Source organism: Sabethes cyaneus, chromosome 3 (genome assembly GCF_943734655.1).
Source record: "Sabethes cyaneus chromosome 3, idSabCyanKW18_F2, whole genome shotgun sequence".
NCBI classification, from domain to species: Eukaryota; Metazoa; Arthropoda; class Insecta; order Diptera; family Culicidae; genus Sabethes; species Sabethes cyaneus.
In genome coordinates, this window is record NC_071355.1 from 14,566,576 (window position 1) to 14,638,664 (window position 72,089).

Here is a 72,089-nt window from a genome sequence, read left to right on the forward strand (position 1 = left end):
TCTTACGCTTTTTCTGCTATTCAATATGTTACCTCCATTCAACAGCGTCTAGAAGTGCTTCTCCCACCTAACCGTTAGCGACGAAAATTGACAAGATATTTTCACTATCAATGAATTTCGGTATGCAATTCTACTAGAAGAAATCACAAAAGGAGATTTTACAACGGGCCCTGAATTCTGTCTTTGCAAAATTAAAAAAGAATTATCCATTTCACTCAGTTTAACTTACAAACACGGTTGCAATTCGATGATGGATTGCTTTAGTTCAAGACCAAGCAGGAGTTTCTTACAATTCTATCACAAAGAACAGCCAAAAAGTTTGGAGCGCTGTCGCATTCGTCGAATACACTTTTAATACATATCGTCACTATAACGAATATTCATAAAATTACACGGTGAGAATTCTCTCATCCAACAAACGCCATCAACTTTCCGTGGGATCAATAGAAAAAAATATATTTTTTCATACTCACATATGGGGCGGAGCTAAACACAGGATAACCTATTACCAAAAATGTCCTCTATGACCGCAGTGCGGTAAACTGATGGAATACATCCAAAATGTGTGGATCAATATCGGAAGTGAACAGAAGACTTTCGAGTGTACTGCTGTATTTCTGCACTTGTTCGTGATGCTAAAATAAAAATACCCATATTAAAAACCCATCCGCTAATCAAAGAGTATCCCCGATGGAACCTACCAGCATAAAAACCTGCTGCAGTCGTCCAACCGTCCAGCGGTACCAATCGGTATCGTAATCCCGTCCGTCAGTGTCACATTTTACCAGATGCTCCGATAAGATCATAATAAAACGCTGGAAAATAATCAGAAACAGTCGTTTCTGATCCACGAAAGCTGCCTCCAGACGTTCCTCCATTCGTTCCACCTGTTCTTCCGTTGGTTTATCGGCATCATCGCCGGCGGTCTTCTTACGGCGACGGGCAGGTGTAGCTGCCGCTCCTGGTGTGGCTTCTTCATCCGATTCACTGGAAGAGGATTCAGCATTCCGATCTAGGCGATCTTTTGCGTCGCCAAGCTCCTTACCTAGAATCACAGTCAGTTATTAGTTTTTATCAAAGTTATCGAAATTCATCTTGCTAATTACTGAGTTTGGTGACGTGTTGATTCATCTTTTTGATGGTCAAGTGCAGAATCTCCCACAGGTACATTTTGGTAAATTCTCCGACCATTTCCTTCGAAAAGACCCACGTTGCGACGGCCGAACATTCGACAATCTGTGTCTTCAGCAGCTTGTCGATGATAACAACCATCATCTGCTGATGGTAGCTCCACAGCTCATACGTATTGTGAAGAATGCAAATTTGTGCCTCCTCGGTTTCTGCCAGACCCTGAAGGATGAATTGTTTATAACGAAACGACCTTACAATATGATTAGACAAAACAGTTAAACTAACCTTGAACACCTGATGGAACTTGGAGATGGCCGCAAAAGTGTGTGAGAAACTCTTCGAACCCAAATTCAGTAGTGTCTGAACAAACACGTCGATCTTCAGTGGATTAAAGGTCGATTCAACCATGTCGGTCTCAGACGTCTCTCGGGGATTCGGCAAATCCTTCAGCTCGTTCAGCACATCCTCCGGGGTGCACTTTTGACGGATAGCAACGACCAGCTTGTGGGCAGTCGCCGTCCCTGGTAGGGATGCTGGAAATGAATAGAAACGAAAGAAAGAGCATTCGATTACAGTATCGAGCAATCTCATTAACAATCAGCTAATAGATAATGCTATTTTAAAAGTGAAAACATGTTGCTGCTTTGCACATCAACCAGTCCGACGGTCCATCGCATTTTCGCACATCACATGAAACCCATCGGCGCGCGAGATGCTACAGGGCTAAGGATAGTACTAGTAGGTACTGCAGCGCAGCACTGTGAAGGAGGGTGCTAACAATAACAACTGCTGCAGTCAGCGAGAAGAAAGTGTGCACTTCACTTTTACTACAAGGCCACGTACCGAACATACCGCGCCGTAACGGGAAGGTAGAGAAAATCAGCCGCCTACACGAGCATATATCAAAAGAGCTGGCATTTTGAATTATGGCTTTCCTAACGAAACAATGTAATGAAGGTAGTATTTTTTGTGAATCGTATTTTTTAGTTGTAAGCTTGTGTCTACTAATATAGTGTTGGGATTTTTTTCCAAACATTATGGGATAATTTTGGACTCCAAAACCCAACTTCTTATCATCTTTTACGTTGTCGAGAAATGAGTCAAAACATGGCAATAAAACTCCTAAGCCCCCTTTTAACGGATGGCAACTAAAATTTTGGATTTTTTTCCTCGAGCTGTCAAAAAAGACAAAGATACATGATGAAGATCCGAATTACCGAAAATAAAGAAGAGAAATAAAAATTAGTGTACATTTGAAAACGGTCCGTAATCGGCTGCTCGGCGAAGCTTCCGTTTGATGCCCGAACAGGAGCGTTGTACGGCCGTCATGTCAACTTTGCGAATGCATCTCTTGATTCTACCAGTCAACTGTTTGCAATTCGTGGCTCTCCAGTTATTTTTGTACACCAAGGAGCTCAAAATACCGAAAAAATCTTCGATTGGGCGCACTGGGAGAAATTATTCGGGTTGTGGGTTGTGCGAATGGGTATTCAGGAACGATTGTGTTTTATTGGCGTATTGCGATGATGCTTTATTCGGCCAAAACACGTATTGTCCATCTGCATGATGCTTTTGTAGAAACCGGATCAAAATTTTCCTCAAACATTCGTCTAGTGCACATCCTTATTGATAGCCAAACCAGAGGGCTTGTTGTTGAAGGCACGAGAATGAGAACGATTCTTCAGCGTCCATTTTGGCAGGTCTTCCACTACCTTGCTTGCGAATAGTTGTTGGGCATCTTAGGATATGGTAAACAGTCGAAGCCGCAACATATTTGCTTTTTAAATGTTGTACCGTATACTTTTTGCCGAGATTTCTGTGGCAGTTCGTAGAAGTGTACAACGCGCTCCCGACATACCGTGACCGCTCCTAATTCTGCGCATTTTTCTTTATATAAGTATTTTTTAACATTGTGCATAACTATGATCATTGCGTTATTTTTTTTAAATGTCTGTTGAATATTACGCCATTATTCACAAACTGTCCATAATATTTGAGAGCGAAATAATTTAAAGTGAAACTTAAAGTATTTTATATGGCAGAAAACATCGTCGTTAGCACCAATGCTAAGATTGTCCTTCTAGAAAATTAACAAATTTATGATCGAAATTCTTTGCAATGATCAAATTACCCAGCATAATTAGAAAGAATAACTAGTTTTAGTCATGTTTTAGACATAAAGAGTGATTGCATGCATTGCTTTCCTAAGAAAAATGCGATGCAATAATGCGCAGATTTAGGCTCAGATTTTTTATTCATGTTCCAAATTCTGCGCAGTAATGGATCCTACGAAGAAATCGCGAAAGAATACGCAACCTCACCCAAATGGCTGAGGTATAGAGGCATGAAAATTCAATTCTTCACGTTATCGAGAATAAAATATTTAAAATGAGGCAATCAAAATGATAACAATATTCCTTTGCCACCCGGACAGTACAAGAAGGCCGGATCATGAATTTAATTATGGTAAATGGCATTGCCGGATTTTTTGGTGTGCTTTCAGCGTATAAAGACATAAACAGCATGGCAGAAGTATTTATTTTCACCTTTTGGGTGCGCAGAATTAGGAACATGGGCAAGAAAGTGCGCAGAATTAGGCACCGTGGATAAGTTTACAAAACAAAAAATTTGGTCGACTTATAATTCCCATATTTTTTACCAGATATTATAGACCATATCACTATACGTTGCAGCTATTCACGTTGTTAATTCAAATCTAGAATACTTAGAATAGCGGAAGAATCATAAAAATGACTTAACTGCACAGAACATGGTACGTCCACGGTACTTCTTGTTTCGACGCCATTTTAAGCAAAACTGGATAAACAAAACAAAACAAAAAATAACGACAAAAAGAGGAGAGAAAGAGCTAACACATACATACTCTCATTTCTCTCTGAGCTCGTTTGTTGTTGAGTATAAGGGTCGCGAAAAAATTCCAAAATTTTAGTTGCCACCCGTTATATATTGAATATAAGATAAAATTTTTTGATAATTTTCTTTGGTTTTAGACATTTTTATGAGTGTACCCCATTACGCATACTGACGATAGGGATACGGACGTTAGGCATAATGGACGATAGGCATAATTTGTTTATTTATTTATGACGTACAAGAGAGCAGTACAAGACTTTCAGGCAATAAGGATCCTTGAAGTCCCATCCTATTCTAGCGATGAACCCTAATTGTCTACTCGCTTTAGACACGATCGCCGTGCGGTGCCTGTCGAAAGTCAGCTTTCTGTCAAGAATAACGCCAAGGTCATAAACGTGATCCACTCTGTTTAGCACTTCCTCATTAATAGCATACTCGAAGCGAATCGGTGTTTGAGTTTGGTGAAAAGTAATTACTTCACATTTAGCAGTGCTTATAAGCAAGGAATTCAGTTTACACCACGTCGTAAATTTATCTAATAAAAGCTGCAGACGATAACAATCTTGTAAGCTACGAACCGTCTAGTAGATTTTGAAGTCATCGGGGTAATCAAGTCGACATCCATTGTCTATGGCATGAGCTGCGTCATTGAAAAATATAATAAAAAGAAGTGGGCCAAGAATGCTACCCTGCGGTACACCAGATTCGTTTGTGAATGCAGGTGATAAATCCAATCAAGGCTTGACTTGTAAAACTCCATCACGCAGGAATGATTTCAACCACGTGACAAATCGCCACCCAAGCGCAAAATTTTGGTTAGCACTGTAAGGTGATCAATTCGGTCAAATGCTGCTTTCAAATCTGTATATATTACGTCAACGTAATGGGCGGAAGGCGTAATGCATGGTAGGCATAATGGACGTTGGGTAATCCGCCATTAGCTTGCAAGAGGTCCTATAGCATTGCCTATAGGGTGTACCTCCCAGTTGGCCTCGAGATATGCTGCTAGTCTAATAAGATAGTAGTGGTATGTTCGAATCCCGGCTGGCAGAGGCTATTAGAGTCAGTACGATCGTAGTAACTGGCTCTTCAATTGTTCTGTACTCTAACAGCTGGCTGGATGGTAAATGGTTGAGTAATGCGCTCCAGAACCACCATGAGGTTCCACAGCCTCTTATTCAGCAACTCCTATATCTACCTCCTCGTGGTACTATCCGGGATACGTTCCTTAGTGGAAATCGGACAACCGGTGGAAACTAGAGTCATATGCGGACTCATGCGAAGGCTAAAGTGTAAACTCTCCGCCTGCAGGACGGTTCTTCTTGACTTCCAAGAACCAAAGCAGAGGGTCCAAAGCCCCTAAGGGAGATGGTTGTAATCCCGGTTCTCATTGTATTGTGATGGAGTGATGAGTGTGTCAAATGAGTATTCGAAGGAAAGTGAAATTTTGTAAATTATGCCTAACGTCCATTATGCCTACCACCCATTATGCCTATCATCTATTATGCCTATTGTCGATGTTTACTCATAAGTCTGGAGTTCCTCGAGGCAGCAATTTGAGACCACTGCTTTTCTTGCTGTGATTTAACAACGTTGCGTTACCATTTCAGTACTGGATGTAGGTCAGTGACGCCAATGACCTGAAACTATTCGCCACGATAGAAAATATAGACAACTGCCGTCGCCGGGTTCGCTTGATTTGTTAAGAGCTGGTGCAAACGGAACTGGCTCATTGTGAGCGTTTCCAAATGTAAAATTATGAGTTTTCACCGTAATAAAAACCCGATTCTCTTTGATTACATCGTCGATGATATTGAGTTACGCATAGTGAACCGAGATAATGACCTTGGAGTCTTGCTGGACACAAAAAGGACATTCAATCTAGATCGTGAATCAAATATCTCCAAGGCATCACTGCAGCTCGGATTATTATTTAAGATGAATCCGAACTTTAAGAATGCTCACTGTCTTAAATTGTTGTATTGTACCCTTGGTCTAGTTCATCTCCTATTAAAGAATTGCAGCCTGGTCTGGTTTCCAAACCAGTTAACTTGGAACCTGTGCAACGGAGATTTGTCCGACTTGCATTGCGAGACCTCCCTTGGCGACATCCTGAAGACTTGCCTTCTTGTTTACATTTTTACATTTACATTTGTTGGGGTATTTCATCTGACATAAAATTTTTTTTAATGAATAAAATCTTATAACAAATTACATCTCTTCAATTTCTGTACAAATAAGTGCGATGGTTCACCGAACTCAAATAGTTCCTCCACCTTTGAAAAAGTCCGGATGCATTCCGTGATTGGTTCGTTATATCCAAATGCCGTTCGATAAAATGAAGTTTGTAGTAGGCCCGTAGACCGTAATGGTCGTTGTGTACTATCCGTACTCTACCCTAGCCATACACATCATCATGTAAACAAATATTATGCAACAGGTCAAAATAAAACAGACAACTCCGACCGTATTGAGACACACGACGGACACCGAACGCAAGCACCAGCGCCATGCATACACTTCACATGTGCACGCATTCTGCTGAGCTGGCTCTCCGACCCGTCGGTGACCGATGTGACTCGGTGTTCAGTAAGGATTCGAATTACAATTCCAGAACCAAATGTATCAAACAAAGAATCTTTCTGTCCCGGTAGTCTATCTCTTTTTAGCTTTAACCTTCTGCCTGTACAAAAAAATACTTACGTTGTCTGTACATTGTGGTCAATTTGACTCCAAAATTCAAACCGCTATATCTCAGCGAAAAATAGACGGATTTCCAAATTTTCAAATGTTTTAGAAAGGTAATTTAATGCACTAAATAATAAAATTATGAATTGCGACTTGGCGGGGTGGTCCTTTTACAAGGAGGGGTTTTAGTAAAGAAAAGTCGGAAAAATCGGATTTTTTCAGATTTCTGACGTTTATATCACGAAATCCTTACCACCTAGAACGATGCTTTCTTCTACAAAAATATACGCGAACACGAAATCTTCAAAGTAACTTGTGGCATTTTACAGGATTTGCTCGCTAGGTGGTGTTTATCTAGAAAAATAGATCTTTTTGGACGCAATTTTTTTGGGTTCTATTAGTGTGACTTGTTCTCGCTAATGTTGATTATATAGACAAGATATGAAGTGAACATAGTCCGGTGGTAGATAAAACCATGGTGATCGGTTTAGAATGAATCCGCCAAGTGGTGTACGAGTACAATTTTATAAATATTGGTCGCAGTTAAATAAGTCGATTGCATGCAAGTTTCTTGCCTTCGGCGAGATTGGTTAAATGGAATAGATTCACTCTATGATACACAGTTTAGCACAGTATTTAATCACCAGGTGACGCTAGTGTGCTTTTTGTTTTGTTTTATTTATTCTATATGAACATATTGTTTCGTCAAAAGTCGTCGTCTTTGACATTAATTCGCAAAATAAAACTAGTAACAATTATTCGCAATACTATATAGCCACCGATTCGGCCAGGATGTATGTTAAAACGATCGGCAAAAATTGAACATAGTACCGGGAAAAAATCATCGTCATCTGGCGACAGAATTTTGTACCAAAATTTTCAAAATAGAGTGGAACAATTATGCCGTAGACACAAATTTTACATCTAGTCAGTATTCTAAGCTGCGATAAAAAATAAAAAAAAGGACCACCTATGCCACCTAGCGATCAAATTCTGACCACACTATTAGCCATAAGTTTTATCTGTCACAAGACCATGTTTACTGCAAAGCTTGTTTTTCTGTCCAAATTTTCCGCGAGCAAGAACGATTTACACGAGTAGAATTCATAAACTTAATCTAATCTAATCTCTAATCTCACACTAACGCAGCCAATTCTGGAAGGCATCCTGGAAAATGACGATTACTTGAATCAATCATTTTTCTTGTCAACGGCCAGGCCAACGGCGCAGCATGTACCGCAGAAAGAATTCCAAGGAATCAAGTGGAACTAGAAAAAATACCTAATTCCATCAAACTCCTTGAAATCAAGGGAAGGAAGAAAGCGTGGACCTCCCGTACCAAACGCTTCCCATATACATAGATAATGATTTATTTACAGTCGTTGGGAGTATCTTTGCTAATAAGGGTTAAGTGATACTCCGGACCCTCAGGGATGAACTAATGGCATTTAGACCAGAAGCCAGGCTGCAATTGGCCAAGGATATAGCGCCTTATTTCGCTCTCTGAAAATAGATTAGTTTACCAAAAAAATAGTATAAATCATATAATACTTGAAATTAAAGTCGTGTGGTTTAATGGTTGCCTAAAACTACATTTGTAAGGTTAGGAACTGAAAACCGCACGACTCCGCACCTCCTAGCTTGGCTACTCAATTATACAAATTGAAGTATTTTCAGGTATGGCCACGTGGAGGCGCTAGGTAGGGGCTTGGGATGGCTAGAGCTATGTTGGGCGCTTCTTCCTAGTTGCCTTCCCCATTTCATACCCCGAGTAGAATTCATAAATTTAAGACAAAAAAGTTGATTATTCTCACATTAACGCCACCTAGCGAGTAAATTCTTTAAAATGGCATATGTAACTTTGAAGATCTCGTGTACGCGCATATTTTTGTAGAAAGAATTGTCACTCTAGGTGGTAAGGATTTCGTGATATAAACGTCACAAATCTGAAAAAAAATCCGATTTTTTCGACTTTTCTTTACTAAAACCTACTACTCCTTGTACAAGGTTCCTCCCGTCAAGTCGCCATTTAAAATTTTATCATTTAGTCCATTAAATTACCTTTCTGAAACATCTAAAAATTCGGATATCTATCAGGTTTTCGCTGAGATATAGCAGTTTGAATTTTGGGGTCAAATTGACCCCAATGTACAGACAACGTAAATTTTTCAATAAAATTGTCGCAAAACGTAAGTTTTCGAAATTTTTCGATCTAATAACTTCTATAATAAAAGATCTCCGGAAGACACACCTAGTCGCGAAAAAAGTAGATTAATTCATTGAAAAACAAAAAAGTTATAGCTTCTCAAAGTGGCCTGGGGTCAAATTGACCCCAGTGTACAGACAAAGGGTTAAGAATGCATTAAGAATAGGGAAAATATCAATATGCATTACCGATATTTTCCACCAAAATTTAACCATAAACCCTTCGAATAATAAATTAAGCCATTCTGACTTCAGACTTAGAGTACTCAATGCGACCCCAATCGGGCTATCGCCGACGGTAGCAATAAGTCCCTTGAGCAACCCCGAGATCCGTTGATCTACCACGGGCTATTGCTAAACGTCGAATAGTTATAGTAAATGTATTATAGTTGTGATGCCCGGATCTATCTTAAGTAGACAGATGCCGTTTACTCGACATAGACACATTAGAAGACAGACCTGCAATAAAGTTTCGGGCATCGCAACGATCACTGCGCTCGACGGGATTGGTGCTAACCCCGTTTCACCGGACTGCGTTTGGATATAGCGAATCAATTTATTGAATGTGTTAGCACTTTTTCAAAAACGGAGAAAATGTTTGACTTTGGTGAACCGTCGCACTTGTTTGCGCAGAGACCATCAAGATGCAATTTACTATAAGATTTTATCGGATTATTTTCACATATCCAAATACATATAAACATATATAATTACAGTCAAAAATTCATTTACAATCAAGCCATCCGAATATTTTTTGTTATTCAAAACAAAACAAAACCAAAGAAAATTCTTTCGTTTTTCCTCCATAAACCAAAATCTTGTCTGGTGTACGCTTCACGAGTCAAAGTTTATCCGAAAAGATAAGCTTTAAATTGTTCATTATGTGTTCTCTTGGTCGAAAAAGCATTATATACAATGTCAATTGAAGCAAATTAAGCTGGGCAGTGTTTGACTGATAGCAGAGACTTTGCCGGTTAGTCCATACAGGGCACTGGATGGTATTTTCGGCCCGCTTCTAATTCTTGGGCCTATTTGGTTTTTCATGTTAGTAGTGTTTATTGGTAAGAAACAGTGATAGTTTTTCCCTCTAAAGTGCGGAGAACTGAGCCTAGACCCAAATTAGAAGTAGGCTGGAGAACTAATGCCGTATCCCCAATTGCGGCTGACCGTCTTGAATCTAATAATCATGCGTAACTTTCAGAACGACCTAAGTAACGTTGAAGGATTTGTTCGGTGTCCCGCTTTTCCATTAAATCGAATATAATATAATGAAAGTTTTGTCACCGATTAGCTAGATAGCACCAGCAACAAACGAGCCATACAAAGCCGATGTGTTCAATTGCTTTGAATCACCTTGTAGCAACACCGAAACTTTATATGTTCTCTATTCTAGAGTTCCCCAAGGCAGTATCTTGGGACCTTTAGTGTTATCGCTGTTTATTAATGATACTGATGGCACACGACTATCATATGCGGATAGCACTAAAATGATTGTCAACAAAGTAAATCGACTACATGGTTTGATCCTGAGAATTGGTAATAAATTCGAGGATCCTGGGCCCCTCTGCATTTTCTACTGCTCGCTGGTGCGTTCAATTTGAGAGGCAACCTGTGTTGTGTGCGACCCGTATTATAATAACGGGGTGAAACGCATTGAACGCATTCAGTACGAACAGTACGAACAATCATAGCATATCCCGTACACGGTCATGGAGAAGCCCTATACTGACCTTTGCCTCCTGCTAGGTATTACTACGCTCGCTTACTACACACAACGACGGAAGGACAAAATGACTCAAACGACTCAAAAATTTTGGCTGACAGCTATAATTGTCCAACCATCCTCACTATGCTACCACTGTACTGCTCTGTACGCCCACAACGCCACCGACGTTTGCTACGGGTGAATGCTCATGGTCTTCTCCCAATCGACCTCGAGGAAAGAATCTCGACTAGTACCGACGTTTAGAGTCAACCAATCCTGGCCACATATGGCTATGTGGAGGAAGAAAACTGAATGGAGAATAAGCGGGCCATACATACGCCATTAGTGTACTCTAATTACCTTAATACTAACACTACTAGGTAATTGGAGACAGACTGTTGAAAAACGCCATAAGACTTAAAATCATTAGACTAAAGATTAAAATTGAATTTTACCCATTCGAAGCCATTCAATTGCTCCGGTTTCGGTTTCAACCTCGAATAATTGGTGAACCACTTTGGTTCCGTGAATTTTTCCGAACAAAATGTCTACCTCGTTTCAATTACGAATTTAATTACACATGTTATTGCATAATTTTCCGATGCTTAACTACCCTGGGCGTTGGTATCATGATACACAGCACACTGTTTCCGGAAAACCAAATTAGACCGCAACAATGCTTACCGAAAAGCAAAAGCAATTTGTCATAAAGGCAAGCACCTTCCGTCAAGCAACACCCAACACTCGGCGGTAAATCATGCAACTACGAAAACTCCTCCAAGCCATTCTTCTTTAGCCGCTCGAAATGAGCGTGTTCGATGTAAACAGACATAATTTTCCGCTGGTACTGTTTTCCCCCCGATATTTAGTCACATTAATCCAGTTCGCATGCATGCATGCAGGTATGCGTTTCGAGTTTTCAATTGGTGCTCCGTTCAGTTCGTACAGTAACAATTTTGTTTTTACGATGCAGCTCAATCGACACAAGGCCAACGCGAACCGTTTTTTTTTCTTTCTTTCTGTAATCAATTTCACAATGCATAACAAGTCACGAATTACCTACGGGTTATATGGGATCGTTCACACCCAATACTCATAGGCGATTAATGAAATAAAAAAAAAGCGAAGGATTCAAAGCCCTCGGTCGAGTGGAAACTGACCGGATAATTGACTCCGCGCGCGCGGCTAAGCGCGATGTGGTGTGAATGTTTTCCGAGAAATGCCGATCAGGAGCTGGTGGGTAACATTTAACGCACGAAGAAATGGAAAGCTTGTGATGCGGGCACCGAGTGCCCATTCGAGGCTAGGATATTCGAAATTATTGCGCACAGTTGCAAACATGCAGCAGCACCTCGTCAGGTATTTCGAATCAATTTTTATTTTATTGTTTCTGCATAAAATAACATTTTACTATATCTAAATGATCAGTCCAAGCGTGTTAATGCACTCTCCAGACTGTGTGTTAACATAACACCTTAAACAGCCAATGCGGGTTTCATTCAGCGTACTGACAGTTTTAAACTCTTATTGAAAAATGTTAAACATGAGAAAAATCAATACATTGTTAGATCTTAGGCTTAGCTAACAATACAATTTTTACATCTACATTTTAATTTTGATTTGCATTTGAATCATGTTGATCTAAATTTACAACCGTTTTTTGAAAGTTGAAACTTAATCGTAATTGAACCGCAGAGTTCGGATCGTACTTCATTAACCATTCATGAATGGTCAATATCGTCGTAAGTTGGAAAATTTATGTTGAACTACAGGTTTTATAGCAACTAAACAAATTTACAGCACAGTAACGTTTACTGATGCATAAAGATGACCTCAACAATTGCCCTCCAAATTAAGGGTTCCATGTTGAACAGCAGTGTTCTGTTATGCAAAATCCTCTAGCTCTTAATAGTTTCAATGACTAGCTTTGGGAGAAAGTATTTTGCTTCACTGATTCGTATTCATTCCATGAACCATAAAGTGAAGTCAGATATGAAAAATTATAGTTATAAAATCCTTTTACCTGTTTGTTCGTTTGAAAACTCGTCCTGATGACTTAGTAAATCACTTCTGAATATTTTGTTGATTTACTGTTCCGTTAAAGTGACATAATGGGCGGACTTAATAATGAAAACAATTTTAAAAAATTCAATGGCTTCTATTTTTCCAGAAAATCCAAAGAAAATTTTCTGATTTCCTCGGAATAACTCGTAAGTTAAGCGTCCTAGAACAAAAAATTCTTTCATGAAAATGCAACAAAATTGTCTCAACAATCCAGAAAAAATATCGATTAGAAAAGGAGATTTCACGACAATTTTCACAACAGAAGAAAAGCTCCAAAGCAAAATCAGAAAGCCAATGATCGAATTTTTGAAAAATTATTAAAATAGTTTCTTTTTCTTGTTCCCAAGTTCATAGTTTTTACTGAAAAAATTCCATTTGAAGAATACTGCTGACGGCTTTTTCCATGCTCTGAGAATTTTCTTAATTTTTAGTTTTACACTCAAGTCGCTTTTTACGCGAAGGATACGTCCCGCGTAAATCAAAACCGCGTAAATTCCGAAAACCGCGTAAAAAACTGCGTAAATTCCGAAAACCGCGTAAAAAACCGCGTACATTCCGAAAACCGCGTAAAAAACCGCATAAATTCCGAAAACCGGGTAAAAAAACCAAAATTTCGCGTAAAAAAAAACTTTGTGGATTTCAACACTACGCGAAAAATAGAGGTCACGGAGTATTTAAATGGTTTCAATAACCGGCAGATAGTTACCACTTGAATTGAACAACAAGCATATGGCAGTAAGGCGCAATAGCTTATGTGTATTTTTGCTCGCATGAAAAACATCACAATATTCTGCATTGTATCGCTACAAGTAGTGATTGAAAACTTCACAAAAAATATTATTTTATTGGTATTCATTGCTTGTAAACATTAACTATTTATTTCTTCCTTTGAAACTACATATGTGCAGGGTGTTAGGTAGTTTAGTGATATGACAGATATCGTTACAGAGTTATTAAACAATTTTAGTTTTCGGTTCGTTTTACCTTAAATTACCTCTGGTACTAAAACTATGCCAGCTAGCTCAATTTTATTACCTTCATTTGAAAGCATTTGAAAAAAATTTGTACTAAAAATTGCTTTTAAATCTCCTACTTTATGAGATTTAGTAACTTTTTAGAAGCCAAAAGCATTCAAATAAGTGTTTCTCAAGACGTTTTTATCGAATTTCTCCTATAAATGTGTGATAAAACTAATAAAAGCCATTTACCAATTTAAGCTCTAGTACCGTTCTACAATTCGTTCTTTGACGTAAAACGTCTATCTCTTTTTGTTTCATTGCAATTTCATTTAAAACGTGTGGTTTTGGGTGTTTAATTAGTATCTGAAACTGCTCGAACTTATACATCACGCATAGCCCACTAGATGAACGCGTGCGACGGACACGGTTTGACGCATATGGAAAACAGTTTTGAAATTGACTTCTCGGGTCTCTCTGAGACGTTTCTGAAAGTATTAAAATATATTCTCCGGAAAAGGACTCACGGATTTTCTGATCGTCGGCTACCTAATGCAAGTAAGTATACACACATCCAAAAGTGCTCGTTTTGTTGCACAATGATTTTAATTCAGGGACGTCTATGACAACGCACAGTGCGTCGCTTCCGAGCAGGAACGTTGTTTTCAACGAGGCTTCGAGGGAAGCCTCAGCCTCATCAGCAAATGACATCAGCGATTGACTATAAAATTTGACTGATTGTGGAAAACGATTTCAAGACAAGCACAAGCAGGGTGGCAACTCGATACGAAAAATAAAATTCCCTGATTTTTCCAGGTTTTTCCAGGTGTGTTTAATAAAATTTCAGCTTTTATATTGCGATTTTAACTGGAAATGTGTTTCGCTCATTCAAATTTGAATTATTTTTCAATCGACGAGGATGTGAGAAAAATTATGCGAAATTTTCTCGTCCAACTTACTCACTTCCATCTGTGCTTTCACATCCTGTATCTTCTACTAGAGCAGTAGAGTAGCTACCGTTTCTCCGCGCTCTTGTTGTTACGAGTTTCGTTGTCTTCAATGACGTGCGTTTCTTGCTCTCAAAACAAGAGACTTTAAAATGTTTTTCGACATTCTGAAATGACTTAAACTTTCACGCTAAAGTGGTTTTACCCCGCTTGTCACCATTAGCAAATTTTATACCTGACGAAGTGACCTCAATTTCTCTTCGAGCGACAAATTTGTTTTCCAGCTTAAACTCTAAAATAAAGGTTAATGTAGAAGTTTTGCATTTTTTCGTGTGCTCTCGTATATTTTCCCCATACAACGAGTCCAACCTACCGAAATGGAGAAAGTTCCCCACTTATTCTATTTCCCTAGGCGGGTTCTTCTATTGCTTTCTTCCATTCTGCTGACTGGAAAATTGCACTAGTGAGTTCCTTATTCGTTCTTTTTCTCGCGTAAGTGTACTCGCAAGCTCATGCCCAAACGGAGGGTGAAAAATTAATAAACAAAATTGATTTGGCGGAGAGTGCCGCTCGCACTCTTATCTTCTCGCAGCACCGAACTCTTAAGCGCCCATTGCGGCTAAATGTAAAACTCGCCATGGTGCTTTTTCACGCGAAAATGTTCTTATGTTTGATTTTCGTTCTCCGAGCCACAAATCATGCGGGAAAAGCTGTTTAATCATGCTTGTGTTTAATTATAATTTTGCCGCGCGCCCTTGGCAAACTAGGCCGCGTATTCTAAAAAATATTTTCGTTCCTAAATACCTTAATTTTACTTTACATGGATTCACCGGTTTTTACTACTCCGGGTCCAAATCAGATACTAAAATTCGTAACGTGGAACGTAGGGTCGCTACACCCGTATTTCGGTTACAACTTGTACTTGTAACCTTCATCAGGCAGTTTAAAGACTACCCTGCCGTGAGACAGTAGAATTTCTCCTACATTTTTCTCGATTACAGTAGACTCTCGGAAAAGTTAACTCTCTGAAAAGTTAATTGTTCAGAAAAGTTAAGCGAATATCAGCTCCCATGCAACGCTCTAAAAAGTTAATTTTTGCCTTAACTTTTCTGAGAGTTCGAATTTATTGGTTGTCCAAACGTTCGTCCACACACGTGTGTTTTCATTCTATCTTTATTTCGCATTTTTCGGTTTATTTCGGTTTGTTTCACAGTTTCATACAGAGTCGCATCATAACTGCGATTAAATTAAATTCTTGTACCGGACAGTTGCAACAATAGCTCAATACGGGCACATAGTTACTTCAGGATTATTGATAACATACTGGAAAAGCGCCAGCTCAGATTGAATTTTAAATGCAAAAGAAGGAATAGCAAGGAACTAAAAATAAGCGCGAACATTATCAGAACGTAGTCGCAGACTACGAAAAAACAAAAGTAAGCTAGTGTAACCGACTATTTTAAACTTACTTAAAGGAACTAAGTATTATTTCATAAAGATCTTGCTACATTTTTCTTTCCATTACAATAAAAATGTGTACCTTATGTCCCGAAATGCATTTTTCGCTTTGGTATTTATCATTTTCACTGATTTTTAGGACTACTCGGAAAAGTTAATTTTTCGGAAAAGTTAATCGACCCATTCCCCAATCGATTAACTTTTCCGAGAGTCTACTGTATTCGTGAATTCTACTGAGACACTCGATTTGTAATTATTCTATAAAACGTTGCTTCGCAGAGACGTCTTTGGTGTGGTTTTGGGTTTTCTATTCTGCGAAATTTGGCGAAAAACCAAATTTTGCTGAGCATTTACTTCGATGTTCTGTGAATCAAGTCACATGCCGCAAAAGGTCCGTTCTAAAACTCTAATGTCATTCTACTTGACTAACGCCGAACGAAACGCGAGTGGCTGCAAATTTAAATTTGCCATATCTCTGCAAATCACGGAGCTAATTATCGATGATCCAATCTATTACTTGTGCGTCGTACTTCTTTATCGATTTCAAAGTGTGCTTGGCTTCTCGATGAAACATTCATAGCGGTTGTTTGGAAAATTCCCTGCTTTTGTCCAAAACTCCCAGATTATTCCAGGTTTTTCAAGGCCATTTCAAATTCCCTAAAAATTCCAGGCTTTTTCAGGTAGTTGCCACCCTGACAAGGCAAATTACGGCACAGTCCCTTGTCACCAGGGAGGTGCAGAACGTGCTGAACCGGGTAAAAATGCATCCTTTCCACACTACCGGTTCAAGAGCTGCTGCTACCGAATAAACTCAATTTATTGTTTATCAATTTATCAAAGTATTGTTGTTGTTTTTCATACGTGTCAGACTGTATTCATCGCACGCGGTAATTTAGTGTGCTATGCGTGATGTATGATTTCTTGCAGTTTTCAGATTCAAATTCAACACCTAATACGATGCGTTTAAAATTAAATTGCAACGAAACTAAACGAAATAGGCGTTTTACGTCAAAGAACGAATTAAAAAACGGTACCAGAGCTTTAATTTGGCGAATTACAGCAATTAGTATTATCACACATTTTTCGGAGAAATGTGATAAAAACGTCTTGAGAAACACTTATTTCAAAGCTTTTTGCTTCTAAAAAGCAGGCTTCATTCTCGGTTTTTTGCTCAGTAGATGCTCATTTGACTACAGCGCCTCAACTTAACAGATAGCTAACATAGTATCAGAGTCAGAGCTAATTTAAGACAAACAGAATCGAAAACTAAAAATGTTCAAGAACTCTGTAACAATTGAGATTTGACCATATGCGTAGAAGGTCGTTTTTCATCAAATATGTTCCTTTATCACCCCCTGAAATATCTGCACTAAGCTACCCAGCAGCCTGTATAATGGTATTGGAATGCAGGTATGAAATAGAAAGAATTAACTAACTTAACTGACAATCGATGGCCATGTCTGGAAATGCTTCACGTACATACTGGAGCAGCTAAGCTAGGAGATGCGAGCTTGAGAGCTTGTCTCGGTGCGAGCGGCAGAAACAACGAGAATGGAAATATGGAACGGATCAATCGGTATAGGACACGGCAATGAACAAGGAACCGATTAATGGATAACGACTGAAAACTCGGTACCTGGAATGTCCAAACTTGCTTGTTTGCTCGAGAGCTGCATCGACTCGGAATATAGATCCTTCAACTACAACCTAAACAACGTCTACGCTCCAACAAATGATAAATCCGGTGATACTAAGGACGAATTCTACGACTGACGACAGTGCTCAAAACATGATGTAAAAATTATTATCGGAGATTTGGAGAAAGGAATTCCTCCATACTGTCATTGGAAGGCATAGCCTACATCTGTCGACCAACAGCTCGTAAATTTTACCGTGCCCAGTGGAATGCCCACATCTCGAGGCATCCAAATGGATACTCTTCTAAGCTCCCAGATCAATGATGTCTTGATCGGCGGTCGACATTTTTCGGATGTCATCGAGAGGACCGATTCGCCCAATACCAGTGGAATGGTTCGATGGCTTCATTTGTCTTTTTTTTTAAGAAAATGACGACGACATCAAGTGTTGAAACTATCGTGGCAAGTTCCGGAAGTACAACCTGCAAATTCATCATCTGCTTGAGAACTTTAAGGTGGCGTACGATTCAGTCAGACGAAAAGAGCTGTAACAGGTAATGCTAGAACATGGTTTTCCGACAAAATTAGTTAAGCTGATTTGTGCGACCATGGGTGGGGGTCAAAACCTGCGTCAGAATAACGGGCGAAGCCTCAGCCACTTTCGTGACATTGGGTGGACCGACTGAAACAAAGGGGATGAACTCTCTAACCTGCTATTCAACATTGCCTGTTTGGAGAACGGAAGCCCAGGATCGACAGTACTGGAGGACCATAGTTCATTCGGCGTTGGATCACATTGCCATCACTTACTTAAAAGAACAGTTAGTTTATCACAGAAAATTAATGATTTGTGAAGTTATTCCATGACTTATATAGCAGCTTCAATAATGGCTAATTTCTTCTTTTTCTTTTCGCAATGTGCACAAAATACACATTGATCTGATTTTAAATACACAGTGCTGTGCTGTGTAAAGCCAAAGAACTAAGAAAGGGATAAAGGCGCTCGAATCTAGCAACTTTCTGTTCTCCGACATCTTGGACTCTAGCTTGTAAATTTAGAGTCATCGTGTAGGTGCACAATTCGTTAATTTTGCAGCCTCTCCCAGACGAGTTTTACAAAAGACTTCTTAGATTCGAATCGTACCACAAGGTCAACCGGATGGTTCACAACTTTAATAGAAGAAAAAGCTTCCGTAGAAATATTGATGATGCAAACGTATTCAGATTAGATCTATTTAGATCCGGGTATATTTTTTATTGTATAATAGTAATTACAAGTTGCACAATACTGATTTTTGGATAATTAGAATTGTGTCTTTATGGTTGTGAGCAACGTTCACATTTGAAAAAGAAAAGACTTCCATCTGCATAAATTTCACGTGAAATTTAAATTCCACTCAAGTAGTGAAGCGTGAAATTAGCAAGATGGCAAAAAATATAACCTACTTGCAAAAATCATTAAAAAAATATTTTATTGGTTGAACCTCATCAAAAAGTTAAACTTGTTTGATATCAAACGTACTCACGTAGTAGCAAATGAATGTACGCTTTCATGTCGAACGGCATCTCGCCTCCTCCGAAAACGATCCGCAATTTCCAGACGAGTTTTCACCAATTTCTCACTTGACTGATCCTTTTCACTGATCCGAAGCCGGCGAAGCTTGCTGGCTGCCCGCCTGCCTACCTGCCGCTAAACATCAGCTAGAAATTAAATAAAATTTTTCTCGAACTGCTGTTAACCAGCCAACACATTCACTGCCACTGCTGCAGAGCACACGCAAAAGAAAAAGTAACGATACATCACCTGCCTGCCCCATCGTTCGTACCTAAGATGAAAAGAATGTTCACTTTCCTTGCGGGGCTGTAAGACGCAAACAACAACAAAACTGGGAAAAATAGACTCGACCAGTGAAAAATATTCGATCCTAGCCGTACGAACAAAATTTTCCCTCGCTGAATGAAAAAACATACCAAACATATATTTACAAGAGCTCAACCGAAGTTGGTTGCGAAAAATGCACTCCGTAGTAAACGGATAGTATTCATGTATTGAAAGTTATCACGCGATGATCGATTGGCTGCCGTGGAACATAAAAGTGTAGCGCGGTAGCGCGATTGTAAGAAAGGCCTATCTATCTGTTCAATGTACTTTCCATTAAATTTACGTTAGATGGAAACTTGATAGGAAGAAAATGAATGCGTACTTCTTATGGTAATGGAAGGTGGAACTAATTTAGCGGAAGTGCCCCAATCGAAGACTTCATGAACTGCGGTTATGTCAACAACAATGCCGACAATGCATGCAATTTCGGAACGAAACGAACCATATCTAATAGCAAGCAGCAGCAGCAGGCATAGTCCACAGTTCGTTGAATGTTAGATGACAACATCCGAGGTAAAAAGTTAGTCTTGTTACAAGACTGCCTTCGAGACACGGTAATTGATTAGATCAACGCGTGCTTTTGGTATAGATTTGTAGATTACCGTGAGAAACACTCCAACCGCAAACAAAGCTGTTTAAGCTAGGCGACGATTAACGGTCTCGAACTTGCTGAAATCTCAGTTTAATTTCCTCTGCCCCATTGCCCCATCATGGAAACCGAAATAAAGTTCTTTTTGATGCAAGATTAGATTTAATTACCAACTCGCAGACAAAAATAAACTTCACCGGACGAATAGCTTCAGAAGAGAACTCATCACTACTCTAGCCAATTTGTCTTACTTACTCTCTACCTACAGACCACAGGTGACTTCTTTCGGGTAGTAGTTGGATTGCATAATACATGCACGCGATTTGAACTGCCGTGCAAGAACTACACCGAATAATTTATGCAGAGAAAAAAAAACTACTGAAAAGGCCGCCACCCAGGCAGTCACGATTATAATTAACGAATATAGTATATTTAAAATATGCTCGCACCTTTCGGTGTTTTCGCTGTTGACCGAATTATGAAGCGAAGAAAATTGACATGAAAATGCGACCGCGTGAAAAGGCACTAAAACGAAAACTAAGAAAACCGACGGGTCGCGGACGGCAGCCTTCGTGACCTTGTCATGCAATACCAACGCCAACGACCACAAGTCGATGGGTCAGCCACAAGTTGATCACCCCCGCGGGGTTACCCTTCAGTGTTTGAGCCCAGTGAGGAGGTTCGACGATTTCCGCCACCTGGTGATCATCGTGCTTTCGGGTCACACGAACAATTAATATGATAATTTCGAAATGAAATCGAAGGTAAATTTTTGCAACACAAATTCAGTAAACAAAACAATGGGGGAAGGTGTTAGGCGAATCGAAGAATTAATAAATGATAATCACAACCACAGATTTTTGCCGATTCCACATCCCACATGATTATGAGGAACGTACTCCTCGAGCCGCAGATGCTGATACATCATTAAAGGACCAAATTCGCACACAACAATCTACTTAAGTGAAACTATGCATTTTTCTATTTATCAATTTATCAATTTATTGTGCTTATTGTAATTATTGTTTTAAACTTAATCCTTATCCCTTCCACTACTCGAACCTTTTCCCGAACACAGCCTATCTTTTTATGCATCATCTGTGTCCCCATTTATTTATTCCACAATGGACCAGTATTCTTCGATCGGCTTTAGCTCCGGGATTTTAGTGGGATTTCAATTTTTGAAAACTACAGTGACCCTATTGTCGTTGTGCAACTGTTTGGCCGAATTTAGTAATAGTAATAGCTTGCCAAGGCGCGTGCCGCCCATTAAGTCACTTGGTATAATTTTTTTATTTTGTGCCCTAAGCATCACTAAATACTAGCGGGTGACAACTAAAATTTTGGAATTTTTTTCTCAAGCTTTCAAAAAAAGACAAAGATACATGAAGAAGATCTGATTTACCGAAATTAAAGATACATTATCCATTGTTGAAAAAAACTTTGCGAATGCATCTCTTAACTCTACCAATTAACTGTTTGCAATTCGTGACTATCCAGTTATTTTTGTACCCCAAGGAACTCAAAGTCCCGAAGAAATCTTCGATTGGGCGTACTGAGACAGATTTTTCGGGTCGTGGTTTTTGGGTAAAAATGGGATCGAATGGGTATTCAGGAACGACTATGATTTTTGGCGTAATGCAATGATGCTCCATCGGGCTAAAACACGTATTGTCCGTCTGCATGATGTTTTTGTAGGAACGGGATCAAAATTTTCCTCAAACATTCGTCTGGTGCATCTTAATTGATAGCCAAACCAGAGGGCTTGTTGTTGAAGAAACGAGAAAAAGAACGATGTCCTTCTGCGTCCGTAATGTTGGCTGGTCTTCCACTACCTTGCTGGCGAATAGTTGTTGGGGATCATAGAATATGGTTAACAGTCGAAGCCGCAACATATTTGCTTTTTAAATGTTGTACCGTATACTTTTTGCTGAGATTTCTGTGGAAGTTCGTACAAAGTGTACAACGCGCTCCCGAAAAACTTCTTGTTTCGACGCCATTTTTTAGCAAAACTGGGCAATCATAAACAAAACTAAAAATATTGACAAAAAGAGGAGAAAGAGAGAGAGAGCTAGCACATACATACTCTCATTTCTCTCTGAGCTCGTTTGTTGTTGAGTATAGGGGCCTCAAAAAAATTCCAAAATTTTAGTTGTCACCCGTTAAATACTTCGTTTAGAATCCCTTCAAAAGAACTAATGTTCCATTGGGATTTCTCTTTGTCTTTCTTGTTGTACTTTAATACTCCGCGATGCGTTAATTTTTGTTAGTAAGTGTCCACTACCAGAGGGCTCTCGACATGAGCTCTTTGGTGTGGGGGTCAGTGGAGCGTTAAAAAAATTACTCAAACATCAGTTGGTGACCAACTGGATGTTTTTCTTAGATAATTCAGGGCGAGACGGCAGCCGCTGCCGGCAGCGAGTGTTTTCTGGTGATTATCGCTTATGGCTCGTGTAGTTAAGGAAAAATAATGCTCAAATAAGCGATAACTGTGTAAGGAAAGGTCCTAGAAATTTGCAATCTTCTGCAAAAACATGTGTTTTGAGTCTTTCAATAATCTCCTAGAACCATATACTCTTGTAAAATGCAACCAACATAACTAAATACGAAAAACTTAGTTTTAAAGAATTTCCAAAGAAAATGCTCTATAGCTCTGCACTCGATAGAGATAGAAATGTCATTACTTTAACAAAATTGCTTGCCTTTATATTTTCTATAACTTTGTCGGAGAAACCATGTGTCTATCTACTAACACAAAAAATGGCCGTATATAGAGCCTTAAGCGAACGCGAAACACGTAAAACGTATGCTTGCCGTACTCTCATTTGGGTGGTTGGAGACAAGCGGAACCCGTACAAGTTTATAGTACTCGACTTAAGCTTTAAGATGAAGCACTGATTTCATATATCCACTTGCCCCATTTTACCCCATGGACTCGTGAAGGTTGAATATGCGATAACTCAGCAAGTAAAGGTCCAAGAGATTTGAGGTCTTCTGCAAAAACGTATGTTTTGAGAGCTTCGATAAATGCCTAGAACATTGTGTTCTTGTAAAATGCAACTAAGAAAAGTTAAATATGAAAACCAATTTTTAAAGAAGTTTTAAAGAATATGCCCTATAGTTCAGCACTCGTTGAAGATAGAAATTTTATTTCTTCAGCAAAGTTGCTAGTTTTTACAATATTTACAACTTTGCTGAAGAAACTATGTCTTTATTTCCTAACACAAAAAGGTTATTTTTTTATTTTCACTATAGCGATATAACTTTTGACAGTTTTAGATTAAGGGGGATATTCATACGAAAAAAAGCGCTAAAGACCATAAATGATAAAATGAAATCAAAAGACACTAGGCGATCAGTGGGCGATACGTGACGACTGTAGGTTAGGTGTTTTCGGTCGTAACGGGATCTCAGCGAATAGACATCAGCGACATCAGCAGCAATGGCAAAGCATGCGACCGTGGCAAGCAAATTAACACAAACGGCGATGGCAGCCGTGTGGCGTGAAAGCAACAATTTTCTCTTCCCGCCGGTTTAGCATCGGGACTGCAATCTGCGTGAGCCGAGCTAATCACACTGGCGTTTGTATTCTTTCCCTATGGAGACCAACTCGTAAGTCCGGCAACCACCTTAAAGGCGAGTGGTGCTTACAAAGTCGAGATTCCAAATCGACGACAAACGCACTCCGAATGCATCTATCCTTCCTGTAGAGGTACGCAATCTCGAAGCGATAGCTGCACCCAGAGGATCCGCCTAGTCCACCGATCCGACCTTAATTCGTCCACCGAGGAATGGTGCGTGCAAAATGGTGGATTCTCAATCCACCATTTTTTAAATAAATTATTCACAGCGAATTCTTTAATTTAGTTAACGGCTCGTACTTCGCTTCTCGACGGTCTAAGTAGGAAAGACCTGCTTTAAAATTTCTCAGACTCGTGTAGCCAGAAAGCTTACTTAGTCCTAATTTCAGTTTTATTTTTCTCACTCCCTAGATTGTTTTCGGCTTCTTGAAAACCGATTCTTAAGTCTATTTTTCTATCATCCATGTAGGACTGTAATTCCCTACACGAAAGATTTTCCACCCATAACCCTCAAACGTCCATTGATAGAAAATTTTTATTGGTTCGAACACTGGTTGCAAACTTAAAGGCTAATGTCAGCGTTTACTAGCGCTTCTTATGTAATGAGTCTATTACTCATTATAAAACAAGGCGCTATATCCTCTGCCAAATGCAGCCTGGCTTCGGTTCTAAATGCTATTAGTTCATACCCGAGGGTCCAGAGTATCCTTTAACCTTTATTAGCAGAGATACTCCTAACGATTTTATTATAAATATACTAGCAAACTTCGACAAACCGTCAAACTTCGTATAGCCACAAATTAAAATGTGTTGTACATAAATCGTGAATCTCGGATGACCTTCGTCACAATCTCGAGTTTTGCAAGTTTCTGAGGAGCTCATGGGTGTTTTAATATACAAATTTTCCTCACAGTAAAGTAGAAAACAACTCCCCTAACTTCTAGAGTTATGAGAAAATTTGTATTTCATTTGTATAGGAGCCCCCCCTCTTAAAGTTGGGAGAGGTTTCAATTCACCATAGAAAACATTCTTGTCTCCAAAAACACCCATATGTCAAATTTGGTTCCATTTGCTTGATTGGTTCTCGAGGTATGAGCAACCCTACTAGCACAGTTGTTATAAAATAGTTATGGTAACTGATTTAGAACCAATTTCAGTCGTAAATAAGTTTCTTCAACTAAAAGTGCCAACAGTGTGCTGCTTGGGAAATTTGTATTTCATTTGTGTGGAAGCCCCCCCCCCCCCTATTAAAAGGGAGAGAGGACATAATTCCCCTCCTAAAGAGGGGAGGGGTCTCAATTCACCATAGAAAAAATTCATGCCTCCAAAAACACCCACAGGCCAAATATGGTTCCATTTGCTTGATTAGTTATGAGGAAATTTGTATTTCATTTGTATGGGAGCCGCCCTCTTAGTGGGGGGAGGGGTCTCTAACCATCATAAGAACCTTCCCTGGCCCCAAAAACCCCTATATGCAAATTTTCACGCCGATCGGTTCAGTAATTTTCGATTCTATAAGGAACATAGAACAGACAGAAATCCATTTTTATAGGCATAGATTTGTATGGGAGCCACCCCTCTTAGTGGGGGGAGGGGTCTTTTGCCATCGAGAGAACCTTCCCTAGCACCAAAAACCTCTACATGCTAATTTTCACGCCGATCGGCTCAGTAGTTTTCGATTCTATAAGGAACATGCGGGCAGACAGTCAGAAATCCATTTTTATAGGTATAGATTTGTATGGGAGCCCCCCCTCTTAGTGGGGGGAGGGATCTCTAACCATCATAAGAACCTTCCCCTTCAGAACCTTCAAATATTCCAATCGATCAGAAAAACTGCGCATCGACCTCAACAAAGTTATTGATTTGGAAGTGCGTGCCGTTCAAAAAGTGCTGCTGCCTTTAAACATATGCTTGCTGAAGTTTATAATGACTTTCTCGCTTTCTAAAATTCAATTGAAATCTTTGAATTCATTTTCTTTACGGTTTCTCAACTTCCCAAGTACAGACGACACAACTGTGCAGGGTCTGACTACTACGTTCTTTTTTATTATAGCCAGTGTGTCTATCTGCACACTGGCAATAGTAAGACCTCTATTTTTTATTCAACCCGAGTGTAGAACCTATCGAGACATTACATTGCACAATTCTGTCTGTAAGGTACTCTCCCGTATCCCGTTCTGTGAACTGAGAGCGTTAGCGTACCAAGTTGGTTTTCGTGACGGTTGCTCCACGATGAATCAGATGCTAACCCTGCGTCAGCTACTAAACAATTTCCGGGAGTACAATTTGCAGACTCATCATCTGTTTGTGGATTTTAAGGCGGCGTACGATTCTGTCAAACGAAATTAGCTATGGCAGATAATGGTAGAACATGGTTTTCCGGCGAAGCTAGTTAAACGGAATCGTGCGACGCTGGAAGGGTCAAAATCATGCGTCAGAATAGCGGGTGAGACCTCAGCCGCTTTCGTAACGTTAGGTGGATTGAAGCAAAGGGATGCACTCGGTTGGTTTGGTTCGTAGGCCGGGATTAAGCGGATAGCCAAAACCAGCATGCCACAGTGAACTAGCATTCACCAAGATTCCAAATGTAGACAAGTCCCCTTTAGCGCGCACTCGTAGCAACGTGTGTAGAAAAATACCAGTACCGATTGATCCGATCTTTGTCCGAATTGCAGCCGCAGCCGCGGGCTTTATATGGATTACGTAGCCAACTGAAGTCCCGCGGTTTGTCGATTCGTACAAAATTGGAACTCTTCAGAATCCCAGTGTTCGGTTCTCCCAGTGAGCCTTTACGGACATGAATCATGGACGCTAAAGGAAGCTGATCGAATCACGAGCTGTTTCAAGCATACCAATATGATGATATAGTGAAGGTAGTATAATGTGGCAGGCTGCGGTGGGTTGAGCACGTTGCCAAAATATCCAATGAAAGAATAACCAAATCTATTTTCAACGGAGAACCAGGAAGAGGTCATAGATTTCAGAGTAGACCCCGTACCCGACGGATGTACGCTGTCGAGGACGATGCACAGCTGGTGTTCGAGGGGATTTGAGTACAGTAGCTCAGAACCAACAGTACTGGAAGACCAAAATTCGGTCGGCGCAAGATCGATAACGGACCGTTGCCATTAAAGTAAAGTAAAATGAAGTAAGTATAATTAATCCATAATTCATTACGACAACGCATCGTAGTTGTACTAGTTGATCCGAGGCAGTGAAGTTGCACAGAGAATCACACGGATAGCTTTTTGGGACGATTTATATCATCTCCAACAATTCAACAGATCCGTCTTTGAGCAGATCGATACCTGCACCTGCCACGTCCGTATGGTCGTTATAGAAGGAAAGAATCTTCTTCTTCTATATATATAAGACCTTGCCTGTACCCAAAACCAGGCCCCTGATGGAGCGGCATTATTTTTTTTAATGCTCAAGGGCCGGATGAAAACGGAAGCTGACTATGAAATTTTCTTTCAATATCGTTCGCTTGAGCTGCTCATATGATTGCACGACTGTGGCAGAATGTTACGATGGTTTATGTCATCATGAATGCGATAACAACAGAAAAGGTAAAATTATCAGCAAACCTAACGAAGCAATGACACACTTCGAGCTATCGTTCGCGTTCGATGAGTGGTACATGCCTAAAACCACTATGTAATAGAGGTTTAACCCATAAATTAGTATGTTTTGGAATAATTGCAAACGATAATAACACGATGTAAATGTACTGTAACAGTCGATCGCAATTAGTACATTGATTCACTAATTTAATTTGTTTTTTTTTTTGTGTGTTATGTTGAATACACAAAAACAAATCAAATCACCCGTTAAAACATGACAACAGCATGAATAAACACTGCTTTTTTCCCTATTTATTATCGAACCTTGCGTCACAATCGAACATAAGTACCCTAGACGAAAGTGTCAATTACAGCGGCGGTAAGCCATGCTCTGGTTTCCTACCGCCAATTTCACTTATCAAACCGACACCAACTTACATGCATAATCCGATCACTCAACTGCCCATCCACGATTTTAATCGAGCGCATATTGCACCGAACCGCGCGAAATGTCATCGCGCCTGACTGGGCCGCGAGCCCAGTGCCTGCAGGCGGGAGACGGAGCTCCACCTAGAGACTGCAACGAGCGCGCCTGCTCGGCAAACGGAAAAGCGACGAACCTCATCCAGTGGATGGGCGCGGGCGACCGCAGAAACTGCAGTTTCGTAGCGTGTGCGTGCCACTTGCTATAGTATGCACATTTTCCCGCCAACAACGCCGCCGCCGCCGCTCGCGATGACGCTTGGCGAGGGAGGCGTCCCGACGGTAACGACGCTAACCGATGATGGCTTCGAATCGCCCATGCGGTTACATGATTTAGAAAATGGTTTTCGCTATTGTTTTCAGTTGATGAAAAACGCTCGCTCGAAACGGTTTGCAATCGCGGAGACCTCCCCGTGGTCGTTACTAATTTAGTTGTCTAGCATATGCGCGCAGCGAAGGCACCACGGACCAGCCACAGGTCCAAGATGAGCCACAGAAAGTGAAAAGTGATACTGCTGCAGGGCAGAAAAGAATGTGACGAAGACCACAAGTTAATTAGTGAAAGAATTACCGAGTGACACACACACACACACACAAAATGATCGAGTGAATAGTGTGATTTTTCCTCAAAAGTGCATAGAATATTATTGTTTAGCTGTAAGAAACAGACCCATGTTTAAATGTTTTGTGATTTACTGGATTTCATTTGTCCGCCGACCACGAAGTTGACAGCAAAATCCGAGGAAGACTTGCAACCACAGCGAGACCAGGAGAGCGCGAAGCCGATCCGCGACCAAATCCATCACTGTCAGCAGCCAATCACGACCCGTCATGGATTACATCGGATATACAATGAACATTTGTTTAATTCTTTTCATGGTAAGCTGGCCAGGCGATTGCCAAGTATTAGCCACCCGAGAGGTGGGATATCTAGGGTTAGCCATCAGCAGTAGATGTGCGTTATGCAGCGCGAATGTTACATTCTGAACGGATTGGTTGCGCAGAAACAGTCAAACGTGAATGACAGTTGGTTGTTGGCAAACTGGCATCTAGGGCCAGGTTTTGTTTGTCCACTTGATTTGGACGGCGGGACATACGTAGAAGAAATTGTCGATTTTGCAGAATTTTGAAACAATTTTTTAGATGTCTGTAGAAAATTGCCAGCGCAATCAAAATCATCCTTTCTTTTTAAAGGACATCAATACTTAATTGAACGAAATTTTCGCTTAGAGGTGCAGGGTCTCTTTCAAACATTCGATGATTTCATAATTAATTGTTATTTGTTCATGTTGGAGCACTTCTATCGTTCAAAAAACGCTATCCTATGGCTATCACCATGCCAAATTTGATAAACTAGATTGAATAAAAAAAGACAAAAAGGGAGGATCGTTTATTCGTTCCTCAAGAAAAATCCCATTACAAAATTTTAACTGAAGTGCAATATTTTAAATGAAGCCGGAACGTCTCTATTGTGATTCCTGATGTTTTTCTGTACTCCGCACTTCGTTATTTGCAGTAAACTTCGTTATTTGCACTATAGAGTAACCAAACGGTTTTGTTATATGAATGTTTTCAAGCATGTTTTTTCTGCTTTGCAAAACCAATCTCATTCCTATAGTCAAAGAGTGTGGAAATTATTTATAATATACCGATGGATTGGCGCTCCTCGACCCAATGGTATTTTTTAAACTAGCCTCGGCAAGGGGTTTCAACGTCGGAAAAGCAGAGTCTTTACAAAGAATAAAAATTAACAGGAAGAAAATGTTCTGATCGATTGGTGCATGAATCCTGGAAATCCGCTGCAGAATATTCGACTTTCCTAGTTTTCAAGTTTTTCGTGAAATTTTTCGTTTCTGTTTTTGTCAAATAAACTCCATCAGATTAGATTCGGAGGCTGTTTTCGCTGTACCTGGTGTTCCTGTTGACTTAATAGACCTGATTACGTTCGGAACAATTCCCGTTCAGGTTTTCCCGAATCCAAAAGTATGCCGTATAAGAGTAGAGTTTTAATGCCTTGTTTTCAATAAAGCGTTTGAGCATGGAAAATTTCCGACGGTCCAGAAGTAGTCATTCATGTTTCTGCTGTCCTTACCGTCGGAACGTTCGGAGTTATCGTATCTTTGCCAATCTTTTTGCTGTAACATCACTATTTGAAATAGTGAAGAGTAATTTTGATCTTACAAAAACACACAGCTTTATTTCCACTTGCCAACACGGATTTATGCCTTCTCGATCTGCAAGAACAAACCTGAACAAAAACACAAATTGACGTTATTTACACTGATCTAAAAGCAGCGTTTGATCGTATAGACCATAAATTTTGCAGCAAAAAAATTTGGCCGCTAGGGGCATCTCAAAATTTTACGAAAAGGCTCAGCGTCTACTTATGCGGTAGAGTTTTACGTGTGCAGCTAGACTCCCGTTTCTCTTTTCGGGTTATCAACTTCTCGGGTGTTCCTCAAGGCAGTAACATGGGGCTCTTTCGTTCGGTAGTTTGTTCTATCGATGATTTTAACCGGCGTCAAAAGCTAGTGGAGGTGTTTGTTGATTGGGGCAAGCCAAACTGGCTTGATATCAGTGTCTAAAAACGACTTTCCGCCGCATCGCCAGTCCGGTCGTTTTAAATTACCAAATAAATGAACAAGTACTTACAAGAGTCAATGACCTTGAGGTACTGCATGGTGCCTAATTCATCTTCAACTGGCACGGCAATATTGTGAGACAAAACAACTGGCACCTTTGTGTTCTTTTGACCTAGTCTATGATATATTTCATACGTTACCTAACACTGTTACCAAAAAAATATGAATGTGTAGGAAACATTTAACCGAAACAATTTAAATTTTAAAGTATTTTGCATCTTACTGGACTTCTGAATTCAAACGAAAAAGTATAAAACATTTTATCAATTTAACCAATATCATTTGGCAGTAGGGGAACTGTGGGTAAGACGAACAGGGTAGGTAAGACGGACAGGTGGTTGATTCTACCAGTTAAGCATTAAAATTCGTAAATGTTTTGATGGGCATTCAATCATCTTGCTATCTCATGCTGTCTGAACGTTCTCATCATCATTTAGAACTTTCAAATTTAGATAAAGTATTAAAAAACTGAAAATCGGAAGTGATCCTGCGTTTGGATGTAACTTTTTTGCCATCGAAATTAAGCTTTTTGAGTGGTTTAATTCTAAAATGTTACCCATAACATGAAATATTTCGATTTAATACCTTTTCAAGTAACGTCTGCATTGAAAACATAGGTAGTTTTATTTTCGTATGAAAAATTGCGAACGCTTTAAAAAAATGTATAACGATGGGGTGAAATGGACAACTGCTAATGTGGGTAAGATGGTCAATGAACATATCATAATAAAATGGTTGATTTTGCTTCTTAAAAATATCTCATGCATATAAATGAAAATTCAACCGGCAAATGTGGACTTCAAACAAATTAGCAGCAGCCAGGCATGAACTAGATATTAAAATACTTGTTCATATTGCCGCTGTCAAACAATTTTCGAATGGCTGCCCCCTTCACTTTTTTCAAGTTACATCACCATATTTTATGTATTCAATTCGTTAATGGTCAAAAATAATAATATGCTCTCAGTTGGGACGATTTAGAATACCTGTCCATCTTATCCCCACACATTGTCCGTTTCACCCGCAGCACTAAAAAAGTTCACTTTTTCGGACCATTTTTGATACTCAAAATACACATTGAAAAACAGTTTTTTTTAATATTTCACTAGCCACTTTTGAAAACAATATATTGAACTGAAGTAAACTGTACTTAGGTTTTATAAATCATAAGTTCTCTGTATTTTATTAGATGTTCTTCTCAACCTGTTCGTCTTACCCACAGTTCCCCTACTTTTTACACAATTTTTCCGGACTGAAATGCGTCCGTTAGCAAACTTCGCTTAATTTCGAAGTCTCACAAACTGACAAAACACTGCAGCGTGCCCTTTGCCTATTTTTTCGCACGTGCGTTGCTATCAAATTTAGCCAATCGGTGCATGGTCTGTGGGTATTTTTTGCTGCCTTGTGGAAGTATTTCTTTGCCGATTCCAATTTGTCATGTATATGACCGATCAATCGCCGTCGTTAGTCGGTAGGTAGAGTTGGTTAGCTACGAACTCGGTTTAAATGAACTCGAATTTAAAGCCAGTTCAAACCCCCGAATCTTCTAGCTCAACAAAATGCAACGAACTATTAAGTGTGTCACATATGACAGTTATTATCCTATTTCTCCTTCTCTCCTTCCATTTAATTTCTTGTCTTGTCCATGAACGTAAAATGGTTTCGCTTCTTCATGTTGCGAATACAAATCTAAATCTATAACAAGTTTTATTACGTTTCTCTAGTGATTGGTCATGCCCAATTTCATAAACCGCCAATAAAACTATGAGCTCCACCACTTCCTGATGACCGCTATAAAGCCACTTTTCGACCAAGGGGCCAATCTCTTCAGAAGAATTTTATAACCTCTTTAAGAATCCGGTTATAAGCTTAAGTAATCTTATCACACACTTCAGAAATTAGCAATAAAACCGATTATGCTTTTCGCTGCTTGACAGCTACGGCCATAATTTAATAAAGCTTTTCAGTTCGCCAGCTTTGTTGACAGCTTTGTTAACCCTCCGTTACTCGCGCTGTTGTATTTTGTACAACGCCTATGAACCGTTAACTTTATCTCGGTATATCTCGGGATTCCAGCAATAAAGAAAATTACTGTTTTCAGCAAAGTTGATATGAAGACCAAGATCTTTCAAACGGTGGAAAAAGTTTCATAAGTTTTTCACCGAGTGGCATTAGAATTCGAGTGAACTCTGTAAGGTTTTACCATGCCTATAAATTGAAGTTGGCGCGAGTGACGAAAGGTTAACGTGGGCATAAAAGTTAAACTTTTACTGTCCGAACATCCGGATCGATTTGGTTTATAGCAACCATGATAAAACATCTCATAGAATTATTATTGAACTTTCAGCAGTCTCCGTTGGTTTGCAGCATATGGGCATTAAATTTACTCTTGAATATTGATATGATACTGAAGTTTTTGGAGCGTCTTAGTAGAATACGAAAACTAAATTAGATAAAAAAGAAAACTTTTCCAATTAAATTCTACTATTATATAAATTTCTAGTACTATATAAATAGTAGAATTTAATTGAAAAAGTTTTCATTTTTATTTAATTTCAGGATTGATAGATATTGGGATACAATCAACGCGCCATCGAAATTTTGCTATTTTCAAAAACTGGTTGATTTAACAAAATAAGGCCATTGCAAACTATTTTTAAAGTTTAGTGAACGCCCCCGCCCCCTCCCCTTCGAAATTGACTTTAAAAATCGGTGGGCAAAACACATTGTCAGATATGAGTCAACATTTTTTGTATAAAATATATTGTCCCTGGGCCCTACAGCCTGAAGAACTCGAAAAATTAGTAAACGGCGTGTTAACGCTTCTAGCACAAAACAGAAGTGGAAATTTAAACAATTGGAAAAAAATTCTTTAGAAAGTTTTTGCAGGGAAAATAATAACGTAAATATTAGAATTTTTTCACTCGTTTTATTTTTGCATAAAATTGTGGTTTTTTGTGTTTAATACAGTAGATAACTATCAGGATGGTGGTGTAGGGTTTAGGAGAAGTGATTTAAAGTTGTTTTGATCAATTGGGCGACTCTGGGCGCGGTGGAAAAACATTTCTATTCAACCCACCTGCCGTAGCTGAAATTCTTGTGATGGCGGGACATAATGGAGAATGTAGCAGACGTGATACAAAAAAGTTGGAGTAAAGGATAATCTTGAATAACTGGAATAACTATAAGCTGCGTGAAAACAGTGTTGTTAAGAAGACGCTGCTGCATCTGGAATTGCCATTGGAGGAGCTTTTCAGTTCCAACTGGGAGAGTGAATAGGCGCATCATTGGACATACAGAAGATAAGATTTATCATGCAAACTATTTAATTTTCATTCAGATGATTAGATACCTATTTCATAATTTTACTCAACGATCTCTAACCGTATTGTGTTATCTTTCAATGCATTGGGAAAATTGTGAGGTTCCCGCATCTTTTAAAGTAGTTTTTCCAAAAAACCATTTTATAGTCGGATGGATACGGCTGTTATACTTTAGTCAAAGTATTGATATTGCTGTGGATGTGGACCGATCTATTTTGGGGAGTGGGCTCATTCAGCAGATTTTCTTCTTAAAGAACCGAAGAACAGCACATTTTTAAGTCGGGAATTGTATTTGTCGGTTTTTAGTTTGGATGCTTTGTTTGGTTGCTAAGCGTGTCTCTGGGTCTACAGTTGCTGTGATCAATTGGAATTATTTAATTTTTTAATTTGATTTTATATTTATATTTATATTCAATTAAAATTTATTATAATTTATAAATATTACATAGTATCATACATTTTGGTAATTTGAAATAATCTTTGATTGGGTAGTTGGTATTTTTCATCTATTTTCAGAGAGCGAAACAAGGCGCTATAACCTTGGCTTATTGTAGCCTGACTTTGGTTAATGCCAGAAGTTCATCCCCGAGGGTCCGGAGTATCACTTAACCTTTATTAGCAAAGATACTCCCAACAAAACAAATTTACAGTTAATCAGAAACGGTTGGTACGAGACGTCCCCGTTTCTTCTTCCCCTGTTGATTTTGAAATGCATCTATGTATAAATAACTTATTCACACAAGATTTATTTCTTATAATCGTCTTTGCGGCCAGTTGGCCTGGCCGATTAAACATTTGCAATATATCTCTGATATTTTGCAAAGGTTAATACAGACAAGAAAATGATTTTAAATATTTCTATGATTAGAAATTTCTATGATTAGAAATAATTAAAATTATTTCCAGGAATCCTTTATTGTGGCTGTGTTGGTATTAATAAGAATAAGAATAAGAATAAGAATAAGGAAAATAATAACGTAAATATTAAAAGTAATAATAGATGGTTTTCGTGTTTAAACTATAAATGACAATGCTTAAATTGCTCATTGCTTCCATTTCGAAGGCTCAAATGGCTCAAATCAACATCAGTGCTATCGAAAGTTTTCTACGAAACAGAGAGTTTCTTCGACTGGACTTTAGACGCACTGAATATGGCCAGAATGAACCGATTCGTGTTATGTGTTGTTTGTTTAATAGTGTATACAGTTATTTTGATGGAAATCAAAGAAGTTTTCATGCAGTAAATTCATAGAACAACTGCTGCTCTCAAGAGCCTCTAGTTAAGTTAGTTAGTAGTCTTTTTATTTATGTAGATAACAGCGTCAGATGAATTATTGAACAAATATAAGTCTATACCTATAAAAATGGATTTCTGTCTGTCTGTCTGTCTGTCCCCATGTTTCTTTTAGAATAAAAAACTACTGAACTGATCGGCGTAAAAATTTGCATGCAGGGGTTTTTGGGGCTACTGAAGGTTCTCTCGATGGCAAAAGACCCCTCTTCCCACTAAGAGGGGGGGCTCCCATACAAATCTATGCCTATAAAAATGGATTACTGTCTGCTCTATGTTCCTAATAGAATCGAAAACTATTGAACCGATCGGAGTGAAAATTTGCATGTAGGGGTTTTTGGTGCCAGGGAAGGTTCTTATGATGGTTAGAGATCCCTCCCCCCACTAAGCCCCCTGGCTCTCATACAAATCTATACCTATAAAACTGGATTTCTGTCTGTCTGCCCGAATGTTCCTTATAGAATCAAAAACTACTGAACCGATCGGCGTGAAAATTTGCATATAGGGGTTTTGAGACCAGGGAAGGTTCTTATGATGGATAGAGACCTCTCCTCCCACTAAGAGGAGGGGGGCTCCCATACAAATGAAATACAAATTTCCTCATAACTCGAGAAGTAATCAAGCAAATGGAACCAAATTAGGCATGTGGGGGGTTTTGGAGGCAGGAATTTTTTTAGTGATGGTTTGAGACCCCTCACCCCTGTGGTAGGGGGATAAGGACTATCATACAAATAAAACAGAAATTTTCGCGTAACTCAAAAACTAATCGAACTCGAGAAATTTTAGACTCTTTCATGAACCATTAATCAATAACAAGACCACCAAAAACTATCAATAGTAACATTAGATAATTCAGCGCGAGACGGCCATATGCCACGAGGTCGGAAGCGCCGGCCACTGCGGGGGGCAGCCCCCCGTAGAGATCACCTCTATCTAGGTTTATTTATTTTCCTAGATCTACTGGCCTCAATTACTTTCCTTCAATTAGATCACCCCTGCGAAATGGTACTTTCTACGAAAAGATTTTTCGTGAAATGGTACATCCCATGTAAGGTTTTTCGCGAAATAGTATTCTGCGAAATTCTATATTCCGCGTTATGGTCAACCGACTTTATTTTATCAGGCTAAGCAATGGGGGGAGTTGTTTTCTACTTTACTGTGAGGAAAATTCGTATATTAAAACACCCATGAATTCCCCAGAAACTTGCAAAACTCAAGATTGTGACAAAGGTCATCCGAGATCCGAGATTTACGATTTAGTTTAATTTGTGGCAATACGAAGTTTGTCGGGTCAGCTAGTATAAATATAATTTTAACTTTTTGAGCGCTTCGTAAAAGTCTTTTTCGCTTATTATCAAGTTTTATTATTCTGTTTTGAAAACAGGAAAAACGTTAGAACTCGTTATACGTATGAGTTTTCAACATGCAATGTTCTACATAAATATGTCCTTTGATAAGAGAAACAACTTTGTAAAACATTATGATGCAATAAAAGCAATAAATTTGAAGTAATTAGCGAAAAAGTAATTTTTGAGAGGTCTTTATATAAAACGTCCTGTGATAAAAACTTTAAAAAATACGCCTACTATGTTTTTGGCAAAGTTACTTATATAATCTTTACCTACAACTTTGTCGAAGAAATTATCCTTCTATCTCTTATCAATAAAGAGTTATTATGTGTTATGTGTTTAGAAGCCAAACTGTAACTTAGTCGTTGATTTCACATTAATTGCCTTTTAGAGTTGAACAACTTTGCTGAACATTGTAGGGAGCTTTTTTGACCCACAAAAAACTTTCCACTTAATGTCCACAGCTGGACCACTGTGCAGTGGTAACAGCTTAAAGAACTACAGTTAACAAGAAGATTGGTATGCTATCTAATATCCCCCACTTAGCCAGCCTACCCGATCAAATGAAAATAACAAATTTATAACAGGATAAGTTCTAAATAACAAGTTTTTTATAACAAAATAATTAAAATTGTAACAAAATCCGCTCTAGGTATATCACAAATATATCAAATTATTATATAATTTGATCTAGTTAATATCAAGACATGTCACAAAAACCAGAATTCTACCCTGCTAAAATGTAACAAAGCATAGAATTCTTGTAAAACATTTTGCGTGTCGCAAGTTTTTCTGTCACATTTATAGCAAACTTTGATAGAAGTAAAACGACCAGGGATCCACCTAGGCTGCTTAAAATTGGTTCCTTGCCCTATTAATGTGAATATAGTAAGGTCAAAGAGCGAAAGCTTTAAAGTGGAGAAAATCATGCCATTAACGCATATACATATTGGAGAAGAATTGTATCCGCCAGGAAAGGGAAAAATGAATGTTCGTAATGACAGCATGGCTGCAAAAACGTAAAAACGTCCCTTTTAATTCATTGCTTATTAGAGTCAGCCCTATTTACTATTCCGTTCGTTTCTTTCTCTCGGAAGAATTCTATTAGTTACTTTTATATCGGCTCATAAAGAATAAAGTCACGCTGAAAATATCTAAATCCGCCCTGGAATCACTGACACGAGGTAGAACATGACTATTCAGAATATTCGTTAGATTATTCCAGTACCGAACGTTATTTTTTTTTTTTTGAAAATTTGATTTTATCTAGAAACCACCAGTCCTAAAAAAAATTTACTGTCAATATTTGCCATGCCTTTTACAAATCAAGCATGTTTGGTCCTAATGAAAATCTGAAGGGAATACATGACTAAGCTTCGCAGTACGACAGGCTACCTGTGTCTGGTGCTCCCACTGCCACATTACCATATTTACAGATATGTATGGCTTAAAACAATAGTTCTATATTTTTATAGACTCATATTTAACAGTCACTGCACAGGCCAATTAGACTGGATTGTTACAAAAAAATTACAATTTTTAGTACCGACTTCCTTGCTTCAACATTAGTTTCAGATGTTATCTTACAGGGTTAATTGAAAAAGTGCTCCGATTGTCTAGCGGCTGCGTTTAGTATTATTCAAATGACAAACTATATTAACCACAGCAAAAGTGTGTTAATTCTTGGTGTACCTATCAGCCATTCGATCTAATTGGTCACCATTGAAAAACACGATAAATCCTTCCACCGAACAACAATGCCAAGTACGGCCTTTCTATTTTCTGGCCAATCGTTTTGCATGATGAGAACCGGCTCATAGACAGCATTGTTTTCAATAGTCAGAACTCAGTCGACACTGCGCCCCTGACACTGCGTCCGTCGGCACCAATTATCGTCGGCTCGCACTGTAAAGCTCGTGTCCATTAGGTGTTTCCTTTTATTTTTATTCCAACGATTAGTACAACCACTGCGAAGACAACACTCCCACCGTAGAAGAGCAGCCGAAACGCACTCGGTTAGAACTAAGTCTAGCGCATATCTTCATCAGCGGCGTCGGTAGCCGTCAGCAGTCAGTCAATGAGCATAAACGGCTGTTTTGTATATGATTAATGCGCACCAGTCAAGGTCGAACGCCGATGCGCTGCGTTAGCCGATCCAAGCCGCGCACATCAAAGCTGCGGCGCGGTTTCTAATTTTTCCGAACAATGAATGACGTTCTTCTTTTCTTTTTCACCCGCGTGCAGATTTCCGTTACCGGCAGCCACTGCCAGTACTACAGCAACCGTGATATCATTCTGACACCGCACCAGCTTAAGACCTACCCGGGCAAGATTTTGTACTACCGACCCCACGAGTTCACCACCGGTCCGGGGGTCCTGGACAATGTCGTTCCTGCACAGCAGGGAGCAGCCATCGGTACGACGACGGCGGTACCCTGGGAGGAGGTACTGAAAGAAACGGTCTTCCTGGCGCTGAACGATAATAAAACTAGGTAAGCCAAGCCAAGCCAAGGGCTCCATCACTGCTAGGGTTCGTACGAATGCAAATGAAAATGACTGGTTGTGTTGTGGATTGTCTTTCACTCTCCATTACAAACAATGGTCGTAACGCCGACCCGCCGGAGAAATGACATAACTTTTCATTTTTGTTTGCATAAAATGGATTGAGTAATATTTTAATTAGAACTTGAATCCATTGCGAGCAATGGATCGGAACGTTTTATTCTGTTCCTGACACACCTCTCGTTGCGACCGGCAAATGCAAGTACCTTTCTCTCGTTTGTTTGTTTCTTTCTCCTTCCACCCGCAGTGCCCAGTCAGCCGAAGGCGACCTGACCACCAATCAGCCACTGTACATTATGCGGCAGCAGAAGGCCATCTACGAGGCACCATACATCGGAATGGTCGATCTGAGCGTGCCTCGGTTCGGCGATATTGTCGAGTTGGCCCACGGGCGGTTGGAGAAGGAAAATGATGATGCGTACTACTTCGTCCAGGACGATTCGGCCAATCCGCACGCCAACGGGCGTAACGTGAGCGCCTACTGGAAGGTGGAACGGATTCGACATCGGGACGAACAGCGTGGCCATCGGTACGAGTTGAAGTTCACTGTTGCCCCCATAAAGGATTACCTGCTTGATGAAAATGCAATCGTTAATAGAAGTTTTGTCGTTCGGGATGAAGATTATCCGCGGTATTTTGGATTTGTGTCACCGAATGCGATACCGATGATGAAGAAGAATGATCAGTTTATTGATCGTGCCGTGTTCGATCCGGTTATGCCCTACCATCCGGCGTACGGTGGTAATAGGATATACCGTCCGACGAAGGCTACGATGACACTTGGCGAATACTTGATTCAGTCACTTTTCTCCAGTGGTGACAGCACACCGAAACTGAATCATTTTGTGCAGAAAACTTTCCGATCTTCGTTCAACAGAGTTAAATTTCCGGAAACGGTTAGCTTCAATAGCCATACTTCTCCGAAGTATTATCATCATATTCATTTCCAAAGACCGTCGATCGCTCCCTTAGCGCCGACTCTTCCGCCAAGTCCGCCACTAATCAAGGATCTTCACATCCCAGCTTCAAGCAACGTTCAACAAGATCACACGCAATCGGTCGATTTCCGGGGCACTACCGAAAGTCTGGAAGTTAGACCAAGCACCGAAAGTAATTTCGTGTCAAAGCCACCCATCCAGCAACCCCAAATTATGATACAGAATCCCAGATATCAAGGTCCTATATTAGCCATTCAACCTACGCACGCGTACCATCATCATCATTTACAACCCGTTGCTCAACAACTTCAGTCACAACAGCAACAGCCTCTGCCACAGCAATTACAACAACAACAACAACAGCAACATCAACAACCATCACAAGCACAACCGTTCCCTCCGGTTCCCAATCCAAATCCTAACTTCAATCAACCGCAAAATAACCCACCTCCACTGCAACCGCTTCCGGCTAGCCTTGTTCAATCGATTCCGATCTATAGTCCCCAAAATGGAGTCATGCTGAACCACATTCCGATCTCCCCGAATCACATGATCCCCATGCAGCAAGCTCCAATAGCAATTCCTGTGCACGTTCAGTTACTGCCTCCGCAGGGACAAGTTTACGCTCCTCCGCAAGACGGCCTGCACGCCGTTCCTATCCGCATTATGCAACCGGCTCCCGTCCAGATCTACTCGCCTGTCAATCACTTCCTAGCTCCTCAGCACCATCCGGGCTATTTGGTGCCTAGATATCCCAACCAGACAACGCACTTCCCGCACCACACGCCCAACAGCATTCCGACTACACTGAAATACAGCACAATCAACACAAACTATCCCTACAAGTACACTCCGCAGCCATCAACGAGTCCCGTCGGTAGCCCAACGGCCGCTCAGCATCGCTATTCACCACTGCCAACGCCACAACCGTCACCAGCCGGTGCACGGGAAAGATTCACCCCGTCACCGTTCCATCCCGTCACGAGCAGCACCATCGCTCCGCCGCATAATCACAAACCGGACACCGACACAGCCGGAAGCTCACCGATCGATTCTGCTTCACCCAAATTTCAATCATTTGGGATAGAAAATGCAGTCACACCGAAAACCACAACCGTACTCCCAGTCGCCACAGCCAGCGACAGCTCGTTCACCCCTTCGATCGGTCACACATCCTCAGTTCACAGTGGGTTCTACAGCAACTTCCTCGACGAGAAAGGAAGCACCGGTGAGAGTGGCAAACTGTTCTCCGATCCAGATCCACTGTATCACAAAACCGTTGGATCCACGACGCCAATCTCCATAACCAGCCCTAGTCCACCGGTGTCCTCGTCTTCCACGTCTTCCTCGACGTCCTCCTCATCCTCCTCTTCGTCATCAACGGGAGCGTACAGCCAGACCCCAAGTTCCAGCTACACAACTAAGTACACATCGCATCACCCCTACAAACCTTCAGCAACGAATGTTCCTCAACAGATAGAAACGCCCATTTCGTCAACGCTCAAGAGTTACCACTATCTGAACCACGACAGCTTCGATTTCGTACCGTCACGAGTCGTCGAACTGGCACACGTGAAAAAGATCCCAAAGAAACAAGGTTCCAAGCGAAAGGCCGTTCCAAACCATCACCAAGTGACTGTCACCAGTCACAAGCCGTTGAAATTCAGTGAAGCTCCGGATTACGCCACCAACCGTCCGGAAGCACAGTTAAGCGTTCAGCTTCCTCCGCCGGAGAAAGAGTACACCACCTACTACGGAACCCCCAAGCAAAGCCATAAGGTGCAAAAGCCGAAGAACTACGTCACTCAGCCTTACATTAGTTCCTCAACGACTCCGTTCCCTACATCGTTGACTACGCCATCATCCTCGGTAACCACCAGCACGACACCGACTCCAGCAGCGTCTACCGTCTCTGTATCCCCTAGCAGCAGCCATACCTCGCTGGCTACCGAGAAACCATTCACCCACTACCAACCGTACTTCAAGAACAAAAACGAGAAATCCGACGACATCATCACCACCATGCGACCCCGTCTAGTCATCAAAACCATCTACAAACCCTACCCGAGTTCATCGTCCACCACCAACTCGCTCGGAGTGGCCTCCACCGAAAAGCCCATTCTCAAATGGGTCCCCAAACGACTGCGAAACAAGGTCATCAACCAGAACAACACCAGCACGGAACGTGCCAGCTCCGGTTCCACCTCATCATCCGCAAGCATCGAACAGCTGTCCGCTTCCGCGGAACATGCTCCCACCGTTGACGTATCCAGCAGCAGCAAACAAGCACCAACAACCACCACTCAAGGCACCTCCCGACCGAGCCTGGAAAACCAAGTAAACCGCCTGCGAGCTTCCCGTGGCCGGTCCCGATACACCCACCGTCGGCCAACCACACCGGGAACCCCAATAGCCTCCCAATACCCAATCAAGCTCAATCGAATGCGAACAACCACGACAACCACCACCACCAGCACCACACCCTCCACCACAACCACCGCATTCAAACCAATCCCCGGAGTAACCTCATCCGTATTCGACAGCAACCGTCTGGAACCTCCACAACAACCACCGACCTCCGACAGCGACGAACAAGACGAATCCCCCATCAGCCACCGGAACGGCAGCAACGAAAAATCCAAACGGGACGCGGCTACCGAAGAGAACGAAATCCTCGTTGCTGAACCGCTGATCTCCAAGCTGGCGATTACAACCGGTCCAGCAGCGGACTACGACATGATCAAGGCCGACATCAAACCGGTGGAAACCAACAACACCAACATCATACTGTTCACCGCTAGCGACGCTAGCGTCGGTCCCACCTCATCGGGTTCATCATCATCATCATCGTCATCCAGATCCTTCCAGTCCAGTCCGACCTTCGACGAACTGACCATGTCGATCATCAACCATGCTCGAGCGATCGCGAATCAGACGCTAAAACCGGCCGCAAGCTCGGATCCGAATACGGAACAAACCTCACAAACGTCACAAACCGATGAAATTCAGCACAAAGCACCGGAGCTGGCGGAAACCACGCTGCCCATGACGGTGCCGACCACCAGTACCAGCGCACCGCCGCCGCCACCACCTCCGGCAGTGGAAAGTACGGCGGCTCACGACGGCAGCAGTGAGCAGACGGAACCGACCGACGCTACCGACGAACCGACGACGGTTGCCGACCAGACGGAGTCGTCCGGCAGCGATAGTGAGAGCGAAACGACTGTTAGTGTAGACATTTAGTGCGCGAATGAGTGAGAGCATAAAGCGAAAAAGTGCGACGGTCCCCCGCCGGGGACCCAAAGACCCCAAAGAGATCGTAGACCGACGAAGACCGTCCGACCGACGAAGAAGTGAAGTCGAAAAAGTTATTAGCTAGAGTTAAGGCACACACATCCCCCCCGCCCCCGCAGGGGGGCAGCGCAGAGTAATTTAAAGCTTAATTTATGATATATTTAACTGTATAATGCTAGGAAAAAATATGAAGAAGAAAAAACTGTGTGGACTGTAAAAGTAAAAAAAAAGCATGTGAAAACCGAAAAGAACTGAGAACCGCCGGATTTCGAGCCGATCCGAGAGCGAAGAAACAGAAGAGTGACCGAGTAGAAGAGCTTTAAATCAACGAAGAAGCTGTGGCGCAACTGTTGAGAGAAAATTGAGTTATTTTGTTTACGTCAAAATAAAACGATAATTTATGATTTCCCACTTTTCCGGCTTGTCGGCTTGCTTGTTTCGATGACAATCCGAGGGCAGAATCTGTCATTATTTGGTTACTAGCTAAGTATCGATTCGCTTATGCCAAAGAACAAGTTTGATGAAGAATCGTTTAGACGTTCCGGAGTTATGGCGGAGCATGGGTTCAGAACCTTTGTTGAAACCTGACTATTTGCTAAGGAAAACAATTGCGGTAACTCGATCAATGTTTTACACACAGCGACAACGAAAAGCCAAATCGTGATAATAGGAACAAGTTTTATAACTATTTCGGCTAATTAGTCCAAGAAAGCCCATGTTTTTTTACCTAAGATAAAACGTTAAAACTTTCCAGAAACATTTCTTTCAAATAAAATAAAAACCCGCCTCGTACTTGGTGAAAGAAAATTTTAGCTCAAGAACTGTATCGAAAGTAGACGATTCAGTTGGAGGATCTGTTTTGCCAATCCTGGCAGGTAGGTATAGAAGAATAGATTATCTCCAAGTGCTGTAAAAAACCGCGAAGCAAACTCTTCTAAGAATTGTTATTCTGAATTACCGAACGTAGTTTACAGCACTTCTAGAAGCATTAAAAATCCCAACTGTTCATTCTTTCCAGTTGAAATTGAGCTAAAATTTGGATTTCTTAATATTTAAAATATTGTGGATCCCGTTTCAGATTGACATGATAACAGTGTGCGATCTCTCTTCCGATTATCTCCTTCATGATATAAACACATAGGTACGACAGTAAATACATACAAAAGTACAATTACAAATTTATCGTCTACAAAAGAGTCGTCGTTGAAAGTTATTAGGCGGCACGGCTGATAGCGAATCACTTTTTAGTGATTTGGTCACTTTTTTAGTACTGGTCACTAAAAAGCCACATTTTTTTACAAATAGTCACTAAAGTCACTTATTTTTTGCAGCTAAACTATTTATTATGCAAAATTTTATTTGGTGAACCTACATCGCAAGTCAAATATCAAGATTATTGAAAATTGCAAGATAACAAATATCTGGACGCCAAATTGACACAAACGATCTCAGTCAAAATAAGATTTTGTTTCAGAAAATCACGAAATGTTTCTCGAAAACAACTATCTAGCCACCCAGTTAGCTTCGAGGTACGATGCTGATCTAGCAAACCAGTCGTCGTAGGTTCTAATGCTCTAATGGTTCTAATTCTAGGTGCTAATGCAAAGCACTGTAATTGGCATATACTCTAATGACTGGTTGCGAAGTCTGTCGATAAAGAAGGCTAATGTTCGTCATCGGAACGATAATTGAAGTTCGGGTTCCGGTCCGGTCCGGTTAAAAATCGGCACGAACTTTGTTATTCCGACTATAAAGACCAATAATCCGGTCCGATTTGGCTTTGTTCAGGTTCCGGAACCGGAACAGAGCCAAATCGGACCGGAATAAAGTCGGAATAACAAAGTTCGTGCCGATTTTTAACCGGACCGGACCGGAACCGGGACATCAATTTTCGGTCCGATGTCAAACACTACAGAAGGCTTAACTCTTAAAGACGTTTATAATCCAAGGTTTTGATATTTTTCATCGAAAACAAATTAAAACCTAATAAAATGAAGATCCCAAGGAAAATTCAATTCAATGGACAAAATAGTTTAAGTCCCCCCTAATTCCCTAAGTCCCCCCAATTCAATGGGCAAAGTAGTCTAAGTCCCCCCTAACAAAAAAAATCTACGGCGGAGTGCAGATGGAAGACGGAACGTGGAGGAGGCGAATGAACCATGAATTGCATCAGCTGCTTGGTTCCCTAAGCAAAAACAAAAATCGGTCGCCTGCGATGGGCTGGGCATGTCGTGAGGATGTCGGATGACCGCCCGGTTAAAAAAGTTCTCAATAACGATCCGACTGAAACGAGACGGCGGGGCGCGCAGCGAGCAAGATGGATCGATCAAGTGGAAGGCGACCTGCGGACCCTACGTAGACTACGTGACTGGCGAATTGCGGCCATGGACCGAGTGGAGTCCGCCGTAGATGGTGCGCAACACCTTCCGTTCGAAAACACTAAGGGCGCGTTGGTCCTCCACGAGCATAGTCCATGTCTCATGGCCGTAAAGAACTACCGGTCTAATCAGCGTCTTGTAGATTGTTAACTTCGTGCGGTGGCGAATTTTGTTCGATTGCAGCGTCCTACGGAGTCCAAAGTAGGCACGATTTCCTGCCATAATGCGTCTTTGTATTTCTCTGCTGGTGTCGTTGTCTGCGATAACCAGTGAGCCCAGATACACGAACTCTACTACCACCTCGATTTCATCACCGTCTAAATGAATCCGGGGAGGGAGGTCAGCATTCACTTCTCTAGAACCTCTTCCTTTCATGTATTTTGTTTTCGATACATTAATGACAAGTCCAATCCGTTTGGCTTCAGCTTTCACTCCGATGTACGTTTCCGCCATCTTCTCGAAGGTACGTATAATGATGGCAACGTCGTCAGCGAAACCCAGAAGCTGGACGGACTTCGTGAATATCGTGCCACCCGTGTCTATACCCGCTCTTCTTATCACACCCTCCAAAGCGATGTTGAACAACAAACATGAAAGCCTCGTAACCCTCTTCGAGATCCAAAGGGACTCGAGACTGCCCCTGATACTCGAACAACACACATTACTCGATCCATCGTCGCCTTAACCAATCGCGTTAGTTTATCCGAAAATCCGTAGTAGTGCATAATCTGCCATAGCTGATCTCGATCGATCGTGTCATACGCCGATTTGAAGTCGATGAATAAATAATGCGTGGGCACGTTGTATTCGAGACATTTCTGCAACACTTGCTGAAGCGCGAAAATCTGATCCGTGGCGGCACGGGCACCCATGACTCCCGCTTGATATTGCCCCACGAACTCCTTTGCAAATGGTGATAATCGACGACATCAAAGTTGGGAGAGTACCTTGTAGGCGGCGTTCAACAGTATGATTGCGCGGTAATTACAACAATCCAACTTATCGCCCTTTTTGTAGATCGGACATACGATGCCTTGCGTCCACTCCTCCGGTAGTAGCTCCTCCTCCCAAATCTTGACAATGACCCAGTGCAGCGCTCTAGCCAGTGCGTTCCCACCGTATTTGAGCAGCTCGCCGGGTAGCTGATCAGCCCCAGCCGCTTTATTGTTCTTCAGACGACCGATGTCTTCTGCTATCCTGGATATCCTGGAGGTCGGGGCTGGTATTCGGCGCTGTTAAGGTGCTCGCCATAATACTGCTTCCACCTCTCGATCCCCTCACGTTCGTTCGTGAGAAGATTACCGTCTGAGTCCCGACACATATCGGCCTGCGGCACACAGCCTTTGCGCGAACGGTTTAACTTCTCGTAGAACTTCCGTTTATCGTTAGCACGGTACAGTTCATCCATCGCCTCGCGATCTCGATCTTCCTGTTGGCGCTTTTTCCTCCGGAAGACCGAGTTTTGCCTGTTCCGTGCTTGTTTATATCGCTCAACATTCGCACTCGTACGGTGTTGCAGCATTCTCGCACGTGCTGCATTCTTCTCCTGCACTAATTGCTCGCATTCGCCGTCGAACCAATCGTTTCTTCGGTACGGATTCATTGTACCTAGTGCCGCTAGAGCAGTGCTACCGATGGCGGGCTTAATGCCTTTCCAACCATCTTCAAGAGTTGCTGCGCCAAGTTGCTCTTCCGTTGGTAGCGCTGCTTCCAGCTGCCGCGCGTATTCTTGGGCAACTCCGGTGTCTCGTAGCTGCTCGATGTTGGGTCGCGGCGTACGACTTCGACGCGTGTTATGCACCGTCGAGAGTTTTGAGCGCATGCAGACTGCAACTAGGAAATGATCCGAATCTATATTCGCACTGCGGTAGGTGCGAACGTTTATCGCATCAAAGAAGAATTTACCGTCGATTAGAATATGGTCAATTTGATTTTCTATTCGTTGTTGAACGGCCTTTCCTGCTTTAAAGCGGCCATCAATCATAGCTTTTCCAGTAAATTTTCCATTTCCATTGCTAAACTTCCCTGACTTCAAATTAAATTCCCTGGCATTCCCTTAGTTTTTCAGGTTGAAACAAATTTCCTTCCAGGTCATCCCTAATTTTCCAGGAAATCGACATCCTGTAAAGGGTTCGCGATAAATTTGGCAGTAATGGCGGGCAACTTGATTCTCTTACGTTCTCTGGGATGAACGTTGTAGTCAACAGTGGATAACGGAAACAGCAAACATGTCTGTCACCTCTTCAAATCAGTACAAATAAGATTCGGGTTAGTTTAGTCATTGTTGCAGTCGCCGGCAGAGTTTCAGATGAAACCTGCAGGATAATCACTGAAGGATGTATTGAGCGGCCACGAACCAGAGCGGCTAAGACAGCAGCCCGCAACGATACGCTGAGCTTGAGTCCTTGTAAAAATTCTTATATACGGGATAAGAGCGCCTGGGTTAAGAGGAAGAAAGAACCGCCGCCAATGGACCAATGCAAAAATGCTACTCAAGCTTAGAGCTAGCTAGTTACTGAGTAACAGGCTTGTTTTGCTCAACTTAATCATAAATAGACAGAGCGATCTGCTTCTCACAGCGAACAAGTGCTTCGCTTCCTGTTCGAACATTTTCTCTTCCCCCAAATACTGCCAAATACTGCTTTCTCTTATAACATCTTTGCTCTGTATCCCAAAGAGAATATCGGATAGGCATTTAGACGGCCTGAAATGATTTGCTTTGTTATCCTAAAAGCATGCATTCTGAAGTGCTCCGGAAGAAAAAGAAATATGAAACAAAATTGTCGCTCATTGGGCTGCTGAGCAAAACATTCTATAAGGAAAACTTCTGGAATTTCTGCGCGTTGCAGTAAAATACTGAGAATTGAGATTATTTTTAAAGCATGGCATAAATACGTATACGCATGGTACGTTGCATCAACCGCGTCAACTGTCAGCCGTCATTAGCTAAAATTGAAGTAGCAATCAAACGTCTGAAGTCCAGTAAACCACAAAAATAAACTGCATTTCAACCGAGATGCAGAAAGCTGACCCATTTTTGCCAAACGTAAAAATCCGCTCTATTGTATGCCTGCGAACGTGGTGCATCATATCAGCGAAGATAATGCGGAAACTGCAGATTCCTTTAATCGCTGCCAGCGAGTTTGGTAGCTGCACACTTAGATCTCCAATTTGGAACACCTTCGCCGATGCTACCAGCGCCAAACAGAAACAGGGATTCGACAACATAGATGGAAGTAGATCTAGATACCAGTGCGGTAGTAACAACAACACTGGCATCAGAAACAGATGCCTGATGTGCGAGATGGTTCGAACAGGTCAAAAGTAACTTGCGACTTCCGAGACACCGTGAAATTGGCGACGAGTAGCCAAAGATCGAGTTGAATGGAAACAACTGTCTGAAGTATCGCTAGCTAGCTCGACCCAATGCTGACGATGACGACCTGGTTGTTTTTTTTGTGTAGATTTGTCCAAATGAAGAAAACCCTAATTTGATTTTCGCAATATTTATTAACCGAGACGTCTATAGTTGCAAGTTAGCATCCTGCTATAGGATTTCACAAGAAAACAGCTTTCTCACGGCGATCGATTTATCTTGCGGATTTCAGTGATATTGATCGATGGGTCTCTAACTGTGAAAAGTGGTGCCCTTTATTTGCCCAAAACTGACAGAAACAGATGCGTGTTTTGGAGATCATTGAAATTCCTACATAAATATCTTTCTTTCGTCACTTTTCAGTCACTTTTTGTATCTGTTTGGTCACTTTTTGGTCACTATTTCTGTCCATTTAGTCACTAAAATCACTTTTTTGGAGTGGCTCTGGCTATCAGCCCTGCGATGTTGAAATCGAACCAACCGTAAAGTTCGTTGAAGCGCATTGCCATAAATCGGATAGGATCGTACAGTCCGTCCGTAGTTTGCATTCCGTCCCTGCAGGTGCAGGAAATACCTAGTTCTGAGGGGTCTTTCAGGAGCATACAAATTCAGTTGACTCAGAAGAGCGGGGCGATCAATATCTCCTAATAGCCAGCTAGCCAGGAACGTGGCCTGAGCGTTGGCACGTCTTCTTTCAAGAGTCTCCAAGCTAAGCAAACGGCAGCGTTCCTCATATGGCGGAAGGTCTTTGGGATCGCACCATGGAAGACTGCGCAATGCATACCGTAGAAATTTTTTCTGCACTGCTTCGATTCTTGCGATCCAAATTTGTTGATTTGGACACCAGATCACTGATCCGAATTCAAAACAGATCTTACAAGTACATAGTACAAAGATCGAAAACAGTACGGGTCACGGAACTCCTTGGCAATTTTAAAAATAAATCCAAGTTGCTTATTGGCTCTGGAGATAATGTCGTTGTAGAGTATACGGAAACAGGGTGGCAACTGGATACGAAAAACCAAATTCCCTGATTTTTCCAGGTTTTTCCCGGTGTTTAAAAAAATTCTAGGTTTCATATTGCGATATAATTTTAACTGTGTTAAAATTTGTTTCGATCATTGATATTTGAATTGTTTATCAATCTACGAGGTATTGAGAAAAATTTCCCTAGGCCTACCCTAGACCTACTCTATTTCCCTAGGCGAATTCTTCAATCACTTTCTCTTATTCTGCCGGCCAACAAATTACACTCCTTCCGTGAGTTCCTCATCTGTTCTTTTTCCCGCGCAAGTTTATTCGCAAACTCAGGCGCAAGCGGAGTTTTAGTGCCTATTGCGGCCGGCTCTCGAACCGGCCGTGGAGCTTTTACTGCCAGCCACGCGAAAATGTTCGTATGTTTAATTTTCGTTCTTCGAGCCATAAGCCATGCAAAAAAGCAGTTTAATTAAGCTAATTTTTAATTTCGCTTTACCACTGGTGGCTGTTCTACTTTCTGACCAACGCGGCTTATTTAACTTTGCATGGATTGATCGGGATTTACTCTTCCGGGTCCAAGATAGAGCCAAAATTTCTTAACGTGGAAGGTAGGGTCGCTACACCCGCATTTCGGTTACAATTTGTTACAACAGTATGGCAAGTTTATGTACTGCCGTGAGTCAGTGGAATTTCTCCAATATTTTTCTCGAAAACCGAATTACGCTGCGGTGGCATTTACTTCCATGTTCTGCGAATTGTGTCACATGCCGCAAAATGTCCGTCCTGAAACTTCAATGTCATTCGATTCGACTTGACTAACGCCAAACGAACGCGCAAAGTAAAGCATAAGCATAAGCATAAGCATAGGATACCGTCCGTGAGCTGCTACTCCGTTATTGACTAGGACCGATGAAAATTGCAAAATGATGGCTGGAAAAAGCTTGCTGGGGCAACACACTGTTCCTCATTGTGCAACCTTATCAGGTCCCTGCATGCTGATCAATACCGACGCCGGCCACGTCCGAATGCGGGTCCTGGTGGGATGGGAAGGAATGTTAGTCCAATACTTGTTGAACGCCAAACGAACGCGCAAAGTGAGTGCAAACTAAATTTGTTATATCATTTCACTTGCCTCGCAGAATAAGGCCCTTTGCAAAACACTGAGCTAATTATCGATAACCCAATCTATCGCTTGTGTGCCGTACTTCTTTACCTATTTCTAAGTGTTCTTCACTACTCAATGAATCGATCATTGAGGTTGTTTGAAAAATTCTCTGATTTTGTTAAAAATTCCCTGATTATTCCAGGGTTTTCCAGGTAATTTGAAATTTCCTGACAATTCCAGATTTTTTCAGGTAGTTGCCACCCTGGGAAAGTTTGTGAGCTATCCAGGAGGACACCAAGATCACGAATGTGATAGACGCGTTGTAACAAATGTCCTGCCATGTAGTAGCTAAAAGCTATAGGCTTATTTTTACGGTGAAAGGAGATGGCAAAGCACTTTGAGATGCTACCGGTAAACATGTTATTCGAGCTCCAATCTTCAAATTTGTCCACAGGGTGTCACAGTTCAATGCAGTCGGATTTCCATTTTAATTACTTTAAAGATTTTTACATCGTCGGCATAAAAAATCGACAGCCTGGTGGCAGAAGAGCTGATAGTTCGTTTATAAAAAGAGAAAAGAGCAAGGGTCCAAGGTTGCTCCCCTGTGGTACGCCAGAGATGTTTCTGAACGAATCGGAAAATTCTGATCCGATCTTCACACTCAGCCTACGGTGTGCGGCGGTACGAGTGTAGCCACTTGCGGAACGGTGCTGAAACTTCCAGCTTCTCCAGCCTAGCAAGGAAGAGGCCGTGATTCACCTGATCAAACGCAGCTTTCAGGTCCGCGCAGGAAGAACGAGACGAAATCGACGAGATTCGTGGAGATTGAACGTTTTGGAGAAAAAACCATGCTGGTCTGAGAAAATGTAGTGCTGACAGCTAGCGAACAAAGCGTCGTTCACGATTATCTCGAGCGCTTTAGAATTTGAGCATAACGATGTAATCCCTCGATAGTTTTGAACGTTGCGCTTATCACCCTTCTTGGGTACAGGAAACATTACATTAATACGCCTTTTAGTCTCACGGCTGGTATTGTTGTCCTCAGTTGCCAGTGAGCCAAAGTATACGGGCGACTACCTCAAACTCATCCCCGTCGATTACCACGGTACTGCCCAAGCGGGCCCTGTCGCGCTCGGTCCCGCCCGCCAGCATATACTTTGTTTTAGGCGTATTTATCTTCCATCCAAGCTTCTCTGTTTCGCGTTTTAGTCTGGTGTACTGATCTTCCACCGCCTCAAATGTTCTGCCGACAGTATCCACGTCGTCAGCAAAGCAGATAAATTGACTGGATTTATTGAAAATCGTGCCCCGCATTTCGATCGCCGCTCGTCTTATAACACCTTCAAGCGCAATGTTGAATAGCAGGCAGGAAATACCACCTCCTTGTCGAAGTCCCCTACGAGATTCGAATGGGCCCGACAATCCAAGATTCTCACACAGCACTGGATCCCATCCATCGAAGCCATGATAAGTCTAGTAAGCTTACCCAGAAAGCCGTTTTCGTCCAAAATTTTCCATAGCTCTTGTCGGTTTAGGCTATCATATGCGGCTTTAAAATCGACGAACAGGTGGTGCGTGGGGACTCGGAATTCGCGGAATTTATTGGGTAGTGGCGACAGCCGATGGAAGATGAGAAAGCATTTTGTAGGCAGCATTCAGGATAGTGATCGCTTGGTAGCACTCACAATCTAATTTATCGCCTTTCTTGTAGATAGGGTAAATAACCCCGTCCTTCCGCTCCTCTGGTAGTCTTCCGTATCCCAAGTCCGGACAATCAGTTAATGCAAACAGCTGGCCAACTTGTCCAGGCCCATTTCAATAAGTTCCGCTTCAATGCCAGCCTTTCCTGCTGCTTTGTTATTCTCCAGCCGCTGGATGGCTTCTACAACTTCCCTTATCGATGGGGGTCTTCGTTACTTGCTCCACTAATGGGGTCACTTCCTCCACTATCATGGTCTACAGCCTGCACGCCATTCACGTGTTCAACGTAGTGCTGCTTTCACCTTTCGATCACGGTACGATCGTCAGTCAAAATACCTCCATCTTTATATCTGCACATTTTAGCCCGCCTTACAAAGCCTTTGCGAAATTCGTTGAGTCTTTGATAGGACTTCCGTGTGGCGTAAAAACGGTACAGCTGCCCGAGTTCTTCGCGCTCTTCCTCCTACTGGTGGCGCTTCTTCTCCTGAAAGAGTCAGGTTTGCAAGCCTCCGCTTCTGTTTGTATCGCTCCTCATTCTTATAGATGGCTCTACGCAGCACTTGTACCCACGCTTTTCTCATCCTAAATCTGCAGGCACTCCTCGTCAAACCATTCGTTACGTCGATTGCATTATTATTTGTTCAACCACTTTAGAAAATCGGGAGCGAATGGCTATATTGGGCAATCTACCATGATTTACTAGGGGAATGGCTCGAGGAGGAACTATCAATGAACTGAAAGTTATCACATGCACTGTCTAAAAAAGGGCCATCGACTCGAATGCAGCAATTATAGGGATAGCACTCTTTGGCATCATATTTCATAGACTGGACAGTCCACGACAGACCAAATGTTTACTTTGCGAATTCTCGCCAAATTTCGAGAATTCTAGTCATGGACTTTAAGCCGGCGTACGATTCAGTCGAGCGAAAGGAATAGTGGCGCCTTATGCTTGAACAAAATTGATTAGGTGGAAATGTGCTGTCTTTAACGGTTCCAAATCAAGTGTCAGAAGAACGGGTAAAATACTGAACTCATTTGATTCGTTAGAAGAACGCTTATACGCTTTTATCTTATGAAAAATAGAAGCCCTGACGACTGCATCAAAAGTTCATGCTACTCAACACACCAGATTTAATGTTTTTTAATCAATTAATATAAACAATTGGCCATCATTTCTACCGACACACAAATAAGTTCCTGTTTAAATTCAGTAGCGCCTCCATCATAATTACATTCACTTGAACCGCAAAGTGCAGTGAATAATCCTTGGGATTGAAATACCTATAAGACTTTTTTCGTGGTCAGCATGCGCAGCTACATGTTATTCACACAAATTTCATAAGGTTGGATATTTAAAGCAATTGATTTAACAAAAAAAATCCACTTACCAGCTCCATCCATCGTATATTTATATCTGGGTGACGGCGCTTTCGGTATCAATTTTGCATAAGTCTCCGGCATCATTTCCTTGAACCGATCGTGGTATGAAAATCTAAAAATAATTGTTTAATAAATAATCTATATTCAGCCGCAATCTACTCCAACTTACCTCAAACACTTCAGCAGCACCTCCTGGATAAACTTCGGCCTTGGGTGCTCCATCTCCAGAAGCAAACAGCTATCCCAATCGTCCCAGCTCCAGCGGAACTGGAAGTTACTCAGGTGATAGGAAAACCAGTTGGCAAAGCGATCGAAACAACTGGTATTCATCGAATCGATTCGCATGAAAAGAATTTCCGTAGCCTGAGCCAAAACCTGTGGCATTTTGGACGGCTGCAGCTTACACAGTTCGATCAAAATTGATCCGTAGCAAATTTCCAAATAGCGCGGCGTAGGCATGTGGAACAGTTCCGCAAAAATCACTTCCACGATACAGTACTCCAACGGGATTTTATCCTTGTAGGCCAAATTCAACAAGTTCGCGGCACAATCCTTGCGTTCCCAGTGATGAGTTTCAATGATCGAATGCAAATGTTCTTCGATCAGGAAACGCTCGATCGAATGAGCACCCGGCAAAATGGGTCCAGCTGGACAATCGGTATAATCAAACATCCGATAAACGACCCACGGCATCGGATACTCAAACGAATCCTGATGCGGCGGTGGATGAATTAACGGCAAATTATGCTGCAAAGCTTCACAAAGCACCGAATCGAACGCTAGGTACGGTCGAGGAATGTGCTTCTCGGCCCAGTTATCCTGTCGAAGCTTGCGGATCTGCGCCCACAGACAATCCAAATATTCTTCCTGGGGATGGGGTGCATCCACCGACCATACCCGCAGTGCATTATGATGTTTCTTGGTTCGTTTGTTCAAAAACACTTCAATGCGCACCAGCAGATTCTCCAGCGCAGATTCCTTTTTCTCGTACAATTCTCGACCTACCCACGGCAGGGTAGACAACACGGCAAATACGTACCAATCGCGGCGAACCTGCGGCACCGAATCTTCATTAGCGGCATCCACCATATTATCCAGCAGTTGCAGTAAAGAATTCGTTGAAATAACGTGACAATTCACCAAGTCCGATAAAAACCGCAAAGCATACCGGGCAGCATCCCACTTGCATTGCTTCAAACTTTCCTTGAACGTCTTCACCATATGGTCAACAAACTCTCCACCAAAGTTGTAGTTCTTGGCATTCATCAATCCCACCATCGTTGAGTAGATCGTGCACTTCTCCGGCATCTTAATGGGACATTCCGATAAGATTCGCAAGATTTTATTGCGAAAATTACCCAAATCTGACTCAAGCACCGAAACCAGCCCTTCCAGGTTCGACTCCAACGAAGAGGTACTGTTTTCTCCCACCCTCAAGATCAGTGCCTCCAAACGTTCTTCCATTTCTTGGTTCTCCGAAACCCGGCGACGTTTACGGGACCGTTCTGCAAGAAGGAAACGGTACAGTTATAGCCCCAAACCGACATCGATACGTAAGCAGCGAATCAGAGCGAAACGATTGATTGCAGGTTATACAAAATTGACCGAGCCGATACTTACCACCGTAAAAATCACCGTCATCTTCGTAGGCACGACGGCGGTTCATGATGCCGACACTAGCGTTGGACACTTTAGAGAAGCAAAAGCAGTTCCGCACAAGCAGAGAGACCTAATTTCGATACGACAATCAGCAAAATCTACGACGTTTGACGCTTCCTTCACTCGCAGCTCGCACCTTGAAAACGAAACGAAAACCGAAAGTGACAGTTTCTTTTAGATCGGCATTCGAGGCTCGAATTTCGAGTAGGTAAAACCAGGGATGCCAGATATGTTGACAAAACTCGAAATTTGGAAAATCATGCACATCTGCTCGAAAACTTTTAGTTACGATCAAGGTTATGAGTAGGAAAGGTAAGAAACCTTACTTAGTGCTATGAGGCTGCAAAGTCCGCAGAGACGTTATTTAGCACAGCCATCATGGATTTTTTTTTTCATTTTAATGTGGATTATGGTAAAGAGGATGATAAAGATAAATCAATAAAATGAATATATATTGGGGTCAGCCCCGGTGTAGTGGTTAGCATTCACGCCCCTCACACCGAGGACCCGGGTTCAAATCCTAACCCCACCCAAAGTGACTATAATATAAGTGGAAGTGGTTAAGGCACAGAGAACAGACTACCAGGTTATTGACAAAAAGTGTGTAAAAGGTTTTTATGTAATCTACGAGTAATCCTTCAAAAGAGCACCCCTCGAGCAGTAAGTGGCAAACTAAATCTTGATGTCGCTGCCATCGCTGCTATGTAACTCCAGCACAAAGAAATATTAATAAAGGTACATGGATATATTTTTATGCGTTTGGCAAACTATTTCTGGAGGGCGCTACCGACTGATTTTACACACAAAAAATCGATTTCTTCCTTCGAGCCTGTTAATCTGTTCTCTGTGGTTAAGGCACAGAGAACAGATTAACAGGCTCGAAGGAAGTAATCGATTTTTTGTGTGTAAAATCTGTCGGTAGCGCCCTCCAGAAATAGTTTGCCAAACGTATCAAAAAATATCCATGTACCTTTATCAATATTTCTTTGTGCTGGAGTTATATAGCAGCGATGGCAGCGACATCAAGATTTAGTTTGCCACTTACTGCTCGAGGGGTGCTCTATTGAAGGATTACTCGTAGATTACATAAAAACCTTTTACACACTTTTTGTCAATTACCTGGTAGTATGTTCTCTGTGGTTAAGGTGACTATAATTCGCTATGTAAGCACAAATCGATCTCTTGTACTCTCATGGAACTGCCGTATGGAAAGTTTGTGAAGATTTGGTGCAAAGTTTTGTCTATCCTTTTCACTCTTTAACAAACCTGTGCACAGACTTCACAAATAGAACAAACTTGGGAAGGTGGCAGCACCGTTTCGCGCACATAGCGAATCGAACAAAAAAAAATTAAATATTTTCTGACCGTATAAAATTTTTAAAAAAACAAACAGCTGGCATCCCTGCATGTTCCATGGAAGATGGAACACGGAGCGAAAAAGCTCCAGTTTGTTTCAAACAAAATGATTGTTGTTTTAAGCCTCAATAAAATATGTTTATAACAACCTGAAAATATTGTTGTTTCTAAACGAGATTCTGTTTGAATCAAGTAAATAACAGTTTTGAATTAAAAGTAAAGTATTTTCAAATTTGAAGTTGACATTGATGTAACAATAAATATTTTCATTTCAATCATACATTTCAGTTTGAAACAAAATGAAATTTTTGTTTGTGCGTAAAACAACCATAAATATGGTTGAAACTACATTTTTATTCTCCGTGAATATATGTACACTATTACTTAGGTACCAATGAGGTTTAAAAAGGTGTGGCAGATGAAGACATTCGATGGTATTAGTAGCGAAAAATCAGAAAACGACGTCAAACTACAAAAACAAACCGCGTCGGACAAAGGGGTTTGTTTTTGGAGTTTGACGTCACGCTTCATCGTGATTGGTCGATTTACGATTTCACTCACACCGTGATGAAATTTCTTCATTGCACTAACACCACTTAACCAACATTGCCACACCTGTATATATCACATTGCTTAGGTACGGCAAACGCGGCATGTTTGTGTTCGTAATATGCTTAAAAGTATAGGTGTGTTAGTGCCATCGTTGTACGGTACAATGTTTATGCTTTTTTTATGCCCGTAGAAGAATAGGGCGAGGTTGACGTCACTCTTGCTGTTTACGTTATTTGCGCTGCTAACACAAACAACCGGTACGTTGTTCCACACCTCTACTACTTCACATCGAGATGGAATGGAATGGAACACAGCAGGTAAACGTAACGTCAAAAAGTGGTATAATTGAAGATAGAATTAACAAAAGGGCGAATGATGCAAGCGTAAACAAACCGAGTGAGGGTTGATTTTCCTATGCTGGTCCAGCAAAAAATCAACGGGATGGCAACCCAAGTAGCATTTTCAGGCTGATAAAACGCTTTTATAGCTGATTTAATTCAACCTGTGGCTGATCTATGGTTTAGGTTTAGAAATGGAAACCTTTTTTCAGCTCCTAAACATCTAAATCTGGTGATTTTATCAAGCTTCAGGCTAATTAATAGCTGCTTTCGAAGCTGCAATGAAGCTTAATAGAAACTTTTTTGCGCTTTTAAATAGCCAATTTGCGCAATGCTGTCAATTCTATTTTAGAACGAGAAATAGTTTTGCAATCTACTTTTCCAGTCGCTTAATCAACGCTTCATCAACCTTTATGCAGCCAAAAAAAATCTATTCTTAAATTTAAAAAATGAACGCGTCATTTTTATTTCGCCGTGATCGCGATATTTTTAGTTTCGAATAACTTTAATTCGTACAAGTAAGCTAGCTAATTAAAAATGCATGTCTTTCTTCCGGGAATTGAACCCACCATCTTTTGATCCATAAGCATTCACCGTATGATCCGCCCCATTTGCATCTGACAGTGAGAATATCTTTACACCTGAAGCCTAGCCCGTCTAGTGCGAAGCAGTCGATAATATCGATAACTGCCAAACTTTTACCACAGACAAACAGACATAACTCTTGGAAGAAAAATCAACAAAAATTATCGTACCTCACATTCAGCCTGAACACTAGCACCATCTATGATCGACATTCCCAAATATCAAATAGCAATATGGGTATCCCTCGAAGTAGCAAGTATTTTTTATGGGGAATCCCCCTTCTTTCGACAAAAAGCGCCACTTTGACCAAAACGGAGACATTCCCAACTAAGCTCAAATTTGAAATGACGGTTTAATCGGTACGATGAATGGAAAACGAGTGTTATGTCTGTTTGTCTGTGCTTTTACTGTCGGCCGAATTGTGAAATTCTATGATCTGACAGTATGTGTGCTGTGAGCCAAAAGAAAACTTGGTAGAAGTTTTTAAAGCCACTTTAACACCCTTAAGCAGCCTTAAAATAGTTTAGAAGCTGAGAACCTAATGAAAGCTTCCACTCTACATTTTAACACCTTTAAGCAGCCGTAAAACGGTTTGATGTTTATGGCTGTTTAGAAGCAGATTGTTTAGCAGAAAAAACCGCTACTAAGCTTTTCTATCAGCTTTTGGGAGAGAACTGGTTTTGAAAAACTTAAAGTAGCTTAAACATCGCTTATTTAAACCGAGGGGATGCGCTGTGCTATCCCTTGCTATGTATTTGACAGAAGATAACATCGCGCTTCCAAAACTGTCAACGCTTCCAAAAGTGTCAAATTTCAATGCAGTAACCACAGACTAACAGACGTAACACTTCGAACAAATTTTCTAACAAAACATCGTTTTATTGACACCCCTAAAACTTGGAAAAAACACTAGCATCACCTGGTGCAGTCTTCGCGCTACGCAGAGTAGGTTGCTATAAATTTAGCAATGCTATAAATTTACTTGTATAATATCTGACATCAGCGCTAGCGCATGCGAGCGGCGTTCTCGCGCAGCGACTGTTGTTTGAGTCTTGGCTTAAGCGAAAATTTGAAATGATCGTTTTTATTGACAATGGAATGAGGCTTCAGTGTTACGTCTGTTAGTCTGTGCAGTAACATAGCGAGGAAAAAAAGAAAAAAGCAAAACATCAAGTTTTATAGTTCGATGTTGTACTCGCTGCTCTCGTTAATGGAGCATTCCCTTGATTTAAACACCATTTGAGTGCTTACTTTATGCAGTTTTAATCACCCCATCGGCAGGCAACCATGTTTTCGCCGCCAACATCTCGTGTGTGCGAAAATGAGATAGGATGTCAGCACTGCGTTTCACTCAACTGCCACCAGTCTGATTTGAGCCCGCTGTCAAATTTTGAGCCCAGGACATGCTGTCGCTGACGTTCACTACAGCTAGATATGCAGATGTCGATGGGGTGGTTTTAATCGACTTAAATCAACCCGTAAACAGCCATTACTCTTGCAATTCAGCTACCGTTGTTACTTGGAAAGGTTGTCATCTCCCATATATTTGGTGCGTAACCGACGTCACTGGCACTCGCACCCGAAAAATAGCCTGCTCACCCTAAAGCTATGTTAATTCGGGTAACAAAACTTGATGTGGTCTGTACCAATCGATGGCAGTTTGATATTATCATACGGAGAATGCGACCTCAGTTTATGCACTTTTAGTGAAATCGGAATGAGAATAGATGTTCGTAATGATGAAATTCTAGTGTGCCACCCCGTTGCAAAAAATAACTCACCCGTTTTGTTTACATCTGCGACATTCGCCCTTCTATTAATTCGGTTAATTCTATCTAGAGCAAGCCCCTGGCAGACAACCATGTTCTCGCCGCCAACATCTCGTGTGTGCGAAAATGAAATAGCAATTCAGCACTGCGTTTTACTCAACTGCCAGCAGGCTGATTTGGGCCCGCTGTCAAATTTTGAGCCACGGACATGCTGTCGCTGACGTTTACTGCAGCTCGATATAGAGATGTCGATGGGGTGATCTAGAGTTATAGAATGATTCATTTATTATTTTCACCAGAAAAGCAATAAAATAATATAAATCACTGCAGTACGAGGGGCAAGACACTTCATAATATTATCATATATATTAATATATTAGGCCCTGTTAAAGCTCTATAAATGTATAAATAGATGTAACTTGATAGGGTTTTAGGTTATATTATGGGTGGGAAAGGTCAATATATTAAGGTTGAAAAAATATTTCCATAGAGAAAAGTAATATATTTTCAACAGTGTCTTGCCCCTCGCTGCAGTACTGCTTTTAAAGCGATTTTTTATGAGAATTTCGGAATTTGCGTGATTTTCTAAGAGAAATTTTAGAATAAACGTACCTCTAATTTTTTTATTTGCAAGCTTTTTTTAAAATTATGAATTTACATTGTTTTTATCCAATAGGCGTTTTTGATAAGCTATCGCCCGCTTAGAGGCGCTGCATAAAAAAAGTGATGAAAAGTAAAATCGCTGTCAAACTCCATACATTTTTGAAAAAAGCTGAAATAAAATGCAGTTTTTGATTAATCCTTTCAATTGTCAGGATTTTAGATAGTGAAATATTGGAAGAAATTTAGTTATCTACGTTAAGGTAAGTGAAAATATTCGAATTATTGCAGGTTGCAGTGAAACGACTAAATGCACCGCAACTGCAAGGAAACAGCCAAACATCTGCAATCAGTGTTGCGATCTAAATAGAGCCATTACAGTGCTTCGTAATAGAGAATATTATCAGTCGTTTTTCTTCTTCAAACAATATCAATCATATTGTTTCCATGCTATTTTCAGAATATCTTTAACAAAAAATGTGTGATAGAATCTAACAACATCATATGTTATGCTGCAAGCATGTTTGGTACATTCATGCAATTTTTTATTCTAAAGTTTTTCGAAACTTTAGCATCACTGGATACGAGCGCAGCAGCTCTGACTGCTTTTGGTAAACAAACATAGTGGCACCGAATTTTCGTAACGTGAATTTTTCTGCTGTTAAATTTAGGTCACTTTGCACTATATGTTGAATTATTTGCAGTTGTATATTTCGAAATAACCATCAAACGATCCCAAAACGTATCTATTATCTCACTTTTCTTCTGCATCTACTGTTTAGTAATCACCAATTTGACGGCTCGCAAAAATTTGACATGAATCAATGACAGCTCGCTGCTGGGATTTTACTTGCATTTGGTCTGCAAGTTCCTTGTATTTCGCGTTTTTGATGCAATCTGCAATAATTAACTTTATGGCAGAAAAACGTTAATGTTTGATTTTGTACCGCATGAAACAAAAGTACATAGAGTCAGCTGTAAAGTTTACATATCCTGGATAGAGAATTACCAATTATTTTCAGTCTGCACTGTTTTCCAATGTGTTTTCAAATGCTAACGGATTTATTTTCGTGATTAGCATCATCTGTGCCAAGAACCAAACATATAACCTATCAGTTCGTAAACATAAATACACTTGCGTGGCTCTAATAATTTTCTTGAAACAGAAATATATTGTTTCTGTTTCGGGAAATTATTAGAGCTTGATCAAATGAAAGTTAATGCTTTTTCTTACCTTTATTATCCATTTTCATCATTCCCACTGTTTGTAATTCAATAAAATATTACATTTAAAGTCGAGTTCCATATAGGTGCCAGCAAGCATTTTGGGAATTGCACTTTTTTTGTAGTTCCAATAATCACAACCAGGTAGCGAACGGTTGCTCTTAGTTTTGCTCGAATTCGCCTATTTTTTCCGAATTTTGAAAAATTGTACAGTTTTTTAATGGATCATTGTAAGCAGTTTTTGCTCATGCTTACCACTAGATGGACACTAAAGCCCCACGTGGCATATTTAGAGTAAACTTTAAGGCTGATACAGATTACACGTCATAATTTCTTGCCGTTCCGTTGTTGTTGACGGTTGATAACGGTTAATCTGAACCGGTCTTTTTAGATGGACCAATCGGATTGCCAAGGCAGTTTGACAGTCGGTCATAGACGTTCGTCGAGTGTGTTTGACAGAACATATCTATGCTGGAGCCATCTGTGAAATTTTTTAGCTTTTCCAATGATCCATTGTGCCTTGCAGTAATTTACGAGTCCTTTAATTATTCATATTTTAAAAATAATTATCCCGTACCAATGCAGTGAAGATATGCCAGATTCCTTTCACGAACGACATTCTCATACATTTTTCTTGAAGCCGTTTGAACCAGGCTTGCTGATTCGGTTTTACCACTGACGAACTGACATGACACTTAGGCCACAGACAAACAGACATAACTCTTGGAAGAAAAATCAACAAAAATTATCGTACCTCACCTTTAGCCTGAACACTAGCACCATCTATGATCGACATTCCCAAATATCAAATAGCAATATGGGTATCCCTCGAAGTAGCAAGTATTTTTTATGGGGAATTCCCCTTCTTTCGTCAAAAAGCGCCACTTTGACTAAAACGGAGACATTCCCAACTAAGCCCAATTTTGAAATGACGGTTTAATCGGTACGATTAATGGAAAACGAGTGTTATGTCTGTTTGTCTGTACTTAGGCTGTGAACCATTTCGCGAGATTTTTAACTTTTTAGTTAAAATTTGACAGTTTGATGGTTATTTTTCCTCGAGTGGCTAAAATCATTTAAGAAAATCCTTTAAAAACCATCGTCCTGTTGCATGCACACTAGTACCACAGAAAACAGACATTTATGTTCATATGAAATATTATCCAAATGGTGTGTAAACTTTTGAACAAAATACTGGCGACATCTCTCGGTGTAATTAGAACGCGTCTCTAGACGCGTCTTTTTGTTCAATCCACCCCATCGACATCTCTATATCGAGCTGCAGTAAACGTCAGCGACAGCATATCCTGGGCTCAAAATTTGACAGCGGGCCCAAATCAGACTGCTGGCAGTTGCGTGAAACGCAGTGCTGAATTGCTATCTCATTTTCGCACACACGAGATGTTGGCGGCGAGAACATGGTTGTCTGCCATTGGCTTGGTTCAATCGTTCAATGAGAAAAATCCTGCGGAGTTGGCATCCTTGTTTATACCAGTTGTGCAGCTTTTCTGTTTGTTCTTTTGCTTTGTGCAACAATCTCGCGATAATCAAACAAAAGGTAGAAAAGGACCAGGACGTCAGAATATGCTAACAGCTTCCAAAATTGTGAATCTACATCGTAATTACCAGAAAATTTGATTATTGCTAGCGAGAACTTGTGCTCTACTGCCTGGGCATAATGGTTACGATTGTGCCATCGCGATTTGCCGGTCTCCGAATCGAGGATGACGATGAAGAGTGCCCGAAACCGAAACAAAACCAGAAAGCTCCCGCGAATCAAAAGTCTACCGCCGGCAGTAGCAGCGGTAGCAGTTCAACCAAGCAGGGTGGTAATCACCAACATCAAAAAAAGAAACCGGTAAGTTAGCTTTTTGTTTCTATTTGGATAAAATTCGCTAAACTCTGATTTTACAGAAAAAACCTAAAAAGTCTTCCAACGATGGTGCACAAAACGAGCAGTGGTCAAAATGGCAACAAAAGGACACCGAAATAGTGGAAAGTCACTACGAAAAAGATCTGGAACAAGCTCTGATGCTGTCCAAGCTTGAATTCGAAGCAAATAAAACAAAAATTTTACAAGCAGAACGGGAGGCCAAGCAATCTGCAAAACCGAAAAAATCACGTCCATTGTCGCTGCAACAGTTTCAGTCGAAAATTGATAAAGATTCCGCAGAAAAAGAGACGGAAAGGCAACGCGAACTTGCCGAGGCTGCTGACAACAAGAAGTTTACCTTCTTCGAACAAATTGACCGAGAAACGAAGCAAACTATACAAAAGGAGCAGTACAAATCTTTGGTTTCCAACCGTGCGTACAATTTCTCGGAAGGTGCCGTTGCCGATGAAAATAAGGAACCGCCCGATTCGCCAGCGGAAGAAAGCAGCGAGTTGGAGAAGCTCAAAGCGGAAAACGCTACCCTCAGGGCAGAGTTAGATTTAGCCACGACAAGACTGAAGAAAGCTTGTTCGATGCTTAAGGCTGGCGAGATGAAGGACAAAGCTGCCCTGCTGATCGAAATCGCACAGCTCAAAAAAGTTCATGAAGAAATGGCCAAAGAAATGACCGCGTTGAGCGCCGAGCTACAGCAGGAAAAGTCCAAAGCCGGTAGCGCTAACCACGAACGGGGTGGCAAGGAGCGAGCAGGCGGTAAGAAATCCGTTCGATTCGATGCGTCCACGGAGCTGCACAATGGAAGGGATGCATGAGTAGGGTGAAAAGAGTTGACGAGAGATGTTGCACACCGATGTTCCTTTCAGTTGATTTTGACTTGTACGATTGGGATTAATAACCAGATCTCGTGATATATCCATGATTTTTTTAAACAACTAGTAATAGTAATGGCCGTGCAAGTGAAAATAAGTAAAGTAATAAAAATGTATGACTGATTCTAAATTGGATTACTAAGTTGTTTTAAGAACAATAAATCTTTTACACATACGAGTGTGATAATCTAACCGTAAAATCAAAACAGGCTTAAAACGAAATTATATAAAGTAAGTAATTAGACGAATCGAAATGCCACATCTGGATAAAGCAGTGTAAGTTATTTTCTGTAAAAAGTATAAAATTTTGTCGATTTAAAGAACCCGTCAACCGACCGACGGCTAGAGCGTCATTAATCATTTTTAATTGATTTAAATTGGTCACTGGATCCCTGTCCACGGCATGCTTCGTTAAGATTAATTGAGTAAAATCATCCCTCCTGCGTCCTGCCACAGTGAGCGGGGAAAGCATTTATGGTGCAATTTTTCCACCCCACCACGTGAGAAGCAGGCCATTTTTGCAATCACAACGACTACACTAGCAAGCAGGCAGGTGGAAAGCCGGGCAAGCGTTTTTTCACAGTTCACTAGATGGCAATGAAGCGCTCTGCAGCGGAGAGCAGTTTTTTCCTCTGCTGTCGATAAATTTATTGAATTCAGTTGGAGAAGAAAAACCAACAGAATTGCTGACTATACCTACCTGGTTCGTAAACGTGAGGACGTTAGGTGACATACCGATATAGCACGCCAGTGAGAAATTCGAACAAAAACTTCGATGGTTAATTTACCAGAAAAGTTGCAACGTTTCAACAGACGGATAGAGAAACCCGTAACGATGCAAATGTGTATCGGGTATTGACAGTCGTTTTAGAGCATTCCATTTTTTTTTATAAAATCAAGCCAACTAGGTACGTGTAAGCACAAATTTTAAAGAACAATGTATGGAAGATTTTTGTTCAAAAACAGTTGAAAAACTTACGTAATCTATTTTAATGCCGGGCCTGATTCCGATCTTTCAACCTCTTGATATATTGGTGAAAGCAAGAGACACTATGCGTTTTCCTGGTTAATAAACAAAGCTAAGGTCCAATTAAAGTCCAATTTTAAATCCATTCAAATTTAATTGAAGCCCAATTTCAAGCTCGAATTCCAATCCAATTTCCAATTCAAATTGAAGTAAAACTTTGAGAGGGAATTAATCTTCATTTAAAGTCCACTTTTATATCAAATTTCTTGTTCAATTTCAACGCTGATTGCCACTTTCAAGTTCAACTGAAGTTCAACTTAAACTTTCTTGTCCAATTTCATGTTCAACGATCTGGTTGGAGTCCAATTTCACGTTCGACTTAATTCCGTTATCCACTTTTGACTTTTGAAAATAAAATTTTGACTTGACTTCTGATTTACAACTGAATTCTTTTAATTTTTTTACGACAGACACGTATTTTGCCTACGACTTGTAGGCTTCATCAGTGTCTGGTGGTACAAAAAGATAGGAGGTTTTGTGCCTACTGGTGAAGGATCGTGAAAGCTGTTCCTCTCTAGCGGATTTATCCTTCTCGAAAAAAATAAAGAAAGAAATTAACAACGTCTGGTAGACGTTGGGGTATTTTGGGACATGACCGAAACCTTGCCCAGCTTGGTCTCTCTACTGCAGCTCCCTAACCAGATCTAGGTTCCACCTCCGGGCCTGGACGCTAGTATTGTCTCGAAGCACCCGCCACACAGTGGGACGAATTCAAAAGAAGACGGACATCTATATTTGTGCCGAAACTACTAAAGATATCAACTTACTGTCTTCTGCGATGTTTCTTCGATTTCTGAGAACTTTCTAATAGTATTGGTATTATTGGGATTAAGGGTATAACACAACAGACAGAAAAAATAACTTTTTAGTTTCAAGCTTACCGTCATCGATTGGTAAGAAACATTTGTAGGTAATATTGTTTTGAACAACTTCACTGAAGACAGAAAGTAGCTATCTCTTCAGGGGAAAAATATTACGGAGCGAAACTTGCGGGTACCCCCTAATATTAGTTTTTTTCACATAGCTCTTTTATTTCAACTCTTATAAGCATGATATGTTCTGCAAAGTTACAGACAGCGCAAATTTGCAAATTTTTGTAAAATATGTGGAAACTCTACAATTGTCGGTTTTCAACTTGTTTAAATTTCTTGCTTTTTTAGTGCAAGTTTTAAACCGGGATTTCTTGTGCAGTAGCACAATGTAGCAGCTGACTTATAATGTTTTTGCAACATTCACTCTTCATGTGTAAGAATCTGTATAAATGACTGTGGGATCTCATGGGCCATATGAGTAAACTGCATTTAAGTTTTTCAGTTTTGAAGATTTAACCCTTCAACGAGAAAGACCGCCTGTGAACCTAGATCCCTAGAGCAACATATGAAATTTGTTTTGAATGAACAATATAAAAAGTTCGTTTACAACAGAATACTTGACATTTTGAAAACAAGATTACAACATTCTGATCATGCATTCAAGAGTTAACATCTTTAAAACCAAGAATTCATGAGAATTGTAAAAAGATTATTCCCTCATTTTCACTTTTAAAGAAAAGATCATTTAGAACAATTTAATCAACCTCAACATTTTTGTGAGCTATTCATATGGTTTATTTAAATTGTGTAATGCATTTGATTTGAAAATCAGAGGGGTTGTGTACAAGACACGACCGCATATATAGGTGACGCAGGACTACGTAAGTCTCTTTGTAGTGATAGTACCATGTATCCATGCTTGTAATCATTCGATTCTTCATGTATACATGCTATATGCAACATATATACATGCTACATGCGTTGTATGTAACATTTATCAAAGTAGTAATATTGCATACGTTCAATTCTCAAAAGATTGTGCATTTGAAAACAATTTAACAAAATCAGGAACACAAACTGTTGCTTTCCTGCTACCTTATTGAAATTAAAGATTGTTTTTATTATCCATGGTTTCCCACGTTGAAGGAATTTTACCAATTCAATCCTATTTTATCAACAGCACATCTTTTCACTACACTTCTAATGAAACGGCAAGCATGCGTATTCATACAGAGTCGTGTTATAATCGAACACTACAGCTGTAGCACATTTTTCCAACACAGATATCAAATTCGCAGTAAAGAATTTGCGATCTGTTGGGTGGGACAATGAACTTGTGTCGTTTTTTCTGGCACATTTCCCTAACACAGACATTAAATTGGACTTTAATCGCGTTTGTAAGAAATCTGTTGGCACAAGGGGGCTTTGTCACTCTCTCTTCTCTGGCGTACTTCCCAAGCAAGGACATCAAAATGGTCTAGGTTTAATCGCGGTGTTAAGAAATCTTGTTGAAATGGGGAAACTTTGTCACTTGTTTTGGCTTACTTCCCAAGCACATATATCAAATTGGTGTAGGTTTGGATCACCGTAAAGAATCTTCCAACAAATCACGAAGCTAGAATTCTGGTAAAACATAGGTTCATTATTTTCAATTTTTCAATAGTTCAGCATCCAGAATCCATACTTTTCTTCATTTGAGTCAATTCTTAGAAGATTTTCCGATCGATTGGTGTAAGAATATTGAAAATCGATCGGAAAACCGCTGAGCTATTAGCGCTCAAAACCTTTCATTTTTCGTGACGCTCGCATTTTTCGATTTTTTGGAATGACACCCTATCCAGATATGCCATATTTTCTAAAAAAATATCTGCAACTGCTCGAAAACCGAAAAAGTCGAGCAGTTTTCCGGCTACTCGAATTTTCTGATTTAAAAATAATCTGCGAAAATCTGTACACTTTTTTAGGAAGTCTGTGAAAGTTTAAAGAGCTTTGAACAAAAATCTGCTCCAAAACAATAAAAGTCAGAAAAACTGCAAATATCTGCAAATTTATAATGATCTGCAAGACCGTTCCAAAAATCTGGAATTTGCAGACAAATCTGCAAATCTGATATCCCTGACCCTATCTCAAAACTTGCCGTAAGACGTAGTACTACGTCAAAAAATATTTAGATATACCGTTGGAGACATGAGAGTCGTGGAAAAAGGTTATTAGCTCGAACGTACGTTTTTTTCGATATTACCTGCTAAAGAGTCAAAGTAAATATTACCTACCTAACAAGCCAGTTGTCGCCTGTTCGAATCTCGACAGGAAGATGCTGCGATAGGATCGCAGCACTATCCCTACAATTAACCTGAATTCCTACAACTGGCGTGAAGTCTGTCGTTATAAAAAACTAAGGGCCAAGTTTCGAAAATAGCAGCCTAGGTTTTATTTTACTTTTCACTTTGGTTATGGCATTCGTGCCTTAATTTGCTTTTATGTTTAAATGTATCTAAGACATGTTTAGTAAAAGAAATCAACTAATTTAAGGTAAAAACATTATAAGTCAGCTGCTACATTCTGCTACTACTCAAAAATATCCCCTTAAAGTTTGCAGTAAAAAAAGCAAACAATTTAAACAACTTGAAAACCAGCAATTGTAGAGTTTCCACACATTCTACAAAAATATGCAAATTAGCATTGTCAACAACTTTGCAGAACATTTCATGTTTATAAGAGTAGAAATAAAAGAGCTATGTGAAAAAAAACTAATATTAAGGGGATACCCGCAAGTTTCGCTCAGTAACTTTTTTCCCTTAAGAGATAGACAGTTTCTGTCTTCAGTGAAGTTGCTCAACATAATATTATCTACAAATGTTTCTTACCAATCGAAGACATTAAGTTTGAAACTAAAAAGTTATTTTTTCTATCTATTGTGTTATCCCCTTAATCTTAAATTTTCCAATACTATAAAAAAGTTTTTATAAAGCGATGAAACTTTGCGAAAGACATTAAGGTGATACATTTAAAAGTTTCGTCACAAATATCGATGTCCGTCTTCTTTTTAAACCGTCCCACTGTGCGCCAGTGCCCTTATCGAGACCAGGCTTCATTCTCGGCCTTTAGCTCAGTAGATGCTTCTTTGACTGCAGTGCCTTAACTAAACAGAATTCGAAAAAGTAGTGTATACGGCAATTGTAGAGCTAATTATTATCTACATTATTGTTGAAGAAAGTATAGTTCTATTTTTTGAATTGACGGCGCTATGCGATTCCTACCCCGTTGGTAGCCAACTGAGCTCTCTTTTTGCTGTCAACGGGGTAAATACAAAAGATAGAACTAAACTTTCTTCAACAATATTGTAGATAATACTTAACTCTACAATTGCCTTTTACACTACTTTTTCAAATTCTGTTTCGTTGAGGCGCTGCAGTTAAATGAGCATCTACTGAGCAAAAAACTGAAAATGAAGCCTGATCGAGACGGAAGAGCTTGTTAAACCTATTTTGGAGGTTATTTTGCCCTCAAACACAAGCCCTGTAAGATCACAGAACCGAAGAGGAAATTCAAACAACGCGACAATCAAAAAGTATTACCATTAGAGCAAAATGAGCAGAACGCACGCTTCTTTTCGCTGCTCTATGCTTTCGTGTGATTTTGCGGGAAAAGTTTCTCTCTACCACCATGTTTGCTAGAATCTATAGAATTGTAGGATGTACGAACTTAAGTCTCCCAGTTGGCTTCGAGGTATGACGCTGGTCTAATAAACCAGTCGTCGTATGTTCGAATCTCAACTGGGAGAGGCTATTAGAGTCAATAGGATCGTAGTAACTGGCCCTGCAATTGTCCTGCACTCTAACAGTTGACTGCGAAGTCTGTCGTATAAAAACAGAAGGTCAAGTTTCGATAACGGAATGTAGCACTTAGGTTGAATAAATAAATAAATAAATAAATAGTCTAATTCTAACACAACATAAAATTCGAAGGAACACTGATTTAAAAAACGCGGAGCGCCAAATCGGGTCTTCGCCAAAGCCACCATAATAGGCCGTATGAATAAAAGAATTAGAGGATTATTAGTTATATGGCCTAATGTCACACTACGGTTCTGGAACCAGGTCTAGAATCTGGATTCAAATTCTGATAAAAATGTGGTCCAGAATCTGGTCTTGGTCCAGAATGAGGTTCAAATTCTTGTCACACGTCTGATCCAAAATCTGATCAAAAACGTGGTCCAAAATATTAGTCAAATTTAGGTTCATAAACCTGGTTCAAATTTGATACAAATATGGTTCAAAATCTGGAATCTGATGGACGTCTACCATCTGGTTAAGGACCACAATCTGGTCCAAAATACGCTCAAAATCTAATCGAAAATGTAGTCTAAAATCTGGTTCAAAATTTAGTTCAAATCTGTTCCAAAATTTGTTACAAAGTCTAGAACGAAATTTGAAAAAAAAAAAAATCTGATTCGCTATCTAAAATACGATCCAGGTCCAGAATCTGCCTCAAACCCTGATCCAAAATCTGGTCTTCTTCTTCTTCAGCAGCATAGAGCCGGGGTGGCTCGTGTTGTTTCAAGCACTCGTCTCCACTCAACTCGGTCTTGGGCCACTCGTCGCCAATTTCCTAGTCGTCTCAGAAGTCGCAAATCGCTTTCGACCTGGTCGAACCATCGTGCACGTTGCCCCCCCCCCTGTTCCTGGTGCCGGTGGGGTTGTTGAAGAGGACTATTTTCGCCGCACTATCGTCCGGCATCCTTACGACGTGTCCGGCCCACCGTAGCCTGCTAACTTTCGCTAGATGTACGATGGGAGTCTCCCCAAGCAGTGCCTGCAGCTCGTGATTCATACGCCTCCGCCATTCTCCGCTTTCAGTTTGTACTCCGCCAAATATCGTCCGCAGCACTTTCCGCTCAAACACGGCAAGGGCGCGTATGTCCTCCGTAAGCAGCGTCACGGCTTCAAGTCCATATAGAACTACAAAACTACCGTTTTGTACATTGTTAGCTTCGTACGGCGGCGTATGCTTCCTGATCGTAGCGTTCTACGAAGGGCAAAGTAGGCCCGATTTCCCGCTTGGATGCGCCGCTGGATCTCCTTACTAGTGTTGTTGTCCGCGGTCACCAGCGATCCCAAATACACGAACTCCTCTACCACTTCTAGTTCGTCACCGTCAACGGTTACCGTCCGTGGGAGGCGCGCATTTGTTTCCTTTGAGCCACTTCCTTTCATGTATTTGGTCTTCGACGCATTTATTTTTAGCCCAATTCTCCTAGACTCCGCTTTCAGTCTGGCGTAGATTGCCTCCGCCGTCGCAAAGTTCCTGGCAATGATATCGAA

At 40.8% G+C, this 72,089-nt stretch overlaps 2 protein-coding genes across 2 annotated transcripts; one reads left to right on the top strand and one right to left on the bottom strand.

Moving 5' to 3' along the window:
- Window positions 1-327: 327 nt before the first annotated feature.
- LOC128741639 (nuclear cap-binding protein subunit 1) lies at window positions 328-55,885 on the bottom strand. Its single transcript, XM_053837593.1, has 7 exons — window positions 55,704-55,885; window positions 54,253-55,588; window positions 54,092-54,195; window positions 1,417-1,664; window positions 1,107-1,350; window positions 702-1,045; window positions 328-635 (listed from the first exon to the last, which is right to left on the bottom strand). Exons 1-7 carry the CDS (start codon window positions 55,747-55,749, stop codon window positions 522-524), a joined length of 2,436 nt encoding a protein of 811 aa, XP_053693568.1. The 5' UTR covers window positions 55,750-55,885; the 3' UTR covers window positions 328-521.
- A 7,886-nt stretch (window positions 55,886-63,771) lies between these two features.
- Window positions 63,772-65,042, top strand: LOC128743589 (G kinase-anchoring protein 1-A-like). The gene is made up of 2 exons (XM_053840191.1): window positions 63,772-64,024; window positions 64,081-65,042. The coding sequence occupies exons 1-2, from the start codon at window positions 63,845-63,847 to the stop codon at window positions 64,867-64,869; spliced, it is 969 nt and encodes a 322-aa protein (XP_053696166.1). The 5' UTR covers window positions 63,772-63,844; the 3' UTR covers window positions 64,870-65,042.
- Window positions 65,043-72,089: the final 7,047 nt, after the last annotated feature.

Excerpts from the sequence above, each read along its gene's own strand:
- LOC128741639 (XM_053837593.1), bottom strand. The coding sequence starts at position 55,749 with ATGAACCGCCGTCGTGCCTACGAAGATGACGGTGATTTTTACGGTG. Across the intron at positions 1,665-54,091 it reads ATATACGATGGATGGAGCTG|CATCCCTACCAGGGACGGCG; the intron begins GTAAGTGGATTT and ends ATTCATTTCCAG. Across the intron at positions 1,046-1,106 it reads TCAACACGTCACCAAACTCA|GTAAGGAGCTTGGCGACGCA; the intron begins GTAATTAGCAAG and ends CTGTGATTCTAG.
- LOC128743589 (XM_053840191.1), top strand. The coding sequence starts at position 63,845 with ATGGTTACGATTGTGCCATCGCGATTTGCCGGTCTCCGAATCGAGGAT. Across the intron at positions 64,025-64,080 it reads AACATCAAAAAAAGAAACCG|AAAAAACCTAAAAAGTCTTC; the intron begins GTAAGTTAGCTT and ends CTGATTTTACAG.